A 72,089-nucleotide genomic window follows, 5' to 3' on the forward strand; every position below is an offset into this window, starting at 1 on the left:
ATACCTTTGTGCGTAAAAGTACATGGTGATCAACAACGTTTTTGACTCCAGTGAAAGCTACTGGACGTCTTTTCATCCAAAAGCTCACTATTTGCATTGCAAAAGAGGTTCCCTGAAACCTCGAAACAAGTGTATGCGATAATCTGCTAATTTTGTGCGTCAGAACGTTGTTGATCACCATTTATTATTCATGTTGCTCTATTCAAATCTATAATTACAACAGGCAGTTTCTTCATTCATTTATTTATTATTTATTTATTTATTTATTTAATAATTTGATCAATTACGAATTCTTTATTTAATCGCACCTGACCGTTTCTAGTGTTCCTATGATTTTTCAAATTACCATAACGACAAGAGTAAATCTGGCTCGTAGTTTTTAATTTTTAGTTAGAAGAAATAATTTTCATCGTCATGATTAAAAATCGTCTGCGTTCATTCAAGGCTTAACTCAAGCAAATTTGACATTTAATAAAGAGTTTTTTTTTTTTTTTTTTTGAGGAAAATCATGTTTTTTCAGGAAAAACATCTGCATAGCTGAACTTAGCAGCAAAACTTTACCTAAATACAAAATTTCCAGATTAAATTCCCATCATTTAAGAGTGATAAGATATAAAAATATCATAACGGTATACGCTGCCAATATAATCCTTACGAAAAGAATAAGAATGCAAATTGGCCATAATATCTATATCTTTGCTGTTACCGCATCCTAAATACCAAATCCTAGTCATAATTTATCAAGTGTGAATTTCTTCTCAATTTCCATTCTATCCCATTTGTGGAAGCGAGAAACCCAACGAGTAGGGTTCTATAGCAATTCGTGATTACGAAACATATAATTTGAATTCAAGATGTCAAGATTGAAATGAACTCTAGGGGTTATGATGCTGTATGTTTTATTTTTATTTTATTTTTCAATTTGTTTTTTTTTTTTTTTTTTTTAATTTGAGAGTAGGAAATACACAGTCATCCACTTCAACAATAAGTTTATTCAAGTACTCTCAAACAAAAATTTACAATGCAAACAAACTAGACTAAATGACAAAACTTACACTATACACGACTTTCTACAAAGTATCAAATTGAAAATAAATATTTTTTACACAGACTGTTTCTGACCGACTTAGGAACTCGTATTTTGCCTCTTCAACGAGATTTTAAACACAATTTACACGTTTAAAACTAGCATGAACAATAAAATATTTTTTACGATTTTTTTCATGTTTATACAAGTAAAGTTCACTCATATCACACAAAAATATAAAAATATTGCTTAAATTTGACAAATTTATGAACAGCGTAGAAGCTTGTGCATAAAATTAGCGGTACTGTTAGATTTTCACGGCCTTCACAGAAATCGTTGAATCAAGTATAAAAAGGGTAGACGAACTAAAAACAGTCATAACACTTTTGACTTTTGACTTCTTTCCGCCACATTGGACGTACCGCTTCGGTACAAGGCTTCGGTAGAGTTCTAATTTGGCGATAATCCTGGCGTCGTTTAAATGGCGGGGGCCGTGTAAATCAAGCAGTGCCGAGGCTTCTTATTAATAAAATTGTTCATCAGTGAGATCTGTATTGTTGACTTAAACAATTGCTGTGGATTTCGTAGGAACTGACTTTTGATAAGGAGTGTTTTTTGATGACCCAACCAGAGTGATTCCTGACTGCTTAGTTCCTGAATATATACATTTTCACGCTGATGGAAAAGTTGTTATGAAGCACAACCATTTCGTCAGCATGATTAAGGCCATCATTTTCCTTTTTAGAAAAATACAGCTACATAAATGCAATTTTTCAGAGCAAAATTTACCGAAATTAAACTTGGCAGTCAATTGAAGTGTTAATTCGGTTGTTTCAGCAAACTCTTGAGCTTCACGGAAGAGACGTTTAAGCTGTTAACACTTAATTAAGTACTTGACATTTGCACTTGGCATCACAAAATCATTTGCTGGTGCTTTAATATCTACGATCTTTAATTTTGACGAATTATTCCAAAGGAGTTATTCACCAGTGGCCCAGTGGGTTCCCGAGCAACCACCAATGGGTTCATTCTCATTATTAAGGTCTCACGATTTCAACAGATAGTAGGTCTCATTAACCGATGTTTGCACTTAGAAAAACCCTCCTTTACTTATAGGCGTTATATAGTATATATATATATATAGTAAAACCTCGATGCAGTACCTAAGAGAACCCAATGCAATTATCGCTCTCGATATACCGATATATCGCAGAGATATATCGTTATATCGAGAAGCGATATACTTTTGATTTAGAAAATTATATGGCTTTTTTGTGTATAACCCAATCTTCAGGAAAAAGAAACACACCACAGCAGGCGGAAATTGGACACCAAGATGAAAACATTGAACATCCTTGATTGGATGTTTGAAATGTAATTGCTATTATAAGAGTATTTGAAAATAAGAATTACACTTGGAGAACAATTCAAGTGTTCCATTAAAATATTTCAAATTACCAAATAATTTGCACGGCAATCACAGGAGATGGTTGGCGGACTTATAGGTTTGGGGGCTCCTCTGCCCATCACAACACTAAGTAAAATATTTACCCGGTGCATTTTTGAATTTCCGTCAAGGCTCATATGCTCATGGGGCCCCTTGAAATAGCGACATCGGAAATCCGCCATTGTATGTTGTGCACAAAGTCATGGCTGCCTCAAAATGTTATTGCTGATAGCTTTTTCGTTGTATCGGATAGTTCTGAAGCGAGGTTTTACTGTATACATGACATGCATGTGATCTTGGATCGTTAAGTGCAGCGGGAAGCTCAGAAACTAATATTCTTTTGTTCAGTTCCGGATTGAAATTGTAGAAAACATTTCTACAAAACCGGTCTTGTTCCGAAGATGATTACACTATCTTCGAAATGATCACATAAAAGTGTCTTTGTGAATATGAAAGCTCTACATTTATGGATTGACTGGATTGCAGCGTTGCAATCAAGAAGGTCCAGTTTTTCTAGAAACAATGACTAATTCGATTCTTTGGAGTCTCTTGGCAATTGCCAGCACTGCCAACACAGCAACGGATGAATTTGTCTTTTTCAAAAGCACTAATTGTTCGCTTAAGCCATTTTGAAGTTAAACTGATTCATTTTCTGAACGGTGCCTGTGGATCCCGTAGCAGAAGAGAATGCAGAACAAAAGTAGGATCTTATTGACTGTATAGCTTGAGGACCTGTTGACGATATTTTCCTTATGTTTTGTTGATCCTGTAAGAAAATAAGAAATGCGTTTTAGTAAAATTTTTATTTTATATTTTTGATTTTGAACTAGAAAATTAAGGTCAGAAAGCAAATTGATTACACATAACAATGAACCCATATTTAAAAAACTGATATCTTGAGTATAAATTTGAGGGCGGAGGGGGAGGGGGCTGAAATTCGGAGAGTCGCGGAGGCCATAAAAATCTGTTTGCGCTAGTTAAATCGGTAAATTGAAAAGTTCTATGGTAAGTCGTTAAACTTGACAGATAGCAGGATAAAATAGCCTGGTGACCAGGCTCTTTATTTGGGGAGATCGTGGCAATGATTAACTCCCCCTCTCCCTGAATCTTAGAAACATAATGTAATTACGCATTTTTGAATGGATTTTTTTCGTATAAAATGTACTGAATATACACACAATTTGAATGTCATTTCAAAGATTCAACATGAAACCGTTGAAATGAGGGGGTCGACTGGTGATACATTCTCAATAATTGAGTCAGTTATCGATGGTATGAGTAAGGGGCAACGATGTCCTACCGAAGATTTCACCCAGAATCCATTGCCGTATCTCCAGATGTACTTATTTGCTACATCAAACTTCCAGTCATTGATTTTTTTTTTTTTTTTTTTGGTTCAAAAAAAAAATAATAATAATTAAAATTAATTTGAATTTTGACATCTGGAATTCAAATTATGTTTTTCGCAATCAGGAGGGTGTGTGTGTATTTAGGCGTGTGTGTTTGTGTCTGTGTGCAGGTATGAGTGCGTGGGTATGTGTCTGTGTGTGTGTATGCATGCGTGTGTGTAGGATATGGACGCAACCTGGAGACGGTTTTCGCTAGAGCAGCAGCATCGGTTGGGCCCGGTCGACGGTGGTGGTGCAGAGGAAGACGGGGGGGGGGGGATAAAATCATAGGAATTCAAAACAGTCAAATGAGACTAATAAGCAATGTGATTGCTCAAAAAAAGAAAGAAAAAAAAAACGGGAACTGCAGCTTCTGAATTGAACAGTTTTTGATTTAGCTACAAAATCAGTCATGTTTTTAAGGTTAAAGAAATAAACAACTTACTTGTAGGAGACTTTCGGTCCTTTTGTTCAATATCGTCGTTTTCCTTCTGGTACCAATAGGGATCGTTAGGGACCGGCCTGTAGAAGGGGTCATTGGAAGAGACAGGACCTACAGTCGGATACCGGTTCCCGTGTGATACGGACAATCCTAAATCAGGACAGGATGCTGAAACAGAAAAAGTTGAATTTTAACAGAAATAGTTAACGGTCTTTGGTTAATGGAAAAAATGAAGTTAACTTTTTCTGATCTATTTGTTTATCTATTTGTTTCTATGGGTTTTATTGGTATAGTCTGTAATAATTAAAATTTTGTTAATTAATTTCTGCAATAAAAGAGATGTACAGTTCTGTAGCAGATTGGAAACAATGAAAATAATGCAGAATAGAAGGATTAAGTGAAGAAATCATTGACGAAAAAATGATACATCAATTGACGAAGTATGCGCATTTTGCAATAAAAATAATAATGATGATAACAATAATAATAATAATAATAATAATAATAATAATAACAATAATGAGGATAATAATGATAATAATAATATAATAATAATTATCGTTATTTATTACTATTACTATTATTCGAAAGGAAATGAAATAAAGGGCAGGACAAGAGTTTTCAAAAGTCCTGTATCACAGTTTTCCTTAAAAATGCAATGCTGCAAGGGAAACCCATATTTTTAACTTATTCCATTTATATTTAGTAGTTTAGGCATGGAAAGAGGAAAAAAAAAAGAAAAAAGTAATTGCTTGTAGTGTTCTTCCATAATTAAAAACTTAGACAAAGATACCAGTTCGTCCACCGGGAAAACCTGCTTTTTTCGATTACAAAACATTTCATATGATTATGATAATATTTGTCGGCAAAATCTTCATTGCCAAGTTTCTGTCCAAGTCCCCACACGAGAGCACGTCCACGAATTAATAATCCAACAGAGATAAATTGGCCAACTTCCCACGCATGTGCAGCGTCATTCGAAAAAGCAGCGTGGGATTGAATCCAGCCTTGACATTATCATCCTAACTACTTCTCGCTTTAACGGTATGTTTCGGGGGGTTCTGCTCTTCAGAAGTTAGAATGTAGCTGTCTTCGCAATTCATGATCGGGGGGGGGGGGGGAGTCTGTGGCGTTAGGATAACGACGCCCTTCGGCGCTTGCATAGACACGTAGGGCGATATTACGAAACCTGCTGCCCTAATATAATGTAAAATGAATAAATGTTGCAAGTAGTCGGCAAAACAGGATTGTTTTAAAAATTATTATTATTTGGTACAAGAATGGAAAGAGTTTTGAAATGAACACAATGTTTCTTCCGCCAAAAGTAACTTAATCGGACCTAAATTTGAGGTCCTTCAAGAAGGGAGGAGGGATGAATGAAAAAAAAAAAAAATCTCTTAACCAATTCAAGTAAATTAACTACTTTTGGGAGCGAGGGATTCTACGTCAGTAGCTTTTTGAAAATGATTTTTTTTTTTCTTTTAGCTTTCGAAAACATTTTTCTTCCAAATCGAAATGAGCTTCTCTCTTTGTCATTCACATCTGTAAGCTCATTTCTTTTACATTGAAAAAGGCGCTCCTTGTAACGCCGAAACACCTGTCTGCAATAATCTAATTTGTGCAATTTGACGTTGTAATTTTTTACTTTTTATGCCTAAAGATGTTTATCTAACTTAATGTTTCCTGTTTTTGTTATACAGTAAAGCATCATTTATTCCTGCGGACTGACGTGATCCGATGTATAAATGAAAACTACATATAACCGAAACATTGACAAAACACTTCAATTTGTCAACAGTTTAACCCTACAAATGCATTATTATTTAAAAATACCTACACGGTTTCAAAGATTTTAGAATAACTAATATAAATCAATCTAATAGTTTCATCTATAAAGACATTAATTGAATTTTTAAGTAAAACTTTATGAGAAATAAGTAATTTATCTCATAAAAAATCAAAAAAGAAAATTTTAGCACATACAAGACTTACCAAGTTTGGTTATTTTCATTCCAAACAGTATCGGGTCCTCTCCCCTTTTGCAGCTGTGCCCTGCTTCCTTTATGTAAGCTTCCCTGCCACTCTGCAATACTTTCCCTGACTATTGAAAGAAACAAAAGAGAAGTAATTATGATTCAAGTGTTCAAAATTCTTGTTTAAGTTCACGATAATAATTGTTAGTGAATAATAATCGCACATGGTAACAACTGTTAAAATAGTAGTAATTTTATTCGATTCGTAACATATTAGTTAGTTTAAAAGTTAACTTTAACTGTAATTGCAACACATTTGTCGTTGTTAATAGCAGCAGTATTAAGTTAACTTTAAAATTTCAGTTGTTAGTTATTGAACAAGCATTTTATAAATAAACTAGTGGTACCCGCAGTTGAAAATTAAAAGGTCATTCGGTTCGCCTGCATATTTGCAAATAATGGATGACGATTTTCTCGCCAATTGGCTATGTTCATTCGCTCTCCCGTTCCACGTCATGATAATTTCGTATTTTATTTGTCCATCGTATGATAATTTTGCTCCGGAAAGTGTTCTTAAAATTGAAATAGAAAAAGAACAAAATCGAATTTTCGAAAAATCGCTTCGAGGTGCACACCCCCCATGCTACAAACTAACTTTGTGCCAAACTTCATGAAAATCGGCCGAACGGTCTAGGCGCTATGCGCGTCACAGAGATCCTGACAGACATCCAGACAGAGAGACTTTGAGCTTTATTATTAGTAAAGATTATCAATTTATAATGGCAGTGATTCTACTTTTTGAGCGGGAACGCTAAAGAGAAACTGATTTACCTGAGGTAACACAACTTTAATGGACAGCTATTCTATTAAATTCGATCAATAAAATTGAATTCTATTAATTTAGATTAATAAGCCAATTTAACACAACTATGTCGATGATTTTTTTTTTCACTTTAATCGAACTTAAAGTTGACTTAAAATAAGGATAAATATCCAGCATTAGATCTATCTGACTAAAAATCATTTTCTGTCTGACGCAATGAGTAAATTGAATTTAACCAAAATTCGATTATTGTTGAGTTGAACACGTTTATATCGAGCCCGGATTAAATGAGATCCTAGTTTTCACGTGTTTCTGTAAAGCACCAACTACTTAAATGAAGTACATAAAATACACCGCCAGCTCAGTCATTCGCGGTCCAGCTCAGTCCTCGGATGGAATGACTGAGCTCAGTGGCGCACACAAGGGAGGGGTCCAGGGGGTCCGGACCCCTCCCTCGAGCTCTTGCATTTGTTTTTTCGTTTGATTTTGATTCTCTATATTTTGTTCGTACAATTATTCCAAACAAAGTTTACAACCATTTCGGTGCAATAATAGGAGAAAAAAAAATATCTCATATTAATATATATATTTTTTAATTTTGCACTTTTCCTATAACGAATTGCACGTGTGAGGGTTCTTTCTTGACTTCGAGGAGGCTAAAAACATGCCTAAGTAGCACCATGTGGGATGAACGTTTAAATGGTCTTCCACTGCTGAATTCAAGCAATGTCACCATCACACTAGAGGAAGTTATAAATGAAATCGAAAGACTAACTAGAAAATTTTATTTTATTATATGATGTTTTAAAAGCCTATAGAAACAGACTATAAATGAAAACACCATAATAATCATGCTTTTAGTTTGGTAATTGCATATTATAATGATATTTTCTTATTAATTATGTTAATTATTTATTCAATAACTCATTTTTCACTGTTTTTTCTTCTTGCGAATCGATAAATTAAGTGAATATGTTTGACGTCGTGTTGGAATGTGATATGAAAATGGATCCTGGACCCTCCCCTTACAAAATTCCTGCTTGCGCCACTGACTGAGCTGGCGGTGTATTTTATGTATTTCTGCCTTAGGCCTTGGCTATAGGGCGGTAACTTACTGAAATTACTTGAATGAAGTTTTAGCCGTAATTGTTCAAAATTCATGGTAGTACATACTGAACATTTCGTTAGTTACACAATTAAATTTGTACTTCATTTGAATAATGTCCCTTTTGTATTTCATATAAACGTTATTTGAGTAAAATACAACAAATGATGACCTCCTCCCGTGCAATGAAAGTGCTCTCGGTGCGTAAAAATAAAAATAAAATCACCACATGAAAGTAAACGAGTAAAAACAACTAATTTTTTTTTCTATGAAAAACGATAAGTTACTTTTTTCTAAGTGTTTCTTCTGAGATTTTATTTCTTCAAGCTGTTGGTTTTATCTAACTAATGTGATGGTCATAAGCATTAAGTTACCGCCCTTAAGCAAGGGCTATGGCAGAACTTCATGCAATGTACCGACGGCTCGTCTCGTTTATGAAATTCACAGACTGCAGTTTCGTCCTTGTTATAGTCAGTCTGAAACAGCCAATAACCGAGCTGGAGGCAAATGTTCTCTCATTGAAGCTGAGATTACCAGCAAACTGGTAGCTAAGATGAATTTAGCACACCAGCGAGAGACCAGCGCAAGAAATAGTGCGGTTCGACTATTGCAGACGGAGTCCATAGTAAAAGTGAAACTACAGTCTCTGAATGTCGTAACGGTCTGTCGGTTTTTTAATGTAATGTGATAGCCGTTTTTTTAACTACTTAAGTGGACAGTGCCAAAAATAATTTGTAATCAATACTCACGAAGCATTGGAATCCTTCCATTTCTCTTCTTTGGGTGTATGTGAATGTTACCCCAGAAGATGACTCCCAGCTTCCCAAGCAGCGGTACTCACGCTCTGCCGAAAAAGAAGAAATCAATCAATGCATTGTCGTTTCAAACAGCAAGTTGTGGAATTTAAAATTATCAGAATTTCAAATAACGTTTCAAATTAATAGAAAAGAGAAATAAATAAATTCTAGTACACTACCACTTCACTTCAAACCACAAGTTGTTCTAGTAAAAATGATCACATTTTTGAATAAGGGTTAAAAGTCGAAAGCAAAGAGAAGTGGTTAAATTCTAGTTCACTATCACTTCAAAGCATAAAATTTTTAATAAAATGTGATCATATTTTAAAATAAGGGTTCAAATTGAAAGAAAGAACGATTTGGTGAAATTGTAGGAAACTTTCATTGCAGGAAACTTGAGTGGATTTTCCATTTACATCTTTTAACACGTGTTCAGTCACATGTCACAAGTGTTTATGATAATGCAGTGAAATCCCGTTACAACGAGTATCAACGCTACCCGTTTCAACAAATGTAATTTTCAGTCCCAATTTAATTTCCATTATATTGATTGAATTATATTCCCGATACAAAGAACAAATTTTGCGGCTCCTTTACGTTGGTTGTTACGTGGTTTCGCTACAAGTTTTAAAAAAAATAAAATAATAAAGCTGACCCAAAGAGTAAAGAAACAAAATTTCCCCGACCATGCGCGCTTCTGTCGTACGCGCGAACGAAAGGAATGCCAGACGAGAGTTGCACCGTTACGCGCGCTATGTCACAAATCGGTTTACCCTCCCATAATAAGTTATCACTTCAAAAACCCTTCGCTCACGGCCGTATAATTTAGAGACGACAGGATGACGCAAAATTTTCATGACCTCCCTCTGACTTTGAGCAAAATCCAGGGTTCGCCACCGATTCATTACACGAAATAGGTATCCGGACTTTCACCTTTGATTGGTGGAGAAATTTTCTGATTTAAGGCAGGCCTGGAGTCCCACTTTGAGTTCATGTAGTCAGTGAAGCAGGCAATGGAGGCACTTATAAGTATAGTGAGGGGGAAGGGTAGGTTACTTTTTACACTGGCTTGGAAAAATTTTCCCTTTTAAATCAGGCCTATAGCCCCACTTTGAGGTTATGGACCTATAAAACAGGGTGGAGGAATGTAGGAGGGAGAGATAGTTGCCTTGAGCCCCGTTTTGAAACCGTCGCAAATCCCAATTTGCGTTAATAGGACCCATAAATCCCACGAGGGAGGACACCTAAAACATTTGTAGTGGGTATTTTAAACTATATTTTCCACCATTTTTGGTGGGGCTTGCTTTTGGAGGAAGTTGTTCAGTAGCATTAGGGATTGCACAATTGCTCTTGGGGTCCGAGTTTCCCTGAATGTGTCCCATTTTGTGAGGAATCATTGCACACTTCTCAGAGATTAGTATAATAGAATGTAATGTAACATAACTTTCGAATGTATATATAGAATGTACCTTGTCACTTTCGCATCGTGAACCAACGTCAGCATTAGTTGCCGATTTAGAAGGCTGCTTTTTGCAGGATGGCTACACTTTTTAGATCTACTGAATCGCTTTTTTTTTCCCTCTTGGTAAAGGCTGGAATCCTCCCAACACTAGAGCAAAATTCACCTCGAGCGCTAAGCACTCCGTTTAAATGGCAATCGGACATCATTTCCAGTTGGCTTCCATTCTCTACCAAAAAGCGACACTCATGAAAGCGCCTAATGATACAAATTTCGCTTTTTTCTCGGCATTCCGTGGTGCCATCCTTCTCCGGTCGGTAGAGCCCCTGATGACAATGATTGGCCAGTGGCCAGCCAAGCGTGCAGGAGTTGTTTGCCCCAACAAGAAGGTTGCGGTTACACTCCAAAGAATCGGTTTTTTCTCCCTTTTAGATTTCCTCTTATGCTAATCGGCAGTCAAGTGAGACAGGACATCAAGGATGAAGTTTTTTTTTTCGGATCTCGTTAGATTCCGCTGCCAGCTACTGCAGAAGAATAGTTTCGTTAGGGTCGGTCCTGGATTCAAAAGTACAACGTCCGAGCTTCTTTCACATGTTCTTTAGATTCGGGAGCCCGTGCATTTACTATTATTGTAAAGTAGCAGAATAATTATGCCACAAAGCAGCATAAAGAAAGACATTTAGTGATGCTACAGAGGTTGTAGCAAAATTAGTTTGTACCGTCGTGAAATAGAGTGACAATGAGTTGAAGTGAGAAACAGAGTTATTTTTTAAAAAATGTATCAAGGGTTTCACTCGGATGAATTACAGTATCACAAAAGTCGCAACTTGATGCCTTAATGAAGGTGCACCATCTAACCGCAGAACATGTGTTAGCAGTACTTTTGCTATCCGAACCATATAACAAGATTGTTTTCTCATCTATTGCTTCTCCCCAACGGCAGAAGTTTCAGTTTGAGCTTCTTCACTTCATCAAGAAGTTGTGGAAAAAAAAACATTACATTGCGCAGTATAAGTTGCACCAGGAATCTGCCGTCTGTACGCTTAACCTCCTATGCCTTTCTATCAAGGCATCATCTTCATCTTAGAATATGTTTCTTTCTCCATCTCCAGCACGAGTACTTTTCTTTAAATGATGTAATTGCATACTGTCACAATTATTGCAGCAAGAAATGCATGTACCTTTCACTCATTTTTTTATACTTCCTTTTACAAAAAAGTAAGTGTTGTATTCGCAAAAAAATTTTCACTCAAAAATCGGCCTTAATTTCTATTTTGCTCTCCCCCGAATGAATGTTGGGTTTTTTTTCGACTCGACCACACGTCGATATATGCCTAGGAACGTACAGGCACCCGAAATATACTTTGACGATCCCGAGTTAATTACAACGAGTTTTCTCGTGACATCTGTATGTACGTATATATGTGCGTATGTGTGTATGTATCTCACATAACTCAAAAACGGTATGTCCTAGAAAGTTTTAAATTTGGTACGTGAACTCCTAGTGGGGTCTAGTTGTGCACCTCCCCTTTTGGTTGCTTTTTGGGGGGAAATCATTGGTAATTTCGATGTAAACTCAAGTGGTGTTATAATTAGACGGACACTTGGCGATATATCGCCAGTCTCTTGGTCGCCAAGTTTTGTCACCAACTTGGCGACAAATTTGGCGATTTTTTTTAATTTTAAATCTGGTTTCGATTTGGCCACTGTTGGTGATATTTAGAGAGTAAACTATTGAATCACATTAAAATTGCCGGTAATGGGGGAAATGACATTAAATTGGAGTAAAAGGAAGTCATGTGATGCACACATCAGCTCATTTATTTCTAAGAACAAAAAGAGCAAATCGGTTTCCTTCGTGCAGAACAATAAATGAGCAAACCAATGTTAAGTACAAAATGCAAAGTTTCACATCATTTTTGTCCTAGATTTGAAGTTTTGTTACAATTTCTTGGACAAGCTGCATCTAACACAGATTTGAGCAAAACTCCCGTACCGCGTTCGAAAACATGTTCTTGTTCGTTTAACCCCGAACATGAGTGTTGCACAATTCTTTGGCTACACTCTTTAGATGACTTTGTTGCAACACTTACGGTAGAATCTACCCCAGAGAAATACGAGCATCTTAACAGACTCCACACTCCAACGAATTGGCAATGAGTGTCTTTACAGAATATTGAACTAACACTATTTTTCTGTTACTAGTCAGTAAAATAATTATTTTTTATCTACTTGGTAAACATTTGTCCGAATAAAATGCTACTTGGCAAGTAAGAACCTATGAGTAGTTTTACTTGCAACAGACCGTAAATGGTAAAATCCTATTATTTAGTTTTCTTTGTTAATTCTAAAGCTTATTGTTCAATTTCGGAATATAGCTTGGCTTTGTTTAGAGAGCTCCGCTCACTGAAGAAATGATTCACGAAGAAACTATGCAATATATTCGAGAAATGTTTGTAGCAAATTTTTGCCTTAAGCTATTCATCACAATCAACACAATAGTTTTTTTTCTTTATATTTCAATTTGTAGGTAACTAATTACATTGTTTTTCCTTTGAATAGAAAAAATTCTAGAAAACCACCGGAAATTTTAAAAAAAAAGGTAATTACAAGAAAAGAAAGTACAGAAAAAGTTCCCCGGGATGGAGAAGGGGCAGAGGACGCCGAAATTAGAACAGGATGCCGCATGTGCAGAAAGACTGAACTCATCAAGTAAGTTCTTTGTTGCATTGACAGCTTCTATTCAGTGGCGGATCATGCGATTTTGGGGCCCCAGGCGCAACCTATCCGGAGGCCCCCTTTATGACACAACGAAAGTGATATGGTTTCCTATATTTACAATGCATAAAATGATATTTTTTTGAATCAACAAGCTTTGGGGGGGGGGGGAGATTATTCTTATTTAAAAAGGAAAAACAACGATATTTCTGACAAAAAAAGTTTACTGCGAAAAATTTTGTCTTTGTTTTTTGGTAATTTAGGTAGTGCAGGGTGTGAGATCCGAACCCCGATTTCAGACCATCCAGCAAAATCCCAGCTTTCCCCTGTTTTTCAATGCGCATCATTCAGTGGCGCAACCAGAGAGAAAAAAAAAATCTTAGGGGCGGGAGTTTTTTTTCATTTGGCCAGAAAAAAAAGAGAGAGGAGAAAGAGAACCTTTAATAGGATAGAAAAAATAAGGAGAGAGGGGGGTTTTCCCGGGGATTTTCTCCCGGGAAAAATTTTAAACTCGTAGTTTTAAAAACGCAGTTTTAGACTTTCTTTGATGATGTTAGGGGGCACAAAGGTGCAGCTGCAGGCAGGTCCGGATCTGCGCACCCGCAGACCCCGTAGTGCGGGAGTGCACCTGGTCTTTTTACGGCCTAAGAAATTGAAGAAAAACCTGAAAAAATCTAGCACTCTAAGACTTATTAACGTTACAAATATACACTGCTGGCCTCTGAGGCCCTACAAATTTTGTTGTAGGGGGTCTGAAATTTATAGATCCGGTCCTGGGTGCAAGGGTCTCAGCGGAAAGTTGTTGAAATTGAAGTCCTAAAAATACGATTATAGGTTATAATTATTGACATTAGGGTAAGGGATGGAGCTCAGGGACTGCCTTTAATCGATTTTTTTTCAAAACAATAGATAGAGATCAATTCCTCCTCCCCCTCCCCAATTTTCGAAACTGTATAGTTTCAAAAATACAACAGTAGACAAACTTTACGGGATATTTAAAATCTGATGAAAACCTTCGTGAGAGATTTGCTTTTGTTTCTTTCTTGAAAATTGTACAGTATAATGAAATCCATACTTAAAGGATAACTTAATAGGCTAGACCGGTTATAGTTTAGACACGTTTTTACATTTTGATTTTTGTTATCTTTGTTATTTTATATTTTTCGTTACGAGGGTTACGTACCAAATCAAAATTTCATCGGATGCAAGCACTATTTTCCTATTAAATAATGATTTCAAACCTTTGTAGAGATAATGTATTCGCAACAATAATATCTTAAATTTCTTCTCGAAATTTATTAACTACTAGCTGCGTCGCCCGGCTTTGCACGGTCCACCTCGAAAATAAAAGTTATGTCAAGTGACGCGAGTTCAACACTCAGGCTTGAACCAAAACAAAAAAAAAAAAATCAGTGAAATTTTGCGGCAGATTGCGGAAAAAACCCCAAAAAGTAAACATTTTAAATCTCCTGTGATTACAGGAAAAGCCTCAAAACAAAAACAAGAATTTTACCTGTGTGTATTCGAGAAAAAAAATGGCAACAGATCTTTCATCTCAATAATTTTCTTCACGCTATACATTTTAATAAAAGCGTTGTTTGCGAAAAGTTGAGATGAAGCACTGAATAATAATTTGAATGGAGGAAAGCCTTCGAAAAATAGTGATTTGATTTTGAAATCTAAGAGTCATAATTAAAAGTTTTTAATTGATATCTCCGCTAATTATTATCGGAGAATTATGTTAAATAGCCAAACATGAAGACGGGAGGATTACGAATCCATCGATACCTGGTTCGATGGTCAGTTCACTGTCGTTCGGGAGAAGAAGCTTGGACATAGATAGATAGATAGATACTCAGATTTTATATGTATAAGATACTCAACGTGAGTCAAGTAGATACACAAATGAATAAACTGTTGCGCTGAAGTAATAAGCGAAATGAAGTTTTTAAGGGTTGTTTTGAAAGAAGATTCTCACAAAATATTTTATTCGAGTGAGATGCTAAAAGTAAATTTGATTTAGTTAATGTAAATCAAGTATGGCTATCTTCTCCAAATTACGCTCTTTTAAATATTTCTAGAGTAATTTCATTCATTTGAGGGGTTTTTTTTTTGAGCAATCACGATTGCTTATTGTTCTCATTTGACTGTTTTTGGCAGTGTTGCCAGATTGGGGGAAATTTCCCCATTTTGGGGGAAATCTGGTGCTCTCTGGGGAAATTTTGGGAAATTGGGTTTTGAGGGGAATTCTTTGGGGAAAAATTTTTTCCTTGGGGGAAACCTGGGGAAAAAAATTTTTTTTTTCGTATTTAAATTCGCGTCTTGACATCTGGTAGTTACGTTGTTTGTATCAAACAGCGTTGGCGTAGCTTTGCTCAACTTTATGGAATTCGCATTTCGCATTATGTGGAATATTATGCTACGGAATTTGCATTAATAGTTCTTGCGTTAGTAACTAGTTGATACGTGAAACAGGCAAAAGTAAGTGTGATGAAGAATGTTCTTAGATAAATATATACAAAAATCATAGTTTAAATGTACATATAGAAGCAGAGTAAGTAAATGCGAGTTGAAAGAAAATATTAGGTTATTTCTTATCTTTCGGCCTTGTATTTATGACTAGTGGCACCCGCACGGCTTTGCCCGTAGTAGGAAATTAAAAGTATTTTGATTCCCCTGTATATTTACAAATAATGCATGATGAATTTCTCGCCAATTGGTTTGCCCACGTCACGGTTCCGCATTATGATAACTTGGTAATTTAGTCGTCCATCTTCTGAAAATTTTGCTCGGGAAAATGTTCGTAAAATTGGAATAGTAAAAGAACAAAATCGAATTTTCGAAAAATCGCTTAAAGGTGCACACCCCCATGCTACAAACTAATTCTTTGCCAAATTTCATGAAAATCGGTCGAACGATCTAGGTGCTATGCGCATCACAGAGATCCTGACAGAGAGACTTTCAGCGTTATTATTAGTAAAAATAAAAAAAAGATAAAGAAGACAAAAAAAAAGCGAAAATGGGAAGAAAAAAAAGTTGGGGAATTTTATAAGAAAATTTGGCTATTTGGGGAAAAAAAATTTTTTTCAAGAGACCAAAAATATCAGAGAAAGTCAACTCATTTTATGAAAATATTAGTGGAAAAATAATTTTTGAATTTGGGGAATTTTGATAGAAAACATCGCTTTTTGGGGAAAAGTTGGAAGGGAATTGGGGGGAAATCAGGATTTGACCGTCCGGCAACACTAGTTTTTGGCGTTACGCTGATTTTATTTTCCCGCCAGCACCCTCTGCCAGCACCACTGTCGTGTCGACCGGCCTCACGATGCTGCTCCTCTTGCGAAAACCGTCTCCAGGTTGCGTCCATGTCCTACACACATATGCATACACACACACGCCTACACACTCATGCCTGCGCACAGACACAAACACACACTCCTACACACATACACACACTCATGCCTGCACACAGACACAAACACATATGTCTTCAAACACACACACGAACGCCTACACACACAGCACTGCAGACACAACACGCACACACATGCATACACACACACGCACCCACACACATGCTCCTACACAAACATACACGCTCGTGATTGCGAAAAACATAATTTGAATTCAAGATGCCAAAAATTCAAATTGATATATATATATATATATATATATATATATATATATATATATATATATATATATATATATATATATATGTATATATATATATGTATATATATATATATATATATATATATATATATATATATATATATATATATATATATATATATATATATATATATATATATATATATATATATATATATATATATATATATATATATATATATATATATATTTATTTATTTAGCAATCACGAATTGCTTATTGATTATTTACTTGACCCAAGTTGATGTTGCTCTGATTTTTCAGATTACTATGGCGATGGCTGTTTTTATTATTTATTTAGAGAGCAAAATTTTCGTAGCCATAGTTACAAATCGTCTGAGGCCAGGGGCGGCAAATAGGGAGGGGGGTGAGAGGGGTGGTTGCACTCCCAAATTTTTCATTCAGAATAATAAAAAAAGGTCAATTCATTTAAGATAACTTATAAAATCATTTGCCTCGTCTGCATTTTCAGAACAGAAAAAACTGATTTAGAATAATTATTTTCCTTAACTAAAGAAGTAGTCTCTTCATATAGGTTAAATATGTCAAAAATGCGTAGTCTATATGATCGGGCATCTTGTATGATGAGATGCCGGTACAGTGCTGAGTTGCAAACAAAAAAAGACGGCTTGGAATAATCATAACTCCGCGGCAGGGCTGTGGAGTCGGAGTCGGGCTAATTTAATGTAAAGGAGTCGGAGTCGTTCGAAAACATGTCGACTCCGACTCCGGGTTTCATTTTTTTTTCTTTAATTTTCCCTGACTCTCCTTGAATTTTTTGAAAAATTAACTACCAATTAATTTGATTACATGTATAAATACCTACTAATAAGAAAATAACTCATTGTGGCAACCAGCTGGCTTGATTGTTTATCGAATTTTTCTGTAACAGCTACCTACGCCATCTCCTAGTTTGCTTATTTTCTAACTTAATTTAACTGATAGCAACTGTCAGCAAACAATTTTGTTGCCTAACATTTTCTAAGTAATTACTTTGAAATAAAAATAATATATTTTTTACCTCAATCTCTGTTATAAAATAGTAAAATAAATGCATGTATCGCTTGAGCAAGTCGAGAAACTTCTCAGGGTGCTTGGTAAATTCGAAAGAGTGTTGGTACGAAAGCACAAATAAAAAAGATCCGATAAAATATAGGGGATAATGTTGTACCTTGGAACACTTTTCATATTTTAATTTTTAACGTCAATTATTTGAATCAAATTTAAAATCTAAAAGTCACATTAAAATAGCCCAACATACTTCTGTAGAATATATACTTTTTAATTCAGACAATTTGAAAATAAAATGTTGCCAGCCATTTAAAGTATAAGTTCCAAGCTACCCCATGGTTCAACATCCTATTGTACCTTGGGGCACATCCTGTTGTTCTATGGGAAAGTCTTCATGATTCAGGAAACAGCCTTATTATACTTGAACCAATTTTGCACCAGAAAAGAAAAAATTGTTTAAAAGACTACATATAAGATTAGAACATTGTTCCATGTTCCTAAACATATCTTAATTATTAAGAACCATGCATATGTTGTACCTTGCAACGTGTCCTAAGGTACAAAATGTTTGGCTTTCCCAAGGTACAATTACCACGTGGTTTAATGAAAACCAAAATGATGGTCAATCCAGAAGCACTATAAATAATTTGCTTATGAGAAAATAATGAAAGTACTTCTCTTTTATAACAGAATAAAATTCAGTTGGCTAAATTTACAAATACATACAAAGACGGAAAATGAAATGAAAAGGAAGAAAATATCTACTTTTGAGTCATGAAATTTCTCTTTCTCTCACAAAATCGTCAATTTTACTCATTTGATGCTGATTTTTACTATGTCACCATTTAGGGTGAAAGGTTACTATTAGAGATTATAAAAACATGGCTGCTAAAAATAGATTCTTAGAAATTCGCAGTGCCCCAAGGTACAAACTCTCCCCTAAATGTTTTTTTTTAATTCTAAAAATTTTATCTAAGAAAGCTTGGTTAACACTGAAAAGTACAAAATAAAATTAGTATACGATTTATTGCTTACAACACTCAGTAATTATAATTAATCCTACAATCTTCATATTAAGGTTAATTCTGAAGCCGTCAATTAAAAAAGTAAAATTAAAAATTGAACCAAGAAATGTAGGTATAGTTAAAGCTATTCGTACAAAGCTGTATACCGCCGCATTTTGTGTAAAAGTGCTCCAGACATACATGTACACGACCTCTCTCCGCAATATAGTGCAATATTTTTGTTGAAATTTTTAAGATGAAATTTAAGATTTATTATTGGGAAATTTTTTCAGAATTAAAGAATCTCAATTTTTATAAACTCTGAAATTAAGTTGAGGTGTCACCCACCAGATGAGTGCCACCCGGGAGGGAAGGGGAGGGGCGCCACCTCTGAAGAAAAATTTTTGACTTAGCAAAAAAGTTTTTTTTTCTTTCAAAACTCTTTCTCTCACTCTTCTCAGTGCTTTCAAAAATTGAAAGCACATGATTTGATCAGCATCTGTTAAACATTAAAGGGGAGAAATTAATCTTATTCATTTTTTTAAAAAATGGGACTTTTTAGTAATCTTACTTTAGAAATCGCACTTACCGGATAATTTGATTTTCATATTGAATTTCTAACGTTGTATGCATCTTAGGTTTACAATAAAATACAACGCGAAAATTTCATAAAAAGGAATTAATATTTGAATCTCTATTTAGGAGTCCCCCCCCCCCTTCCCATAAGGGGGGATTTGAAAAAATAAATTTAAAAAAATAAAAAAGCCGCAGTCGGAGTCGGATGTTTCAAAATCTTGGAGTCGGAGTCATCTATTTTCCGTCCGACTCCGCAGCCCTGCTCGGCAGCAGGAAAAATTCAGCATCGTAAAAAGAATGTTGCGTAGGAGCATTGCCTCAAAAAGAACTTTTCCCGACTCTTTCGAAACAATTTCGTTTTTTAACTTATGACCAAAAAGGAAAACGCATTGGAGAAAAAAAAAAGTGTGATTGCTCACCTAAATCCCAGGGCTGTTTTATTTTTGTAAATGCTTTTTTCTATCATTAAACTAGCAAGATTCTGAACACTGTTACAAGACAACACTCACTGACTGAATTACTGAATTGGATAGAAATGTACCGGACAGAACAGTTCTCGCGGCGATTTTCCAAGGTCAACCCAACCCCCCCTGTCTTAGTGCCATAAAAATGCCTTTCCTTTTGTTACTTCTTATCTAAACCCCACTATCTCAGGGACAAAATTCGACCTTGAAGAAAGAAGGGGAATTCTCCGATCTCGGAAAAAAGTGCTGAGTTACGGTAGAGTGCGAAATATGCTAGATGAAGTTTTCCGGAGGAAAGAAACAAATATATATTTTGAAACTTTAAACCTTATACACATACAAAAAAAAAATGTCCAAAATTTTTCTTCTGGAAAAATTTAAACAAATCCACCAGAAGCCTGGGGGACCCTTTAGATGCAGGGGGAATTATTGGGAGCAATCAGCCCTCACCTAAAATCCATGACTAACTGTCAATTTCCAGGCGTTTCGGGCATTTTCCACTCAAAATTATGCTTTTCCAAGGCATATCCACAAAAAAAAAAAAAAAAAAAAAAAAAAAAAAAAAAAAAAAAAAAAAAAAAACAGTTTTTTCTTCCAGAAAAATCCAAATGAAGACAACTGAAGCCTGGGGGGCCCTTTAGACGCAGGGGGGCCCTATTGGGAGCACCCAGCCCGCGCCTAAAATCCATGGCAAACTGTCAATTTACTGGACTTTTGAGCATTTTCCACTCAAAATTTTGATTTTCCATGGCAAATTCTCAAAAGAAAGTTTTTGTCCCAGAAAAATTCAAACGAAGGCAGCTGAAGTCTGGGGCCTCTTTAGACGCAGGGGGCCCTATATTGGGAGGAATCAGCCCGCGCCTAAAATCCATGACAAACTGTCAATTTACAGGACTTTTGAGCTTTTCCGCTCAAAATTTTGATTTTCCATGGCAAATTCTCAAAAGAAAGTTTTTGTCCCAGAAAAATTCAAACGAAGGCAGCTGAAGTCTGGGGGCCTCTTTAGACGCAGGGGGCCCTATATTGGGAGCAATCAGCCCGCGCCTAAAATCCATGACAAACTGTCAATTTACAGGACTTTTGAGCATTTTCCGCTCAAAATTTTGACTTTCCATGGCAAATTCTCAAAAGAGAGGTTTTTTCTCCCCAAAAAAAATCAAACGAAGGCAGCTGAAGCCTGGGGCCCCTTTAGACGCAGGGGGCCCTATAGTGAGCAATCAACCCGCGCCTAAAATCCATGGCTAACTGTCAATTTCCAGGGAGTTTTGAGCATTTTCCACTCAAAATTTTGACTTTCCATCTTTGAGGAAGTGACGCGGCTCCGAGGCCCCTTGCTTTGCTGGAGGCCCCAGCTAGCGCCTCATGCGCCTATTCGGTGATCCGCCACTGCTTTCTATTCCACAAGAATGTTCGAAGATATGTTGTGGCAAAAAGAACAGGCTGCCCGGTAGACAGGTTAATTACAAATCGTTACACATCGTTGAACAATTAATGTCGAGGGGAGGGGGCATTCGATCTTTTTGTACCTGGTCTTGTCGAAGTGCGGATAAAATCGGCGGTTTTCTGTTCGCGCGGTGTAGTGTTGAGGTTGTTTTGTCGTTCTCTTGTTGAAAGTCATGAGGAAGTGTATTATTTCTTTCCAATGGATCTCTTGGATCAGCTTGATGCTCGCCGGCTTCACGGTTATTGAGTTCAAAAAGATTCGTCAGAATACGATTCTCGAGCTATCGCTTGATGTTAACGATCTCGAGTGTTCTTTATGGTTTTAATATAAAATTGCTACCTTACAGAGATATTTCCTTCGTGTTGGTAGTTTACAATATCAGTAGGGTAACGGCACCAGTAACAGACATGCTTAAGGCATTGCTCTCGGGTTAACTAAATTTTCTGAGCCTTTTAATGCATTTAGACTTTGAAAACTATTTTTCTATTACGTAACTACATCTCATCTAACGTTTGGCTGCTTCTGGATCCTCTGAACTAGTTCATTCTATTTTTATTTGCTCAATTTCGAAAAAAGGTCAAACCCCTCAGTAACAGACACCGACAATTCTGAGGACACCCAGTAACAGATAGGATGAGGAATGGACAGAATTCTCCATTTTTCTTCAAAATGTGCAAAAATTCGTTAGTTTTAGATTTAAAACCTTCTTAAATTCAAATTAACATGAAATGCCGGCAGACATCGTGGTATCTGTTCATAACCTTTCACCACTGACTTGTAAATACCAACTGGATCACAAAATTCACTCAGATAACACTAGATGGTTGCACCGTATTCATTTGCAGCAACATTCGCTTTACCCGCCAAAAATTATTATTATTATTATTTAAATTCAAACTTACGAATGTCTATTACTGGACCCTTATCTGTTACTGGTGCCGTTGCTCTATACTCTAGCTATTGGATAATTTAATGACAAAAGAAGGTGTGCGGCTGTTAACAGCACTTTCTTTGATTGTTCTATTCGAGTGAGGCCCAATTGATTTGTCTGGCTTGTTGCGACACAATTTCTATTCGGCCGTGGGATTTTGCTTTTTTCCCCTGATTCAATTGAATGTTAATTCAACTAATAATCAGGGGTGCCCATCCCCTAAGAGCAAGGGCGCACCCCTTAATATCGCAAAGACCCCCCCCCCCAAATAGGAAAATACCCATCAACCCCCCCTAAAAAATTTCAGTGGCACAGTCTGCGCCACAACCACCCCCTAGGTGGGCCCTGTCGTAATAACTGATCAACAAATGTTTGTCGATGTGATTATTAAATCACGGAAAAAGTCAAATGATTTCCCAATTAAATTTTGACATAAAAATATGTAATCTAGTCTATACTACTGCAACCGAAAAAAAATTTTATCCAGAGAAAGTATTACAACAAAACATATTTCGGCTCCTAATTTCTTTATAATTGTTTAAAAAATATGTTTTGGGTTGCGTCTCTTTTTTTTCTGTTGTCGAACTATCATTCTAACAACAAACAAAAGAATGAACAAATACTCACCTTCAAATACGTGGGACTTGTTTTCGCAGTTGCTGACAGTGTAAAACATGACGTCTGGATTGTTACAATCTGATGCTACTTTGGCACAGAACTTGGGATTCTCTGGCAACACCCCTGTGTAGTCACCAGTGATTGGGCAGGGAAACATCTGAGTCGGCTTGAGCCCTAAAAAACGTATTTCATGAAAATCTTCAAAATTACTTTTATTGTTCAATAATTATGAACATATGCGTGATTGAAAACAAACAAGATAGGAACACAGACTAAATCAATTGAGATAACAATTTAGTGTTTTAGACTGCTGAGTGGTCAATAAATATCGAAATTATTTATGTGTAAATGTTTCGGTAAATTGAGAACTTTTAACGCTTATATTGGAAATCAACTAATTATATTTTACAGTAGTTTGCTTGTTAAAATGCTGCAAGTTCGCTTTCAGTTTTTAAATATATTCTAAGTTGCTTCATTTTTCATTGATTTATTCACTCATTCGCTGCTTTTTTGTTTCGAGTATCATAATGGGGTTGTTTTCTTCAGTCAACAGTACTACTTTTAGTCATTGAAATTGATAGAATGAGTAAAAAAAATAACATGGACCCAGAAAATACTTTCATTTTCCCAACAGTTATTTTTTAATTACTTTTTTAAAAATGTCCGATTTTGAAAACAGTGCGTGGTCTTTATGACGTCACAAATGATGCGATTTAGCGCATCTTTCTACCACGTTTCTACGTCATTATAATCAAGAGGCGAATTACAGTTGCGCTCTACGCTTGCTATCAACCCTATCGTTGCCAATACACGTGAGTAAAGATGCGAATTAAATATTTTTCTCCGTGAATGGCAACACTAAATGGCATTTCATCATTTGTGATGTCACACGACAGAAACGTAAACAATGAAAGCGAATCGATTTAAGTAATTTTTTTTAAATATTCAACTTGAACAAGTTATTTAAAAAATGGTGAGATCCCATGTTTTTAAACATGCTCTTTCAGAAAAAAATACTTTTAAAATTTTGGAAACGACCCCATTACAGATGCTAATTAGGGGAGACACTTTCATCATATTAAAAGCATAGTCTGAATTGAGTGATAGTTGCAAAATTAGATAATGTTAGTGCAAAATTAGATAATTTTAGTCAAGCCATAAAGCTAATTCAATTGTCAACATTTAACTTTTATTTTGAGAAAATAATCATAAAATGCCTGTATGATTTCTAGCTAGCCCGCAGATTTTAAAGATCTCAGTTGTAAAATGGGAAAGTTCCAATAACTTAGTTTCCTGTCGTCAAATTTAAGTAATAAATGATTGAACATACTTCCTTGGGTGGTCCAGGCATCATCGATGAACTGAAGGTCGTGACACAGTTTATCCGTATAGAGGGGACTTGGCTGTGAACCTGTAACAAATTCAATTAAATTCATTATTATAGAAGTAATTTCTTTAGTAAAGTTGTGAATATTTTTGTAGCAAAACTACCGGCTAAACCCTACACATGAGTCACAAGTTCGATTTTATGGTCCTGAATTACGGAGGATTTTCTAGTTCTTTTAAAATTTACATTTATTATTTTTCACATATGTATCAACAGTTTTTAAATAATACAAAATGTCTAATTGCTGTTTTTTCTCTTCAAAACTGTATACAATACTGTACATGCGATTTCAGCAGGCCTGATATAAAGATTTACTCGAGAGCAGGTGCGGATAAAGAGTCTACAGAGAGGACAGTCTACAGTTTAGAACTGTGTCCATGGGGGGAGGGGGGATGTCTGGGGGAACATCTGATTTTAGGAGTTGTGATGAGTTTCACTGCATCAGTTGCTGAAATTAATCCCAATCAATGTGCTCAGTAGTATATCGGTGGATTAGTAGTACAGTAAAATCTTGTTGCAACGAATACCGATAGAACAAAAAATCCGTTTCAACAAAACAAATTTTCTGTCCCAATTTACTTCCATTACATCACTTGAATTCCACTACAACGAAATTTCCGTTAGAACGAAAAAAAAAATTGCGGTACTTAAATTTCTTTATAATGGGATTTTACTGTAAATTTTTAAGGACTTTTATGAACTTAAGGACTTTGTATCGAAATAAAAAATATGAATATCTGAGAAATTTCTTACCTATTTGAAATTCCATGACGTTGACGCTTCGTCTTTTCAGCCAAACACAGTTGTACGATTCTTCCCCGCTGATAAAAGAAATTTAACTATAAATGAAACTAGTAAATAAAGAAATAAAATAAATAAGTGGTTCTCGTGCATAGATATCAACTGTCGCAGCTGGCACATGTTGAATTCTTAGAATTTCAGTTGAAATAAGAGAAATTTTACTTTCATCATCATTAAAAGTTAAATGTAAGCGATAGCTATGGGTTTTATCACATTTCTTACTTTAAGCTGGCATAATTAGGATTGCGTTAAAAAATGATATTTTATCGAGAACTTGAAATATTTAACATTAACTAGTTACGTTACCACACTTGAACTCAGAAGCATCGAGTTAATAAATCAAATCATTCAAATAATTATTAAATTATTACAAAAGAACAGTATATGAACTTAATGTGGTACATACTTAGCACATTGAGGTTGAAATGTAGTTTCAAACAATATTGAAAATTCACAAAGTCACAGAAAAAGAAGTCGATGAAAATAAACATGTAATTATCTTTAAGTTACAAGAAGTTTCAGTAAAGTAAACTAAGAACATCTTTAGAAGTGTAACTTTTTTCTTCTGCCCGCGCAGTTTCTGTACCCAACAGTAATATAGTATGTCTTAATGTACTTATGCTGTACTATTTTTCTGGTATAATCTCTTGAAGGATAATGGTACTAAATCAAACTCACCAGTGCGTTGAAGAGAAGACGACGAATCTGTCCTCCGGGGTCCCCTCCTCCCTTCTCAAGCAGGTCAGCGAATACCTCTGTAGGCGGACATTGTCCTTGTAGACCAGGACATTGCTGGATACTTGCATCCCTTCCCACCTGCCCTGCACCCATTCTGGGAAACGACAGTGGGCGTGGAGCACCGGGCTGGGTGGACTCTTCTCGGGAACTGTCAAAGTCAAAAAAATAAACTAAGATTGTTGAGATTGAAAATTATTGTTATTGGAATTCAGAGGTCGTTAACGGGATCAGATTTTGTAATCCTCGAGACGTCACGGTTACGAATGGAAGCAAAATATTAACGAATCCTTGTGGGAGCACCGATAAGTTGTTCAATGCAGGCGTTGCCAGAATAAAAATGGAGCAAAATGAAGGCCTGACTCAGAGTTAGAATTAATAGGACACTTTTTTTCTGTGAGAACCTCCTTTGTCCCATACTTTCAAATTGTGATTGATAATCATTTTTAGTGGATCGCAATCCCTTAGTGTTTTCTATTTAGCTTTATTGTTAACACTTTAAAAGCAAATTAACCAAAAAAGAATCCACTAACATCAAGTTTAAGGTGTTTTCAACGATTTTCAATTTACAGGCTGGAGTAAGAGCAATTCAGGGGCGGATACGAGAGGTGGGTAATGGGGAGTCACAACCCCTCCCCCCCCCCCCACTCCTAAACCATCCATAATGTTATCTGCCCACATTGTGTTCGAATACTTTATGAATCAAATGTCCTATAACCGTATTTAACGGTTTTGGAGCAGTTGACCACAACTGACTCTTCTAACATCTGAGTTGGTAACGTGAAATAGGGGGCGTTTCCGACTTCCGTAAAAAATAGTTTTTAGAGCAAAATCTTCTCAGCTGCTAATTTAAAACCGTTATTCTTATTTTTAAGGAGTTTCTTTGTAATGTTCAGAATTTTTAAATTAGCGAAAGTAATTTAAAAAATACAGAAATTAAAAAACTAAATAGAATTTCTATTGAAAAACGAATTCGAAACAACCACTAATTAAAAACTACTTACAAGGAGTAAGGATGAGAGATTCGTATCCATCAGTTGCCGATCGTAGCCAATTGAAACACGTCGAATCGGCCGAAAGGGACACAAACACTCTGCCAGTCAGAGGGTCCACTCGGTACATCTGGAGAAGAAGATATGAAAAATCAACCACGGTCATTAACACAATTTACTTTATTAAATCACTGACAGAGTATCGAGAAAACTTTAACCGGTGACATCAAAAGTAATACGTTGTATCCGCCAGTGGTGTTCCCATAGGGTTATACTCTATATACGCCGTATACTCTCAAACATTTTCTAGTCATATAGCGTATGCCCTCAAGCTTCATAAATTTTCATACTATGACATACTATGTGTATGATCACAGACACAAATTGTGCGTAGTGGATTACTGGGAGTATACCCTCAGAAAAATTGATGGGAACATCACTGGTATCCGCTAAAGTTAGGTGTGTAACTGGATGTTGACTGACTTAAATGTCTTTGTCAATCACAGGCAGATTTCTCTCTATATTAGAATAACGGCAAGATTACAGTGTGTACTTGGATGTATGTGGACTTGCATGCGTGGGTGCACACTTGCTAATGCTAAAATGTTCTTTTTACTTTGTAGGCTTTCAGTCAGAAGTTAGTTTCGGTTTAGTTTCGAACCAATTTGCCGTACTTAGCTTATTCTTGCAAAGTGAATGTGTTTGGTTTTTCACTGCCATGCGTCCAGGTGGATTTTTATTCATTATGATTTACTTTTTTTTTAAATAATGAAGTCATATAAGAATAAGGAAATGTCTGTAAAAAGTGGTGTAGGAAAGAGAGAGATCGCCGGGTTTGAATCAAGTCATTGAAGCTCAAGAATTCAATTCCAGTAATGAAGACTAAAGTTACTTTGTTCTGTTTTAAAAACTTTTTTCATCATTTAATAAATTTTATGTATGTTTGACTACCTGTATAAAATAAAAATCAAGTTATGGCTGCTCTTATTTACATTTCCAAGAATAACAGATCTGACAAAGTTTAAACTGGACTCCACATTGATGAGTTTTTTGCTACGCCACAGCTGGAACAAAAAAAGTTTACCTTTATTCATATTGATATTTTCATTTCTTGCAGTCGCTCATAATTTAATGGCTTTGCATCGTTTAATATCATTCCACACAACGATATCCCTGAGAATATCGGATTTTATAAGGCAATGCATTGTACAGCTATATCAGTAAATTGTATTTATTTTTAAAAGAAAATTCTTATTACGAGTAAATAAATAAAAACAAATATTATTACTACTATCCGACTTCAGCAGAAGAAAATTAAACTTTGGTCTCTATTGACGCTAAAAGTTCTCAGAAAATGTCTTGTCTATTGCAAATGAAAGAAACAAAATCTACTTACCCCACACCTAAACTTTGGTCTGTCTTCTGAAGGAGCCCTAAGATCCATAAGGGCAAGGTAGCGATCATTATTAGAGCCTTCCCAGTCACCTAGGCAACGGAAGCTCACGTCTAAAAAGAAAAATTTAAATTACTCAAATTGAACAAAGCGTCTTATTCTAGTAATAACCATGAAATTATGGATACTATTTTTCTTTTTAAACAGGTAAAAAGAATAATGAAGAAGGCAAAAAATCACCAAAAAGTTTACTATACAATGAAGAAAGGCTCAAATTTTGATTTTCTAACTTCATTTTCTCGAACAGTGGAAGTATTAACATTTTTGCTTTTCTTCCTTGTGCTCATCAATTCTTTTAATATGATTCTTGTGAGGGAAGGGATGATTTTAGAAGAGACGAAAAGAAAATACCGGTCACAAATCTTAAGATGGCCTGAATAAAGTGATGAAGGATTAAAAACTACATACCCATATCTGGAAAAGAACACTGTCGGAATTTGACGCCCAGGGTGTTGCTGAGAGGGCAATTGGAGACTTCTGAAAGAGTCTGGTCGCATCGGAATTCGCCCTTGTTTGCTGTGTAAGTGAATCGGAATTTGCCGCTGATCGGACAAAAGATGTGCTCTGGAGGAATGTTGCCGTCTGTTTCTTGCTTCCCTGCAAAAGAAAATGAACGAAACTTAGGATGGAAGCATGCTGTCTCGAAATTATGCAGCAGAAAGTGCCACTAAAAGGAGATATATTTCATGAAACAGCACCATTGCTAATACGTAAGAGACGTAATTTTTGGAACGATCTAAAGAAACGTCGCATGTTGCCCATCGACATGAAATACTAAACAAAACTAATAAAATATTAATTATATTTAATGAATGAGGAGCAACTCCAACTGACCGAAAGGAACATTAACAACAGTGTGTGATAAAACCAATATCCTTTACCTCCTCACACATTAATAAAACCACAACTGCGATGACTTGACTTTACGATGAATTGACTTTTTTACGACAGCAGTGCATTATTGAGTACAGTGCTATGGACGAAGTCGTTCATACCACTGATGACTGCCGTTTCCGAAGCGTCATTTACTTTTAGTGCCATTTTGTTGAAGTTTCCCTCACTTCAAGTGTCATCATTTACTGATGTGTCCAAGATTTCATTCAGTTTACGTGTGAATGTAGTCATTGATGTCTCTGAGACATCATTCACTCTAATTGTCACTGTTGACTGATGTTTCGAAGATTTCTTGGTCATTCGATTGTAGTCATTGATGCCTCCGAGGCGTCATTCACTCTAATTGTCATTGTTGACTGATGTTGAAGGCTTCATGGTCATGTGATTGTAGTCATTAATGTCTCCGAGACGTCATTCACTCTAATTGTCATTGTTGACTGATGTTTCGTAGGCTTCATTCACTTCAAGTGCCATTTCTGATCCATGTCTCCAAGATGTCTTGCCGTTCATGTGCCATTAAAGACTCTTTGACGTCTCCAAACCGTCATTGTATATCAAGGCATTAGAGCAAAAACTAGCAATAATAGTTCATGTTAATGTTTGGGGATTATATGAAACCGCTTTGTCAGTCTAAAAGAGAGTGATAAACTATCTGTCTCAAGCAGAAATTCTCAATTACGCTGTGCAAGTCCGATTTTTGAAAAATTGTAATTTTATCATTCATTGCTTTAGCACTAATGTACAATGCTTTACGCCTTACAATTAGTTACGAATGTTTCACTCTTACTTTACTCCTTAACAGATTTCAGGTGTGTCACGATACCTGAAAATAGTTTATACAGATGTTGCTGAAACATTCGTTTTTCAAGTCACCTTCTCATTTGCATAATCTTGTCGTAGTAGGATCCACTACTAATTGCTAACTAGAGCACCAGCTGCAAATAGGATCGTAAACAAGCCCTGTTTACGGCCAAGAACAGCATCTTAGTGGCACACATCTTGACCCCAAATCCATTATTCAAAATCAATCCTGAAATCTGCTTTAGAAACACAAGTATTATCATTTAATGTTTTTGCACAAAAGCAAATGTTTTACTTCTCATATAAAACAGGATTCGTACTGTCACGACATCTGTTAGCTAAGTGTTTGATACATATGTTACTCAGACACACATTTTACAGTGTTGTTTGACGTCTTCTTCTCATTTACGTAGTCTTGTCATAGCAAGGTCCTCTAATTGCCAACCAGAGGGGCCTGTTTACGGTCGAAACCGGAAGCATAGTGGCACACATCTCGACCCCAAATCCATTATTCAAAACCACTTCCTGAGAGGAATATTTTCATATACTATGCCCAGTTCGATGCGAAGGGAGGATCGGCGAGAGCAACAGGTAGGGTGCAGAGGTAATTGCTACCCTCAGACGAGATTTCTTCAGGACACACCCAACCGTCCCTTCAGCTCTTCTTAAATCACCCGGCGCCGCTGCCTTTCATTTGGCACGAGGCAACCTGTGATTTGGTAGAGGGGCCCTTTGTCGAACCGGTGGCACGATTCCAGAAAACCATTCGAAAAGGGGAGGTTATGGAAGGTAGGAATGAGCTCTCTTTATTTACTTACAGACCGAGGCTGTGAGCCTTTTGTTAGTTCAGCTAGTGACCTGTGAAATTGACCTGTTGGAGGAAATGTAAGATGCTTGCGATTTGTGTTTCTTAAATCACTTATCTGGTTTAAATCTATTGTGCGAACCCTTTCTCTTGGGAAACTAGTCTCCAAACCACAGTACTTGTGGAGCCGGATCAATTTTTAAAACAAGACAAGAACCCTGCGGCTAAGTTAAGTAATGTTCATGACAACTTTCTATAAGCACGGTACTCCCTACACCACCCACTTCCTTCATGCAATCGTCAAAATTAATTCATGCGCCCCCCTCCCTCCCGAATCGGGTACAAAATTGAAGTACAGTGTAACCTCGATTTAACGATAGTCAATTGATTGGGAAAAGCTACCGTTAAATCAAGGATATTGTTAAATCGAGGAGCATAGATACTCAATACAGACAAATCCGGAACAGTGAAATGTATCGCTATATTGAGGAAATCGTTAAATTGGGTCTCATTAAATTGAGGAAATCGTTAAATCGGGCATCGTGAAATCGAAGTTTACTGTACATATTTCTTGGATGTTTTGCTTTAAATACACATAGCAATCGACAAAACTCTAGAAGCAGCTCGCAGATTTCTACTGTACACTTCAAAAATGAAACAAACATAAATTTACCCCTATAATTTTACCCTTGCTAGTTTTACAACTAGCAAAAATATTATTATGTTTGTTCACAACTGTACGAGGAGATCAACCATCCACGTTTGAGCAGATCCCTATAGAAGCTCGTAATGTAGTACATTTGTCAACAAAAATAATCTTAAAGAATCTTTAGTACACAAATCTCTCAAGCAAGAGCGATGTTTATTATTAGTTATTTTCTTACTAAAACGGAAGTTCATACAACGAAAGCAGTAAAACATTCTTCTTAATTCTTATGGGGATCAACTAGAAATCATTCCAGGTTGATCTGTTGGCCACCCTTGATATCATTCATCTGAGTTATGTTCTTTTTTATTTACAAAAGGGCTCATCTATAGACTTTGTTATTTTCAAAGCATAGATATGAAAATTAGTTATTTATTTTACGGTTGCAATACGTAATTATTACTTAGCAGTCTGTATTTACCAAGTTCAGTTGGATTTCTTTTTCTTTCAGCATTGTTTTATTAAAACGTGAATTATTAATGTACAAATTTTCAGAAAAAAATCCTTAACAAATGCATTTAAAGAAAAAATATTATTTTCAAACAATTTTTAGACCTCTTTGTACATAATGCTTCACTGACCCTATTTGCAAGGTCAGATGTGACTAACCATTGCCTCAAGAAGTAATCAGCTCTGCGGGAGAAACAAGAAATATCCAGCTTGCAATTAAATACTGTAGCTGAAAAAAAAGAACTATGCACTGATCCTATTTACGAGATAAAATAAGACTGACCATTGTTTGCCTCAAAAAGTATCCTATTATGCAGACGAAAAAAGAAAGGTCCATCTTGTAATTGAATGTTGTTGCTGAAAAACAGAACACATTGTTGATTTCTTTCTCAGTCTTTCTCAGTATTAGAAACGAGTCTTATGCTTAATTTTGTTCCCATTTTCAGAACTATTTCGGCCACCGTATGAGGTTACATCAAAAGTCTGGCCATTCTCCAGACAGCATTTTTACCGGACCGTTAATCCTTCGTTAACTCTTTCCTCTCAATGAAATCTACCTCGGAGTAATTGCGCAGCCGATAACAACTAATTATGGAATCCATTCGAACACAATCGCGTCTTGCTCGAACACGACACGATAATGTCCTTGCACTTGGAACACGCAAGGACATCCTGGAAGAAGAGAGTTCGCGAAACTCTTCTGCCTAAGCACAGGGCGTGCCTTGCCAGTGCACCCCAAAAAGGAATGCGCGCGTTTACCTTTTGTCTCGTGTTTATTCTCAGGGGTCAGAGGTGTGCACTGGCTGGAGAGATACACCCTCGGCGGCACAATAGCACCGCATACAAATCGAGGATTTACACCCACACTTCACAAGAGCCCCCCGGTGGCTGAGTATGAAGATTCTTTCGGGTATGTGAGTCAGAATTCCCGCCGACACAAAGGAAAGCCATTTTGAGGTTCATCACACATTCTTTTCGTGACTAATGAGTTGATTCTTCGGGCTGGCCAACTTGTGGAAAGTTACCTCTTCGGAGGATTGCGTTTGCAGATGCGTTGAGTAACTCCCGGCATTGTTCACTCATTTGAACACCGAATTACTGTTCGAGTGCCAAAGGTACTACATACAGAAAAATCACTTCTGAGCATAGACTGATTACAATTACAATTGATTCTTTGATAACGGGCTACTTGTGGAGTGTTATCTGTCTGAATGATTCCATATTCAGATATGTGACCATGGTATTATTTCCTCATTTGAACACCGAATTGCTGTTTGAGTGCCAAAAGTACTGCATAAAGGATATTCACTTCGGAGCACAGACTGAATACTATTAAACGAACTACTGAATTAATTATTTGAGAACGACCAATTTGTGGAATGTTATCTGTCTGAAGAATTCTGTATTCAGATGCGCTGATGAACCCATGGTGGTATGTTCTCATTTGAACACCAAATTACTATTTGAGTGCCAAAAGTAGCACCATACAAAAAAAATCACTTCAGAGCACAGATTAAATGCAGTTAAACGAAGTATTGAACTGATTCTTTGCGAACGACCAACTTATGGAATGTTATCATCTGTCGAAGAGTTCTGTACTCAGAAGTGGTGAAGAACCCATGGTGTTATGTTCTTATTTGAATACCGAATTGCTCTTTGAGTGCCAAAAGTATTGCATACAGAAAAAATACTCGGAAAATAGATTGAATACAATTAAACGAACTATTGAATTGATTCTTTTAGAACGGTTTTCCTATTTGTGGAATGTTATGTCTGAAGAATTCTGCATTCAGATGAGCTGATGAACTCATGGACGTCTTTTCTACTTTGAACTTTTTTTTGAACACCGAATTACTGTTAGAGTGGTGGCAAAATTAGTACATAAAGGATGTTCACTTCCAAGTAAAACTTTAAGACAAATGAGTGAAACCAGCAATGGCAAGGCACATCTTTGCAAGGAAATCTGCAGATGCGTGCATCGGCGTTATTAGGACTCTTTTCTTTACTACATTACTGTTGTTTTTTTGCCGCAGCTCCATTTTCTTGCACTGAAGAAAAGTTTTCTTTTTATCTGAAAACGCGCAAAATCACGCTCGCCATTTCTAAGTTTTTCCAAAAAGTATATTACAAGAATATATTACAAGAAAATGCAACAGCATACACAGATGTTTTAATACATTGTGTTTCTAAAAGACAGCGTGGGAGTAACTACTCAGATACTCCAAATGACTGGCCTGTCAGCAATTTTCGCCTCCAAGTTTTGTTCTGTGCAGTCGAAACAGAGTAATCACTAGTACTTAACAGTTCAGTAGAACAATTACAAAAAACCAAAAAAAAAAAAAAAAAATCTTTAGTTTCTTTAAGACAAAAGCATGAAGGCGAAGTTTGGTTATTCTCTCGTATGCTTTCAATAAGGGCAATAAAATAGAAATAAATGCTCCTAAACAGTACTCACGCAATTTGCGTGACTACTACTTAAGAACTTAATCCGCGTCTAATACCTCTTTTTTCCTATCATCTGCCAAGTGTTTAAATCAGCATTGCTGACGACATTTCAAAATTGTTTTGGAGTTAATCTTTCATACTTCCAATGATTGTGGCACAAAAAAAAGGTATTATGTAGCACTGAATTTTTAAGAAAAGGCGCAGTTTCTTGTTTTATTTTTAAACTTACTTTTTTAGAAAAGCTAAATGGATCTCTCTTTGTTTTGGCAGATTCCTGTATTTTTAACAGAAAACTGCATTCAGTTTTTACTCTCAAGGTTCATTACCTGAAAGTTGATAAGGTTCGGCTGAAAGTCGGTGCTACTAATGTACCTTAAAAGTGAAAACTGGGCAAAAAAAGGGAAGTTTGAAGGAGAAATTCTTTTACTTACTGTAAAGCATTATTTCTTTGAATTTCCTCTCATGGACAGCTCTGTCATCCGGACAGGTGGCTTTCACTGCTTCCTCTTTGGTGTAACATTTACCGAGACCTGGTTTAAAGAAAAAACTTTTTTACTTTAGAAGTCATTCCAACATTATTCCTCGTGTATTTATTGTTTTAATCCTCTCGGCGTGAACCCGAATATATTCGGGTAGGCCTGGGCATTTTAGCATTGACTGGGCGTATTGAGGCCAAAAGTGTTAAGTAATTAAACGAATGTTGTGATTAACGTCTATTCCACCTGCTAATGTATTCGCGAATAAATATGCATGTTACGATAAATGCGACAAAAGAATTAGTACGTATGATAATTTGTACAAGAAAGTAATGACTTAATCTATTTATTGAAAATGATATGCCTACATTTTGTCAAGCTTGGAACGCTTGCCGAATATACATAAATACCATACCATCAACTCATTGACTTAAAGTGAAATAGTTCATATATGTGCGAAATTCAAACCGTTATAACAAGGGTTAAAATTATACAAATGGCGATAAGAATCACAGACACGTGGGTATAATTCTTATTGCTGGCACTTCGCACGTGTCTACAATTGTACTAGTGTCGGCAAATCTTGCTGCCTTTTGTGCAAATTTTAAGTTGTTGAAATGTTTTTAATGTGTTGCAGAAAGTTAAACATTTTATTTCAACTTATATTGAGTGAGCTTGTATTGCAGAAACTTAACCATACCATAATGTTTAACAGTTGAGCTACTTTGATTCACACAGAAATTATGAGTTCCACAATATTGTGGCAAAACTTGGCATTTTTAAATAGAAACAAACTGCTATTTTGATGATCTTCTTTATCTTTACTAATAATAAAGCGCTAGGTTTGCCTGGATCTCTGCCGGATATCTGTCCGGATCTCTGTCTGAATCTCTGTGACGCGCATGGCGCCTAAACCGTTCGGCCGATTTTCATGAAAATTGGTATAAAATTAGTTTGTAGCATGTGGGTGTGCACCTTGAAGCGATTTTTCGAAAATTCGATTATGTTCTTTTTCTATTTCAATTTTAAGAACATTTTACTGAGCAAATTATCATAACATGAACGAGTAAATTACCATCACGTGGACGAGCAACTTACCATAACAAGGGCGAGCAAATTAACGTATAGCGAATTGGCAAGAAATTCATCGTCCATTATTTGTAATACAGGTGAAGCAAATGACCTTTTAATTTTCTACTACGAGCAAAGCCGTGCGGGTACCACTAGTCCTTAATATAATAACACAGTTCAAGTACAACATGATCTTACAATGTGTTCTTAGCAATTCCTCCAATGAGGTTGACTTAAATGTTCGAAACCTCTCTTTTTAAAATGCTTCGAACACTTATACTAAGCATCATCTACTCTTTTTATAAACAATTTTATTTCTAATCCATTTTTGAGTCAGGTTCTATAAGACTCTACTTACAAAAAAAAAAAAAAAAAAAAAAAGAGAGAGAGAGAGAGAGAGAAAGAAAGAAAAGCCTGCTAAAGTAGATCCCCGATTGAGGGGATTGAAGGGATTTGGTAACCTTTATAACTGGATTGATGGCTAACAAAGGGTTTGTGCAACAAATGAACGTAATGCGTATCGAGCCAAAGCGGGTTATAGAAGACCTAATCTCTAGAATTTTCACGAATGTCAGGTAATGACAGTGATTTAATTTCCCTCCTTTATTCGAGAATGAATATTCCATTTCTTAAACATCATTATTACGTACACAATATTTTATGCTTGAAAAGTACTTTTTTAAAATACAAACATGGTGAACATTTGATTTCATCCACCTTGTTCACCGGTTCGTGAGAGTTGACGCCCCACAGTTCGAGTGAAATTTGTTTGCCTGATTCTTCGAGAGAGCTTTGAAAAGAAAGAGTGACATGGATGATCACTGAATGATTACCTTCGGTGTGGATCTGAATGACATTCGGCGCCTTCAAAGTCAAGTGGAAACACCTCATGCAGTCTTCGCCGCCGGTGCTGAAAAGAGGAAAAATATTTTAAAACAATATTTTGATATTTTATTTGGTATTTAGGAGCACGAAACAGAAATAAACTATTTTTGCACGTATTAATTTTTCTTGCACACATCGTATTCTTGAATTCAAGTTCGATTTCAGCCATAAAAGAAAAGAATATACAGTAGAACCTCCATTAAGGGACACCTCCGAATAAGGGACACCTCTATTTAAGGGACATTTTTTATGGTCCCAGTCCCTTTGAATAGGAACTTCAATGCATTAACCTCTAATTAAGGGACAGTCACAAAACAAAACAAAACAAAACAAAAAAAAAATGCAAGAAATAATGTATAAGCACATAAGAAATAGTGAATTTACTGGAATTTTAAGTTTCACTTTTCCTCTAAAAATTAATTGAGGTAAGTTTGACAAAACATATGTGAAGGAAACAAGTAATGTATAAAAAAACTTGCTTAAATTAACATGCATAATTTGTCCTCTCAACAATTTATTCAAGTAGGTTCAGGGCCGACGAAGAGTTCAGGGCAACTAATTAGCTTTGTATATAAAACTTAAGAAATTTGAACATTAATTGTCATTCACATAGTATTACATTGTAAATTACATAACATAAAGCAAATACATGTAATGAATTACTTCAAAATTATTTCTGTATGCTACAAAACTTTGCCATTGCAATTTTTTTTATTAAATTTTTATTAATAAAATAATATAAACTTAGAAATGTGAATAATTATGAATTTCATTTAACATAATGAGACATTTTTAGTATTTAATCTTAAGCGTTAACAGTTAATGCTTATTGTGATATTATACTACATGTACACGGCATGCATCAATTCATCCACCTCCGAATAAGGACATCTCTATTTAAGGGACAAAATGTCTGGTCCCCTTAGTATCCCTTATTGAGAGGTTCTACTGTATCTACATTTAGTAAAACCTGTCTACAACGATACTGTTGGGACCTAAAAAAATATTGTTACAAACAGGTTATCGTCATAGACAGTTTGATTATTTATGCTGACATTTTTCTGGGACCAAGGAAAATATCGTTATAGACAGGTTTCTTGTAATAAACGGTATTGTTATAGACAGGTTTCACTGTAGATAAGTATTAAAAGGATGGGATGGACTCTGGGTTATATGGAAAGCTAATTTTACTCAACACATAACTTATTTTAAAAGTCAAACTGAAAGACAATACAGACTTAAACATGCTTGTTCCATTTATGTTTGGTGATTGAAGCACCATTTGATGAATTCAAGTAATTTTACGTAGAACGTAGAATCCAAACATTCTGTTTATTTATACAACAAAAATACTAAACGCATGAGGTTATCATCAGTTCCTGGGCGGTCATTCCAAGCTCGTCAGCTTGCGAGATCGAGATTCTCGCTCACGTGATCGGTTGTGACGTAGAAATGTCGCAAAGTAGTAATCTAATCTACTCGAACGCGGCTAGGTTAGAGTTCCAAAAGCACAAATCAAAAAAGGTTCAGGCGAGTGTCGTGTAACACAACCTATTCCGATGCAGTCCAATGCCTTTTTGTGAGGCGATTTATAATTAGGCAGTTTGTTGTAGCCAATGATCTTCATTGTTGTCACAGATTAATTACTCGTCGAAATTAAACAATTTTTCAAAAGGAAGAAGCAGTCCACGTACGAAGACAGGAACATCAATGATTGTCAAGCTGATAACCCTTACATGTACATAATAGTTTAAATTCACAATGTGTCTAAAAAAGATTGTTAAAGGAGGAACAGTGATAACGCCCATCAAGACAAATAAATGCACAATCGGTCGTTGGTTCACAGTCTTCAACTGTGAGGGCCTGTTCCTCAACCTAATGAATGCCTAGGGCCAGAACCATCGTTTAAGTCTCCTTCCTCTTAACCGACGCAGAGATCTAGACTTCTGTTTGGTTCATTAGTTCAATTTTACAAGCATTTATTGAAATTTTAAAATAATTTGCATTTGGATAAAAGTCTAACAATTGTCTTCAATTGTTGTTACTGAAATTATATATTTCATGGTGGCACCTTCAGCAGGGGCGCTCACCTACACTGTTATAACCAGGGGTTCCAGACGAATGAAAATATTCCCTCTAAGGTGAAAGCATAGTGCCTGAAGGTGCAATGCAAGCTAGAAAATAGAGCAGAGGAGCCGAAACAGCATGCAATCACAAAAAAGACTCATTGCGCATGCGCTTTTGCCTTAGACATACATTCAACCACCTCAATATGGCGGACAAATGATGATTGCGTTTGTGTGTCTTTCACATTGAATGAAGTACACTATTGGAGATAAACACAATTTTTCTTGGATTAATTATCCGAAATTACAAGTACAGCTTTTGATCACTTTGTAGCTTTTAGGGCTTTCAAACATAGTTAAGTGGTTAAAAGTGCATTTATTGCTTTTCAGTTACCGTTACTGTCTTTTAGTTTCCGTTAACCGTTACTATCGTGAAATTTCCATCATTCAAAACGCTACTAAAAATATCTGTCATTATTTTCTTGAGTACTCGATAAGCAGCTTTTATTAATCACAAAAAAAAAAAAAAAAAAAAGCCATAAGACATCAATAATCAACAAGTGAGAATCTTAATAAAAATGATTCTTGTGCTACGTAGATTATAACAGAAAGCTAGCGGAAAAAAAATCTCTCTCAGTCTAGCTCTTTTTTTTTTTGGCTTTTTCATTCAAGTGTTAGAATCATTTCCTGTTAGCGGTTAATGTCTGGATAGCGTTATAAATTTCTTTTGGTTTTTTAACTATCAAAAAACTTCATGTGCATTTTATTTTGTTACTATTGATAAACGTTTATGAAACGATTTTGTTTTTCCGTAACTGTAATATCCCTGAATATTTTTGGCTCTTCATGTAAATAATCCATAAGTACAGCTATGCTTCATTTTCGGAATGCGTCAAGGTTTTAGTAAATGTATAATTTCTCACATTATTTAAATAATTACTCGTCTTTAAATTATAACGATTTGTGACAGATCTTTGATACCAAGTAAAGGGGTAGATATTTATTGTTTTATTAATTCTTAACATTACTTTTTGTAAAAAAAAAAAAAAAAACTCGTCAGAACTCTGAATTTTTCACATGTTTTTAACGGCCCCAGAGTTATTATTAATATTATTTATTTTATGAATTTTTAAGAAAACTATGAAGGTTTCACTGGTTCGCAAAGTTTTTCATTTGCTTTTACCGCGCCCCGTGAGTCAAAAGAGGTTGAGAAACACTGAGTTAGAGCAATGAGCACTTCTTAACTATGTTGAAAACCCTGAAATATGATCAAATGCTGTAATTACATGTTTTAATCATTTCCAGTATCGAGTTCAATGTAAAAAATGTCCAAAACGAAGAATATCATAAATCAAAACAAAACTTAAAAAAAAAAAAAAAAAACCACAACTGTATTCAAAAACGCACACAATACGGGGGAGGGGGGGGAGGAGGATCTATAGTAAGGATGCCATTTCTCTCTCCAAAGGTTCCTTTTTTTCACTCCGGCTGTCTATTTTTTTAAAAGGTGCCTGTTTTTCACCCTATTTAGAGGTGCGATTTCGGCTCCGTATTGGGTGCCGCTGGTGAACAAGCGTTTCTCCCCTGAAAGGTGCCGAATGCATCCTGTAGTTTTAACAGTGTAGGAGGGGTCATGGCTCAGACTGCGCCATTGAAATTTTTAGGGAGGGGGGTGTTTTGAGGGGTATTTTCTCATTTTTAGGGGCGTCTTCACGATATTTTGGGGGGGGGGGGGGTGCCCTTTCTCTTAGGAGGTGGGCACACCTGCCTTCAGTATTAGTGCCCATGTATGACGGCAATAAGTTAAATGGTGTAATTTACGATGCTGTTTTTTCGCTGTCTTTTACTGGTTGACATTCAGTTTCGTTTTTGACAGCTCAATTTATTCCCTTTTGCCTTCACTCGGAGTGGATGGTGTGATCCAAAGTTCCACAGCAAATATTGTTTTCACTGGTAAGAACAATCCCACTACTTATTTCCAAAGTTTTTTATATAATTATTTGGATGTCGGAAAACACGTCCGGGTTACTAAATTGGCACAGTTCTTGCCTTTCTGCGCTTTTTCTTTCTGAGCCACTGGAGCAAGTAGAAGCTGTAGTCAAGACGACTGGTCATATTTCACTCATTTGTAAAACTGGTTAATCGTCAATTACTGCCGACTTTCTTCTAGTGTGTAAGTTTAATCATGCTATGTGACGCCAACACCATTTCACTTAGACCTTTCATAATGTTTTTTAAAACGAATGTAAAAAGAATTAATAAATTTTCCCAGTGTTGACATGAGTGAACTTTAAGAGCTCTATAGAATCTCAGATATATATAGGCACGTTTACAAGGAACAAGCAATTATTTAGCTTATTGCCTAGAGCAAAGGAAACCGTTTACACTACAACTTGCAGTTTACCAATGCCCTCCTCTGAACTATCCTGCTTTGCATTTGGTAAGGAGTAGGTCCAAAATTCTACCTGCAGTGATCCGCTTTTTTCCCTGTATAAGGAAAATTTCTTGTCATCGTTTTCAAGTACAGTAAACTCTCGATTATCCGTGGACTAGGGTGGCACGGTAACCTCGGATGATCGAAAACCGGGGATAATCCGAATAATAGGTAAAAAATGATACTTGGTGTATACAATAAGTAAAAAATATGAATATCACTCACACATACATTTAAATTATAACTAAAAACATTGCTACATTGCATTCACTGACATTCAGTGGCGCACACAGGAATTTTGCAAGGGGTGGGGTCCAAGGCCAAGAGCCTCATTCTCATATCATACCCCCAATATGCCGTCAAACATATTGGCATGATTTTATCGATTATCGGGAACGAAAAACAGTAAAAATAAATTATTGAAACTAAATTAGCATATTTTAAATGAAGATACTTAAATAAATAACCAGAGAGCAAACTAATGTAGGCTGTTTAATCTGTAATTACAAAACTGAAAACATGGTTATTGCAGTGTATTCATTTATAATCACCATTCTGCTTCTTACAAACGATTTGTTTTAGGAAAGGTGCACAACATTAAAAAAATATTTTAACATTAGGATTTTATTTTTTCACATATTACAACTGAAAGTATTGTTACCTTTGTTTGAAATTATTCCATGTACAAAATAATAATAGAATCATAATCAATCGGGGGAAAAAAGACCTATGGGAGGGGTCCGGACCCCCTGGACCCCTCCCTTGTGTGCGCCACTGCTGACATTGATCATAAGAAAAATATATATGTAGTAACTTATAGCGAACAATAACACAATCATAATTTTAAAAAAAGAACTGTGAAAAAGACCCGCAGATAATCCGAACCGTGGATAATCCAACCGCCGATAATAGGGAGTTTACTGTACCTGCAATTAGCCGGCTTTCTGATCAGTTCAAGCAAGCTCGAATGTCAAAAGAGGGTAATATGTAAACTTGATTGAAATTTCCCTATTGACGTGAAAGTTCATTCTAATGTAAAAGGGTGGATGAAGAATGGAGAAAAAAGCATAAATTGTTCCACTGACCTGTCTTTGAGTATGATGTTATTTCCTCTTTTCCTGAAACATTTTCCCCATGGTGGAATAGCATCTGGTTCGAATGTGATCTCGGAGAACGACGTGCTAGGGGGTCTACCAGCAAACGATGTGCCCTCGGTCTGGGTTTGCATCAAGTACGTGCCCAGGTACTCCATGGGAAAGTAGCACTGCCCCACGCACAACCCTGCAAAGAAGAATGAAATAAATTAGATACAACTAAGAATTGGTCACAAACAATAGCAACGTTTCGAGGTTGCTTCGACAAATGACTATACAAAATTACGTGAAGTAACTTGAGAAGCAGTTGCTTCAAGTTTATATACATCGTAACCTTAAATCAACAGTTACTGTTATCCTCGGGATTAAATGTTTCACTGTTGCTCTGAGGACGACGACGTGCAATACACCAAGCCGACAGACCTCAGCAATATTTGCAAAATCAATGTTGGAGTCTGTCGGTTGAGTGGCGTAGTTGCTAAGCGTTGGTATCACACCACTTAGATAGCAGATTCAAACCCAGGTCCAGCTGGTGGATTTTTAGGTTTGGAGTAGAAGTTTTGCCTGACTCCTAGATCATACAAATAATATCGATAAAATCATTTCCGCCATTGAATGAATATTAAATCCATTAGCTGACTGAGTTTGCTAAATTCTTCAATGACAGTTGGGGTCGATGCTTCATTGTGATTATGACAAAAAATAAAACAATTTCATTTCAGAATAACAAAAAAAAAAAGCATTAGTAGCAGAGTCGTGTATTCCTTCCTTTTAATCGTACGAAAAAAAAATCCGATTTAATTTTTTATTTCTTTTATCTTTTGATTTCTTTCGTTTTTGCGAGAAACTAATTTTGTTTTTTAATACCTTCTGGATCACGTGATGTTGTCTTTTTTTTTTTTTTTTTGTCATTAAATGAAAATCAAGTCCAGAAACGGAATTTCTCTGTCTTTCTTTTTTTTCTTTTTAGTTTTATGTGAGAGTTCGCTAGAAGTTTCGTTGCAATTTAAAAATAAAGTAACAAAACAGTTTCATTTCAAAATGAAAATGTTCGTAAAAAACATTAATTGTAGCCTGTATGCTATGTGGAACAAGTTCAATTGTACTCCTTCTTTCTCTCTACTTCATCACTCTTTTTTTTTATCTTTCGCCTGCGCGCTCTTTTCATGTTGATTTAATCCTCCTTAATTATTTGACTGCCGAGATCGATTGAATTTACGCGGCAATAAGAACGCAAACCGGGGGGGGGGGGGGGGGGCAGCGGAGCATCGAACAACGAAAAAAGATGTCTTTCTTCGTTCTGCAAGACTCACCGTTCCACGACATTAACAACCCGTTACACAACCGATAATAACAGAGCTTCTGCTGCGACCGTCACAGGGGGTGGTGTGGGTGGTCGTGGGGTGAAGGGGGGGGGGGGGGTGAGAAGGGGGGGAGGAGGAAATAATATCTAAGCGAAAAGTAACACAGAAACGCCTGTCAGGTTTCAGAGAGCATGGCAATAAAGGTAACTTTGCCGTAAATAATGACTCGCAAAAAATATTTTAAGAAAAGAAGGAGCCGAATTCCTCAACTCTGCTCGCTAGTTACGCTGATTGCTTCAGCATTACCGAAATTACGTCTGCAAACCGGATTTTTGTTTTATCGGGTCTGCCCCATTAGTGGCGCTTCCTTCATTTAGAATTCCAAAAAGTTTGGTCATTTGTTTGTTATTTGATCTTCATCATTCCGTTTTAACTTATTCATTTTTTTTTTTAAATGAGAAGATCTATTATCTTGGAGAGAGAGAAAAGAGAAAGTTAAGTAACTTCCGTTAACTCATAATTACCTTCGACGAGCTGGCCAAGCAAACCATTTCTCTTTTTAAGCTCATTTTACTGAATTAACGTTTTATGGAGCTGTTTGTCCTACTAAAAACACTGAAGTTCTTAAAAGAAAACAAAGCTGCTCAAATTTCAAAACACAATTATTTACATAGTTTAAAAAAAATGAAGCACCGCATCATTTAAAGTGCATCTTTTAAGGATCGGTTAGATAATGACGCATAAAATGAGGAAAAAACGTACAAAAGAAAAAAAAATTACTATGCGCCGCATTAATGATGTGAAAATTTATGTTTACTTGTAAAAGGTTCAGTTCTACTCTAATAATAATGTAATGCAAAATTTTATCCTATTAGCGTTTCTTTACTTTGATTAAAATGCTATCAGTGTTTACAAAATATGTATATCATTTATTGTGATTATGAAAAAGAAATAAAACAATTTCACTGCGGGGGGAAAAAAACATTTAATAATAGAAGTGTGTATTCTTTCTTTTTCGTTCTACAAAAAAAAATTTTAAAATCCGGTTTAGTTTTTTATCAGTGCTAATCATACCTTTTGATTTCTTTCGTTTTAGCGAGAAACTTATTTTGTTTTTGCTACCTTCTGGATCATGTAGTATTTGCCTTTTTTTTTTGTCATTAGATGAAAATTAAGTCGAGGAACGGAAGGTATTTCTCTCTTTCCTTTTTTTAATTTTTTATTTTTAATTATTATTTTTTTAATTTTTGGCGACAGTTCACTGGATTAAAATGCAAATTTACCCAAGGCTGGGTTCGAACTACCTTCATGAATACCGAGGTTTCCATGAATATTCAATTACAAAGCATACTTTATTGTTCTTTTAACTAAACAGTCCTTATGCTACGCAGGAAAAGTGCAAGCTGAACCCGTTAGGGCTAACGAGCTGAATAGTGTTTCTCTTTCATTTGCAATAATTATATCCATAACATTAAAAAAATATATTAAAAATGTCAAACACAAAAAAATCTTGAATTGCAAAAAAATTTAGAATTGCTTTGTTGATGTTGTTGATATTTCCAATTTCTCTTTATGTTAAAACTTAAATAACCCTAAATGGAGCAGAATTAATATTTTTTGATTATCATATGGAAAAGTCCAACATAACTGCAAAAAGTTTTAATCATTATCAATTTGTGCAAAATTAGGGGTACACATTTATGTTTCGTGATTTATCTCGAAACATTTTTTTATACGTTCATTTTTCATGACAGACAATAGCAGGTGTACACTGAGTAATAATTATTCGATCATATATTATCTTCTTTACTAATAATAAAGTTGAAAGTATCTCTGTCTGGATGTCTTTGGATACGCATAGTGCCTAGACCGTTCGGCCGGATTTTCATGAAATTTTGCACAAAGTTAGTATGTAGCCATGGGGGGTGTGCACCTCGAAGCGATTTTTCGAAAATTCGATGTGGTTCTTTTTCTATATCCAATTTCAGGAACAAAAAATATCATAAGATGGACGAGTAAATTACGAAATTATCATAACGTGGAACCGTAACATGGGCACAAGCCAATTGGCGAGATATGAAATTATCATAACGTGGGAACCGTAACATGGGTACAAGCCAATTTGGCGAGAAAATTCACCATGCATTATTTGTAAATATACAGGCGAACCGAAAGACCTTTTAATTTTTCTACTACGGACAAAGCCTTGTGGGTACCACTAGTACATACATATAGTATATATAGAAAAATATATGTTTATTTGTGAGTATGTATACTCAGGAGTTACTAATAATAAAGCTGAAAGTATGGATTTCTGCCTGTCTGGATGTCTGTGACGCGCATAGCGCCTAGACCGTTCGGCCGATTTTCATGAAATTTGGCATAAAGTTAGTCTGTAGCATGGTGATGTGCACCTCGAAGCGATTTTTTGGAAATTCGATTTTTTTCTTTTTTTATTCCAATTTTAAGAACATTTTACCGAGCAAATTATCACAACGTGGAATAGTAAATTACGAAATTATCATAACGTGGAAACGTAACATGGGCGAGCAAATGAACATAACCAATTGGCGAGAAATTCGTCATCCATTATTTATAAATATACAGGTGAACCAAACGACCTTTTAATTTCCTACTACGGGCAAAGCCTTGCAGGTGCAACTAGTACTGAATAAAAATATGTCTAAACGTTATCTTTTTCTTGTTTGAGTAAGACAACTATGATAAAATTCAAATTCATGATAGATATACAATGCAGATATACCGGCACGTCATTGAGGATAGTCACCCCATTGCCAATGCTATCAAATTTGCTTCAAATAATTTCACACACACGGACGTGCACACACAGAGGTGTACGTTATGTAAAGGACGTGAATGATATATGAATGTGCATATATAAATACAGTGGCTACTGTTTATATGAATCACGTTTGTTCTAAACAGTTTTGATTCCATAAAGCGGCTGATTCAATAAAGCGGCTAATTCAATGAAGCGGCATTTCAATAAAGCGGCTAATCCAATAAAGCTGGATTTTGTTCTGTTTTTGACAATTTGATTCATAAACGCGGTTGATTCAATTAACCACTGATTCAATTAGCCGGAGTCTACTATAGTTGGTATATAGCGTTTTTAACCTTTCTCCTTCTAAAAAAAAAAATATTTAAACGACGGGTAGATATTGTTAATACAGGATACTTCGTAACTTATACAAATACAGTAGACGCCGGTTAATTGAATCAGTGGTTAATTGAATCAACCGCTTTATGAAATCAAACCTGTTTAGAACAAACGTGATTCATATAAGCGGCGGCCACTGTATTGTGATTATATTTGTCTCTTTCTCTCTGCCACTCTATGCTCAAATTACCTATGATCTAAGATAAGCAATGTTCTCATTTAGTGCATTCAGCATTAGCAAAATTTCATGACGTTTTCTTTTGTAGCTATATGTGGTAGCGAGTGCAAGCTAAGAATGCCTGCGGTTCAAGGAAAAAAGATCCAAAAACCAAGACTGGGTTCGAACTATCATCATGAGTATAGTACAATCTGTATTGTAAATACGGGATGCTTCGTTACTTATACAAATACAGTGCACCGCCGGTTAACTGAATCAGTGGTTAATTGAACCAACCGCTTTATGGGATCAAACCTGTTTAGAACAAACAAGATTCATATAAGCGGCGGCCACTATATCGTGATATATTTTCTCTTTCTCTCTGCCATTCTGTGCTCGTATTACTTTGATTTAGGATAAGCAATGTCCTCATTTAGTGAATATAGCATTAGCAAAATTTTATGACATTTCCTTTGTAGCTACATGTGGTAGCGACTGCAAGCTAAGAATGCCTGCGGATCAAGGAAAAAAGATCCAAAATACCACCACTAAATTTCCAACGCCATGTTTGGAACCGAAACCATTTCGAGTTAAATGGCCTAGATCGGAACGATTTCGGGATGGTAATGGTCTTTAACTTCTTCCCTTTTTTTTTCTGACAAAGGATTACAGGTGATATCATTTAAACTCGTCCTGACGGACGAGTCGAGATTCCGTGAGAGACGTTTGGCAATAAATTTAGCAAGGACCAATACCGTGGGATAAACTCTGGCATTAGAGATTCCTCGGCATGCTCTGCTGAACAAGATTTCCTTTTCTAGCAGATGACAAGATTAAGGATTTTGCTCTTGTCCATGTCGTCTGCTCAGTGGATCGGTCGGAGGAGGAGAAAAAAAAACGGACCACTTGCATTTTAAACTGGAAGCAACGAGTATTTAATCTCTCGTAAATCCGACTTTGGGTGAAAAGTTCAGCTTGATTTATGTCTCGTAGGAAGAACAATGCGACAGATTCGCTCGATATAGTCGATCCTCATCAATCCTCTGGCAGAATATCGAAGTAAAAAACCAGAGTAAAGCGAAACAATACATACAGATGCTTATGTACTGAGCCTTGACTTACGCATCAGACAATTACACAGTACAGTATATGGGGCATTCCACGGTATTTTTGACATTATGTAGAGTCCGTAACGTGACCTTTTTTGGCCATAACTTTTTAATTTACCGTTTAATTTGCAAATTATTTTAATTTGAGCTGGTGTGTTGGTAGGAAAAGATCAAAATAAAATGATATGCTAATCAAACAGTAAATTAAAAGGTTATGGCAAAAAAGGTCACGTTACGGACTCTACATAAATGTCAAAAATACCTTGGAATGCCCCATATACTTTATGGAATAATTTCTGATCTACTCAGGGGCGGCCCTATGAGAGGTCCCTGTAACCTCCTTAAAAATGTCTTTATTCGATACATTTTGTCTTACGATTCGTACAATTTTTAAAATTTGGAAACGAGTGCAACTTTGAGTTTATTTTTTATTATTGTTATTGTAATTTTTTTGTGATGTCTAATGTCTATTCTCATTACATGCAACGATGTGTGCATGCGCATATTTGGTCATACGGTGAATTTCGTGTTTTTTTTTTTTTTTTTTGATCATTTGTGGATGCTCAAATTAGTAGGAGGGGGGTACCAAAAGTACCAAAGAGAAAATGATTTGCAAATATTTTGTCCTGAGTTCGGAGCAATGCATGGTATAGTCATACAAAGGTTCCGATCAATCCCAGGTACCTGGTCACCGGAGTGGCTAAAAAATATCTTGGCAACTAGTTCTCTCAGAACAAGAATCTTTCAGACATCATATAAAACCTGGATTTCCCAATAAATTACGAGAAACAATTTTTCTGGCTCCTAAAATTGCTTCCTGGCTCCAATGGTTTTACAATTTTAGTCATGTTTCTGATAACAACCCCTCAAAAAATAAAATCACTTCATTTCTAATTTTGTGGAACTACCTACAGACAACAATGCACATCAACACGATTCAAAAATGCATTTCCTCAGTAATAATAATAATACTTAATAATAATAATGATAATGATAATAATAATAATAATAACAATAATAAACATCACTGTAGTTTTGAATGTTGTAGATAATTATAAAGGATGCTTCAGAGCATGTTTGTATGAACTGGAAAAAATGATTTTGGACTAGCATAAATACTTGCGTACGTACATACGCAAGACATGCATTGTAACTTAACAAAAGTTAAAATTCATAGTATTCCAATTCCAAACATTTTTCAGATTATTCTGCGTTACCCAGTAAAATAAAATGTGCTCTAAAAACCAATAACAACCATCCATTATTCAATGAATCTTCATGAAATAATTAGTAAAAGAAAATTATTTCAAATATTAATTCAGCTTTGTAAAGTTATTTTCTTTCATTATTTGTTGCGATCTTGGGAAACTTATATCTAATTAGCTGTGTTTCCCAGCATTGCACGGTCTTTCTCGAAAACGAAAGTTGTGTCAAGTGACGCAATTTCATCAATCAGGGTTAATTTAAAGAAAAAACAATGGTGTAAAATTTCTCATCAACGCACAGAAAAGAGAAGTTTTATTACTCAAGATTGAAATTTCACCCTCTTCGGATATTTTTCAAGTTCCAAAAATTCAGTCAGAGATTTCGTTTTTACAGATTTTCTTGTGAAAACCACCCAAGAGGAGTTTCTCCTTCGGCTCCGATAGGAGCGAAAAAAAAAAAATCATGTGAATTCCTGAGCATCAAAGGATCTCTGCGCCTAATTTGGCAAAAAATCGACGTAAACAAATTATAAAAGAAAGATACGCACACATATACACACTCACAAATAAACATATATTTTTCTATATACTCTATAAGTATATACTAGTGGTACCCGCACGACTTTGTCCGTAAGAGAAAAATTAAAAGGTCTTTTGGTTCGCCTGTATATTTAAAAATAATGTGTGGTGAATTTTCTCGCTGATTAGCTATTAACTATATTACGGTTCCACGTTATGATAATTTCGTATCTCGCCCAATTGGCTTGTGCCCATGTTACGGTTCCACGTTATGATAATTTCGTAATTTACTCGTCCATCTTATGATAATTTTGTTCTTAAAATTGGAATAGAAAAAGAACCACATCGAATTTTCGAAAAATCGTTTCGAGGTGCACACCCCCATGCTACAAACTAACTTTGTGCCAAATTTCATGAAAATCGGGCGCGAACAGTCTAGGCGCTATGCGCGTCACAGAGATCCTGACAGACACGGATCCGGACAGCGATAGAGAGATCTTGACAGACAGAGAGAGATCCGGACAGAGAGACTTTCAGCTTTATTAATAGTAAAGATAGATTAAGAACAAATAAGAACAGCAAGTAAGAAATACGGATGACAACTAAAAACAAATAAGAAATTATAAATAAACAAGAAACACCATTAAAAATATATTTACCTAAGAAATAAAAGATAATACAGCATTGTCTTGTTTCATAAACGTTAAAAATACCATTGTAGTTTACTCATAAATAAAAAGGAATTATTTAAACTCTTTATTGAAGACCAGTTCTGTTTCCTAGACATTACTTCATTACTTTCAACGGGTCAATTTCCGAAAGATAAGAATTCCGAAACTCTGTCTTTTTTCATATCTTATTTTCCAAATACAAATAAGAATTATCTCATAATGGAACATTTATTCTTTCGTGTTCTCGCAGCAAACAATCATCCCCCTCGTGTTTGTAAACATTCTTTAGTTCGAATCAAAGTAGTTCAACGCACGGAATGAAAGAGAAAAATCGCCCGAGGGTTGGAAAACTATTAAAAAGCTCGCGGGTCGGAGTTTTGAAGTTTAAATTTAATGAATGTTTGCGGACTAGTGGTATGCGGCTGAGAATGTATCAGTAAAGAGGGAGTACATTTATTAACATTCCTTCGGTGGCAGGGAGTGCCCACAAGGGGAGAGGGGGGGATTTTGGCGCAAGCTGCGTCTGCAAAATTGGGGGGGCGGGGGGTGGGGGTTAATTTTTATAAATTTATTTATTTGAATTTATATTGATTTATTTTTAATGAAAATTGTTTAGTTTATTTTATTCTGTTTTTATTTTATTTTATTTATTTGTTTAGTTTGTGTGTGTGTATGTTTGTGTACATTTCATTGGTGAAGAACAGAACATTTCTAATAATATTAAAAAATAATAGTAATTAATAACAAATAAATAAAAAATAAATAAAAAATATTTTAAAAAATAAAATAAAAAAGAGAGCTAAAAAATAAAAAAGGGAAAGAGGGTTGAGGAAAAAAAGGGGGGATTTGCTCCATTGAATTTAGGGGAGGGGGGATGGGTGCTCCTGTATCAGTGGAAAATCTCCATCGAATCCCGAATTCTTATTGGCTAAAAGACGGGCACTATAAATGAAATATCACTTGCAATCTTAAATAAGCCAATCTCTGCTAAGATTGCTAATTATGCGTATTAATAGATGGGAATAAAATTACTGTTAGCACTCAAAATTTGAATCCTCAAAAATGGAAACAGAATTCTCCCGATTTATTTCTTGACTTAAAAAATTCTCCCACGATCACAAAAGCTCCTTCGAATCCCGAATTCTTATTGGTTGAAAGACGGGCACTATGAATGAAATATCACTTGCAATCTTGAATTAGCAATCTCTGATAAGATTGCTAACTTTGTTAATCAGTCTTGGAGTCAATTACGAGGGAATGTAATCGATTATGATTACGAGCACGAAAAAAGGGGGATTACAATTACGATTATAGTCCTCTGACGAAATGTAATTTCCATTACAGCAACTATCCGATTATGGAGAAGACGTAATCGATTACGATTATAATATGCCCATTATGATTTTGATTAAGATTACAGACTTATAATATGATGTATCTATATCACTCATTTGCATCAACAGCGTGATAGTTGAAAATTATGATTTTTGATTTAATATTGAAAAGATAATTTATTTATTTTGAATTATCGCGCTGTTGCAGGAAAAGAGCAACATATAAAAGATAAAAACCATCTGGAAAATTCAAATTGCGTACATTACACAGCGTTACAATTTGTTTAATTGATGAAACTAAATTTGCTGTTACCACTTAACACCTGAATCTTCAACAATGGAAACAGATTTCTCCCGATTTATTTCTTGACTTAAAAAATTCTCCCACGATCACAAAAGCACCATCGAATCCCAAATTCTTATTGTTTGTGGGACGGGCACTATGAATGAAATATCTCCTGCGACCTTGAATTAGCAATCTCTGATAAGATTGCAAACTATGTTAATTGATGAAGCAAAAATTGCTGTTACCACTTAACATCTGAATCTTCAACAATGGAAACAGATTTCTCCCGATTTATTTCTTGACTTAAAAAATTCTCCCACGATCACAAAAGCACCATCGAATCCCAAATTCTTATTGTTTGTGGGACGGGCACTATGAATGAAATATCTCCTGCGACCTTGAATTAGCAATCTCTGATAAGATTGCAAACTATGTTAATTGATGAAGCAAAAATTGCTGTTACCACTTAACATCTGAATCTTCAACAATGGAAACAGATTTCTCCCGATTTATTTCTTGACTTAAAAAATTCTCCCACGATCACAAAAGCTCCATCGAATCCCAAATTCTTATTGGTTGTGGGACGGTGACTATGAATCAAACATCTCCCGCATGGAGTTAATGAGCGCGTGTCTGTAGAGTTAAAAGGAAGCCCATTTCAGTGGCGTGGCATGGAGTTTAATGTCAGTGGGGGGTCCCAGTGGGGAGCTTCCGGTTGCCACTAATGATTTCCGCGACAGCCCTTTTATACAGAGAGTTGAGAAGATCGTGTTCCATGCTGTTACAGGTAGACCTTTATCCTCGTTTTCACACATGTAATCCATGGTTTTGAACCATTTTTCATCTCATTGTGTTTAGCAATTAAAAAGGAAAACAGAAACCCATTGCCAGATGTCTGTTTCCCTGAAAGAGTTCAGAGGGACAAACGAGACTTTTAGTTCATTATTACAAAAAGAGTACAGTGAAGATCCATTTATACGTTTTTCTTTTATACGTTTTTATCACTTATACGTTTTATTTAATCGGTCCCAACAGAGTCCGATACATATTGGCGTGCAGCTATTATACATTTTTTTCGTTTGTACGTGCTTTTCATTAAGTCCCTGAAACACGTATAAGCGGTGTTTATACGTTTTTAAAGGGCGTAAAAATAAGGCGTATAAACGTATAAACAGCGTATAACTATTATATATATATTTTTTTTCGTTTATGCGTGCTTTTCATTAAGTCCCTTTAAAAACGTATAAGCGGTGTTTCACTGTATTCAGGGGCTCCTCGATCGGAGTTCGTCGTGACCTCCCAAAAATTTCCTTATTCGTCAAATTTTATTTGACGATTCGGCAAAATTATCATCACTCGGCGAAATTTGAAGTTCCATTTGGCAATTTGAGAATTTCCGCTCACCCAAAAATTTAAGTTCCCGGCTGCAGCGTGATTTTTATTTTTGATCTGCATCACAGACTGTTGTGACAAAATCTGCTACTGGGCAACTAACTAATTTCATAACTATTTAAGTACTTAAAATTGCTTGCCCATGTGAAATGGTAAAAATCATACGAACGCGCATATTCAAAATTCCCATGTGCCGCAGTAAATGTTTTTTTTTTTTTTCGTTTTAACTGAACAGATAGAAAATGAGTGACACCTTGAAAGGAACTAACAGAGTATCAGATAATTCCTCAAAGGTCCAAAGAACCTCGTGCCGAAAAGGTCGAAATCGAAAGTAGCAGCATGTCATGTTTTTGCGTGCATGTCATGAAAAATAAAAGAAATCAAGTACCACAACGAATTCGAACCCCTCCCCAGCAATCTGAATTGGGTTCGACCTGGGTTCCGATTCCCTTTAACCTCACGGTCCACGACCGAGACGTGAGAACTGCTACCGTCTTGCCGGTCACGACCGGCCCGCCGGTTTCCGGATCCCCCGCTCTGCAACACGCGCCACTGGTCACGATTGACGATTCCAGGAGGGAGGGTTCGAAAATGTCTTGATATGCCCTTTTTTTACGGTTCGATCTTTATCAGGCGGAACATTTTTACTGCCCGTAAAAGAGCACAGCAAGTATGCTTTTGGGGATCGAAAACGGAAGTTACAAGTGTCATAGTTATATTCATAGCAAGTTTTTAAAAAAATTAACTACAAAATATTTGGATCTTTAGGTGTAATTATTTTTTAATCATAAATAAACATGGCACTCAGTGGATAATTGTAAAGCTGAATTAAAAAATACTTTACAAAATGTCAAAATATCCATTTTTATATTTTCTTTCCGTTGCACTTTAAAATAGTCATAACAATAACAGTGACCAGAGAAGACCTTCCGTTACTCTTTAAAATAGTCATAACAATAACAGTGATCAGCAAAAAAATCTTCCGATACTCTTTAAAATAGTCATAACAATAAAAGTGATCAGCAAAAAGATCTTCCGTTACTCTTTAAAATAGTCATAACAATAACAGTGAACGGAAAATATCTTCAGTTACTCTTTAAAATTTCACTACAATAATAACAATAAGTGACCAGAAAAGATCTTTGGAAATAGAAAAAATGAATTTTAAATAAAGATCTGAAACGTGTTCAAAATTTACCCAAGTCAGGCTTGCCTCACCGCTGGAACTTCGTACCACAAAAACTGATTTGCGCAAAGCTACGGAAAATAGAACAAGCCAGAAACTAGAACCAATTTTTCGATTCACCTATTGTCAAATGTAACATAATTTTTAGTTAATCTAATCAATTATAAATGCTGAAACAAAAAATTACTTTTTTGTCTAAGTAGTCATTTAAATGTAATAATTTGACTGAGTATTTGATCTGAGTTAATAAAAGCTTTGTTGCTGCTAAACAAAGGAGGGAGAGGAACAAAATATGCAAGTGTGAAAAACCGAATGATTATTAGTTGGAATTCTTCCAAAGTAAAGCTTTATGCAAGCAAAAAAAGAAAAAAAATGAATATATAAAAATAACAGAAGAAGAAAAAAAGGATAGAAAAGGAGGGGGGGGGGGAGGAATCTACATGGTCAATACTCATTTTGCATGTTCACCCACGGGAGCTCAGTATCTGAACTCTGCGAATTTTTCCACGATATTCGGAGTTCAGCCAATGAAAATACGTTCTGTAGACTCTAGAGCTCCAGTACTTTTTATTTATATTAAGCCCTGTTTACGGCTAATCATTTGGTTAGATTCTAATGTTTTACATAATACGTAAAATGCCTCCTGACTTATTCTATTTGCGTAGTTTTAAAATAAAACAACGAGATTTTTTTTTTTTTGCAAAATGAATATTGAAATTCAATAAAGACAACTGTTCTGAATTAATAAAATCTTCGTCTCGTTTCGGTCTCAAAAAGGATACCTTTTTCGTACTAGAAGCATGTTCATCAACAAAGATAAATTCAAAATTAGAAGACAAAATAGGTATTTCATAAACGCAAAAAAAAAAAAAAAAAGCAATGATAAAAAAGAAGAGACGAGCTATTAAAGCGAAAGTTATGTTGATTCTGTGATCAATTTGTTACTAACAGCTATGGTACCTCTTTTTGATTTTCTCAATTATCAATAGAGATATTGACTTCTTGTATTTTCCTCTTATCCAATAGCAGCTCTTCGTTAACTCAAAACCTAATGACTTTACTGGTCAGCACACTTATTGATGGCATTTTGAAGACGCAACAGTAGACTGATAATCCCCCATTTTTTTCCTCATATTTATATCATGTTTAGGACATAAAATCATGTTTACGACTGTGCTTGAATTGTGTTTTTAAAAAGCCCGCCATCATTCTTCCTAGAACGTGCAACAGATGACTGTTTACAATCACAGTCGGGCCAGCATCCCAATCGGCACTTGTTACGGAATCGTAGAAACGATTCTCTGATCGTCCACGCTTCGTTAACCACCTCACGATTTCGAACATTCCCTAAACTGCCCTTTAACATCCAATGTCCAAACGGAAATCGCGTAATCCGGTTCCTTTTTCGGGTATTGTTTTTGGCGAACTGCATGCCTCTTCTTCTTCTTCAAGGAGGTTATCTACCGGATCCTTGTTGGACCGGAAGTTTGGAAGAAGAATTTTTAATCCTCCAGGGTCTTTGTCCACTCAGTGGTCACGCTTGGATGATTTCTGGACGTTATGAGTGCAGAAAGAATGCGTCTGACTTCATGAAGAGAAAGATTGCTCGTATTGCCACCTCAGTTTGTTGATACCCTGATGACGCCATAAGTTTGCGGTTGAAAGTTATTCCTGGTGGAATCTACCAAAATTCCCTTTAGTCTATGAATTCTTTAACCATTTTGTGGTTGGCCAGTCCCAGAGTTACAAGTTAAATGGAAGCGACATCTCATTAAGAACCGCAAGGTTGTTAAACATTGCTAAAGATGTACTATACCTTAAATACCACATACCTCAGTAATAAGTTTGGATACCTTTCGTCACTCAGAGCAACAGCAAGATATCTAATCCCAGAAATAACACTAAGATATCCTACTGTTGCTCTGAGGCTAAGATTTATTAAACACAAGAGATTTTAATTGTAATGAGTTGCAGCGTGTGCAAAATTCTATAGAGCAGACGATGTCGTTCTCCTATGATCTTCTACAAATCGTCACCTCAGAGCAACAGTAAGATATCTTAGAGGGATTAGATACCTTACTGTTGCTCTGAGACGACGTTATGCTCAATACAGGCTTTCAATGAAACGTACAAGAAATGACTGGATTCTATCGGTTTGAAAATACAGTGAAATTCTACTACGAACATAACTAATTATCCGTTAAAACTAAATAAATTTTCAGTCCCGATTTAATTGCCATTTGGTTGAGTTCCATTGCAACAAAATTTCCGATACAACGAACAAAATTTGCAGCCCCGTACAGTTCGTTGTAAAGGGATTTCTCTCTACTTTCTGAATAGATTATATAAAATTGATAATTGAACTGGAAGTCTGTTCCTATTTTATTTACAGACGGACTCTTACACACTGCAACCAATCAATTTGCAGCATTTTTGGGTGTACAGAACGTAAACATGGTTTTACCTCAAAATTCGTCTTGAAAACAGGGTGTGCTTGTGTAACGACGATAAAATTGACATCATTTTATAGTCCTGATATACTCCATTTTATATTCCAGGAGTGGATTAAGGCCAAATCTAAGCGAGCAAACTATAGTTTAATCTTTCTTGAATGAGCAACGCCCCTGATGGATGTGCAAGTCATTTCTTTTTGAAGATACTCATGTTATGAACAGACAGGAGGAAGAAGTTAATGATGGTAGGAAAGAGACAAAAAACGTGAGTTTTGTAGGGTTCTAAAAGATCAATTTATTTCTTAAGTGACTTGAAAATTTACCCATTTTTTAAAGACCATAAACTACGGTTTAGGTTTTGTCTAAAAATATGTAGGCAATCTTCATAAAGATTATGCCGTGGAGTCGCGTGCTGATGTGATAGAAACGACTCTACTGGTAAACAAATCATGCGCAATCCGAGAAAAGGGAGGATTGCGCAATGATTTATCAACTACTTTGTTTCTACTACACTAGTATTCCAGCACACGGCACCAGGCATAATATTTCTTGCTATATGATTGTGTAATTATGCCTATTCCTAAGATCAGGAGCTGTTTAGTGCTATGGCAGAAACAACTCTACCGATAGACAAATCACGCGCAATCCGAAAAAAAAGGGAGGATTGCGCATTGATTTGTCAATTACTTTGTTTCTACTATACCGGTACTCTACCGGTACTACCTAGCACACGGCTCCAGGCATAATATTTCTTGCTATATGATTGTGAAATTATGCGTATGCCTAAGATCAGGAGCTGTTTAGTGCTATAGTAGAAACGACTCTACCACTATATTATCTATTGCACCAGTAGATAAATCGTGCGCAATCTGATAAAGAGAAGGATTGCGCATTGATGCGTCCACCGGTAGAGTCGCTTCCATACCTTAGGCCTTATAATTCTTGCTATATGATTATGAAATTAAGATCAATACGAAAGAATGAATTCTTATCTATGGAACTACGGAACCGGACGTAACTGCCATAATGTATAGTCGTAATTATTACACACTCACACTGCCTAAATTTCATCTATTTTGCGTAAACTCTGCGACGTAATGAGTAAGGAATTTCTACTCGTAGCTGTATCCTGAAAAACATAATGATACCTTTTTTTTTCAATTTTTATGCAAAATAAAATTATTTGAAGTAATCAGATGAAGCATTCAAAATAAATTTCCTTAATAATAACAATCAGCATAATGGCATTCAGCTTCTGTCCTAATGAGTTAAAAATAGCATTAATATCTAATGGTAATGATGAATCCATTATCTCAAAATGATGATCCCGGAAAATGTCTGGATTTAAATTTGAATTTACTTTTTTCTCATACTCCACTAACGACCTGATAAATAGTTTATGCATGAGAAACAAGATACAGTTAAAAGCAATTTAGTTTCCAATTTCGAATTTTTTTTTATTAATGATTGAGAAACATATAGAAGATTTCTGAGAATACAAAGTAATTTAATCGGAAAATATAACTTTATTAATAAATGCAAAAGACAATTTCTTATTTCGACTTCATTAATATTGAATAGGATCACATCACTGTAATTGTCCATTACGCATCAATTTTCTGGTACCTGTGGCAGGAATGAGTTGACTGTTAAGACAGTTTAGACTACTCCTTTAAAAAAAAAAAAAAAAAAAAAAAAAAAAAAATCAGGACAGGCAGTTTTGATTTCTTTTCCAGTTCTAGTTGTCAAAATTATTTATTTTTCAAGACAAAAATAGAATGCGATAGTTTATTCGGCCATTTTCTTGTGAGATCGCACAGCACTTCAGATATAGAATAGACTCGGTGTATACTTAATTTCTTTTTTAGTTTTCCACTTCCTTTTATTTCTTTTGTGCGTACTTCATTTGTTTTCAAGAACTAAAATTTCATGCCTATTTTAGTTCATCTACGTGCTGAAACTGAACATTTCGTTTCTGTACCATTTAGCACCTATTTAACATCGATTTTCATGTTTCGTTATAAAAATTAAGGCCAGCTTTACTTTAACCTACATGATGCGCTATGGTTATTATTTTTTAATTCAATATTTAAGGAATTTTTATTTTTTATCTTACTGAAATTTGATAAAGCTGTCTTATGAATAATAGTTTTTAAAAATCTCCCCCCCCCCCTTCTCTCTCTCTCTCTCCTTATGGTTATACTGTTGCCAGAACTTGGATTTTTTGATTTTCATTCCGTATATTTGTTACTGATTACTCTTTAGTATCTACGATAACTATTTTTAATCAAGTATTGTAAGCAAGCTTGGGTCAAACTCAAAGCAATGTCTTTTCCCTTCGATTCTAGCTAATTTGTAACATAAAATGTCAAAACCGTTTTGAAATGACTTGGACAGTTCAAACCGCTGAAGTTTATAGCAAAATAGAGTTACAGTATTAAAATTGCAAAGCAATTAGTGATACAGTGAATCCTGTGTAAGTTGAGCACTTGCGGTGCACTACTTTAGTGGTCAACTTAAACAAGTGGTCAACTTACAAAGGTTGATTTATATGATAAGGGCTAACTTCGTGCCTGAAAAAAGCGGTCAACTTAGACAGGTGGTCAACTTACAAGGGTGGTCAACTTCATAAGTTTTACTGTACAGTGAAACCTGTGTAAGTTGAGCACTTGCGGTGCACTACTTTAGTGGTCAACTTAAACAGGTGGTCAACTTACAAAGGTTGATTTATATGATAAGGGCTAATTTCGTGCCTGAAAAAAGCGGTCAACTTAAAGGGTGGTCAACTTCACGGGTTTTACTGTACTTATTTCACTTAATAATAAGAGATGCTCTTTTCCTTTTGGGATTCCATGTGTATTGTTTTGAATATTAAGGAGGACGAAATTTCTAACCGTCTCGGAAGTACTTCATCACGATTAATTAAAATAATTAAAACGGAACTAATCAACGGGACGAACACATACTAAGACATCAGCATCCCGGCTAACAACAAAAGCCGTTTTCAACCCGAGCAGCAACCGTGTATGAATCTGCAGGTGGCAAAAAGCAAAACTGGTTCCCAAACAATCCTTCCTCGTAAGCACTGTTAACGCCACTTAACCCCACTGCATGTATTTTAAAGAGTTCTTGACGCTGCGCCTTTGTCTACCACACAAAAAGCGACTAGGAAACAATTTTTCAATTATGACTGCTCTCCAGCCTCATAAAATGCATCCAGAGCAGGTGTTCCTTCTAAAGGTGCGAATCATAATATGCGCTTTGTGAGCGGATAAATTCTATTATTACCTCACTCGCTCCCTATTATACCGGTCTTAAGTCAAGAAACGTGGACTGCGAGGGATCGTCATGACATTGCAGGGCGGTTGGTTACAAACGATATCAAACCACCGAGCTGTATACAAAACACAACTAAATTGGAGAGGTATCTGATATAAAAGAGCCATTACCTGCACTGTGGGAACAGTGAATTATTCCTGCAGTACGTATTTAGATTCGCTGTCAGTATTAATGAATATGGTTGTAACGCTAAAGATTTTTTTAAACTAACCATTGTCATTTGTATGCAGCCTAAACATGCATAGCTTTTATTTATACAGTTGAACTAGCCTATAGCAAGCGCAAAGGGACCGCGATATTTGCTCACTATAACTGAGTGATCGTAAAAAACGGGTTGGTGAAAAAACTCATAAAAATTCATCGTAGTAGCCTTTTTCTTCTTTTTAATTACTGTACATTGCCAAAGAAGTCAGTTCTGTCGCTTTGAACTGTCAGCTTGTGCTTGTCTCTTGTGTGACTGTTTTATGTGTATCCCTCATGATATGTGTATTTCTCAAACATTTTGAGGAATTGTACACATATACACAATTATAGAATTTTTAAATGTTTCTTTACACCACAAATTGAAAAAAAAAACACTGTCATCGTTCGTACTCAGGATTTATTACTCACTTTAGTTGACTTTGGAATGTAAAAGAAAATGTACCAAAAAAGGATAAGCTGAGCTGGAATTGAATAGAAATATTATGAATCACAAAATAAAAATAAAATGCGAATTCCTCTTCACGTGATTCCTCATTTTAGAACACCGATTACGATTAGAAAAATTCCTAACTCTATTTTTAACTCTAAAAAAATTCCTAATCAGCCCTGGAAAGTAAAAATACTAATTTCTCTGAGTCAGATTCCTTATCCCTACGATCCAGGACTTGGATTCCTTTTAGTCATATTCCTACCAGCTAAATTCCATCCAACAGGTAATTAATCTTAAGGAACATATTTTACACAGAAATGAGCAATTTGCTTTCAATCATTCCTTTATAGCGAACAATTTTAAGAGGCATGTAAATGTACGAAAAATGTCACTTTCTCTGCAATTGCAGATCTTATTAAAAAGCTCCGTGCAAAGGAATTAGCTGTCTCACAACAACAACGTCACTCTTTCAAATGGGTATTTGTTTCTGCTGACCGTTATAGCTGGCTCAAAGTTGAAATAAACGAGCTGATTTGTGCATCACATGACTTCCTTTTACACCAATTTAATGTCATTTTCCCACTATTGGCAGTTTTAATATGATTTAATAGCTTACTCTAAATATCATCAACAGTGGCCAAATTGAAACCAGATTCATACGTATAAAAAAACGCCAAATATTTCGCCAAGTTGGTGACAAAACTTGGGTTGGTGACAAATTTGAGTTTGCATCGAAATTAACAATGATTTCCCCCCAAAAAAGGTGCAAACGACCCCTTTAGAAACACCTGAATGCAACCGAAAAGGGAGGTGCACAACTAGACTCCGCTAGGAGTCTACATACCAAATTTCAACTTTCTAGGACATACATACCGTGTTCTTGAGTTATGCGACATACATACGCACATACAGACGCCACGAGAAAACTCGTAATTTACTCGGGAATTGTGGAAATGGATATTTCGGGCGTCTATACGTTCTTAGGTATATATGCTCGTGCGGTTGGGGCGAAACAAAAAACTCAATATTCATTCAGGGGTGAGCAAAATGGAAATTAAGGTCGATTTTTGTGTGAAAATTTTTTCGCGAATACAATACTTCATTTTTTTTGTAAATGGAAGTAAAAATAGAAGCAGATTTATCTCCACTATTATTTGTGTGGGACGAACAAAAGTTGATTTTAAAAAGCACTGTTGTGGAAAAATGGATGATGGCGTTATCGTATTTCTGTTATTCTATGGAAAATATCTTATTTTTTTTCTTCCAGAAGATATGTACTTCATTTTTAATCAGAACTGCTACTGCTATTCTGATTTCTTGGGAAAACATACATTAATTAAATTTTGTTTTGCACCTACAAAGGCAGAGAAATAGGCAATAAAATATGTTTTTCTAAACTCTGTTTCATTCTCTTGTCTGGCTTATTCACGTAAATCGAATCTATTATACTTGCAAAAACAGAAACCCATTTCAGTGAATCAATTTCCTACCGAAAATTCTCTTCTAGTACAATGGATCCTAAAAAATATTAAAACTGATTTTTGAATTTAAGACCATTTATTTATTTCTTAACTAAATTAGTAGTGACGAGTAAAACAACTCCATGTAATGCTTGTATGACCATTGTTGAGAAGACAAACAAAACATCATGCATGAACATGTTGATACAATTCACTTACACACAATATGGCACACTAATTATGGCAGCTACTGGAATTTCTCGGCTATACAGATTCAGACACAAACATAAAATCATCCAATTCATTCCCTGACCCCTCGGGAAGGCCTTCTGAAGGTCCAGACAGTTCATTTTCCCGATGAACCTGCGACTCATTGCGATTATCCCTCATTATCGAAAAGATTCTTCACTACTGTGCGGAGGAATCTTCTTCGACAAGGTAGAACAGACACCCCCCCCCCCCCTCTCGGGGCGTGCAGATGGCGCGTGCAGGTGGGCACGGGGGTCCGTCACGAAACGGAACAGACCCCCAGGGCCCGAAAGCGAAAATTGTTTCTGCCAGAGAGAGAAAAATTGCAAAAATTCTTTCAGGAACTCAGCGGGTGTAAGCGAGGTAGCCCGTTCTTCTCTTTGACTTCCCCTCTCTCTTTCTCCCCATCTCTCTCTCTTCTCTCTTAAAAAAAAAAAGCCTCGGTGGTCTCGTAGATGCTTGAACTTGAGTCGACGTGTTTTCTATTGGATGTTTATTTATATGAATTATGGTATGACTACGGTGTGGTTAACAATGTTTAAATTTGTCTTTGATATGTTCTCAAAATAGTTCCGCTTGTGCAATTCTTACATTTCAGTAGAAAGTATGAAAATTAATTCTACGAAAATCTACGAACTTGGTGAAGATGATTGACTTGAGATTAATCTCTAATCTCAAGATGGCTATGTATTACAAAAAATCTAATTGCGATACAGATTTTAAAACCCACAAATTATTTTTTTTAATCAATAATTAAAGCAAAAGAGAGACTATATTAGTAAATCAAAAAAACATTTTAAAGAAATTTAAAAACTACGTTTTCATACACAAATTAGTAGGAATGCTGCGTGTCATTACCGCTTTTTTCAATGCAAAAGTAGTGAGCTTATGGAGGAAACGACATCCATCGCTTCTTTTCCATTGAAAATAAAAAGAATTCACTGTACCCCTAAACACGAGTATGCAGTATAACTGCATAACTGCTAATTTGGGCATGAAAACGTTGTTTGTATAGAAATATAAATGTTTTTTTTCTTTTGTTTTTCATTCACAATGGTATTCTATTCGTAGAAGTAAATGATCGCAAAAGTTATGCCCCCCCCCCCCCAAAAAAATACGATATTTTCTGAATCGTCTGTTCAATTTTATTTTAAACGGAATTTTTCAAAGCTCCTGATGTCTCTCGAAAAAGACTAATTTTCATTCTCAACATGAAAAATTCAGCCGCTCTGTTAGTCAACCCAAGCCAGAAACACGTCTAAAGCCAAATAAATTAAAAAAAAAAAAACTAATTGCAAAAGTAAAAAAAAAAAAAACAATATTGTGCCTAACTGCAGTGTAATCACTTCTACAATTTTGCCCCCCCCCCCCCCGCCCTTTTCAACAATTTTGTTGAAAAATCCGCCATTTCTTCTTCTTTTTTTATTTTTTTTTTTTAAACGGAAAAGTTCTTCCCTCTCTCGTTACTTTTAATGGCAAAAATATCAGTTTCCATCCTGATAAATTCTGACTATGTTTGTCAAACCGAGAAAAATGTACCAACTGCAACGGAAAAGCAAAAACACATAAAAAGTAATATATACATTGAATTTAAATAAAAACAATAAAAAAATCGAAAAAGAAATTGCTGTGTATCACTAAAATAAAATCCCTTCCACAGTTTCTATTAATGATTTATTTTCTTTCACTCTAATTTTATTTTTGCTGAAAAATCAACTGTATTTTATTTATCCTTAACGGAAAAATTCAACCCCCATCAAAATGACTCTTTAAAGACGAAAAATTTCATTTTCATTCAACCTTTAAAATCCTGACTCTTTGTTTGTCAACCCACGACAAAAATGTGCCAACTCCAGAGGGGGCGGAGGAGGGGAAGAAACGGAAAAATGTGCTCCTCTTCTCCTCCTCAGATAAGGTGAAAATGAAGTGAGCTAAAAGGGAAGGTCTTGAAATAAACTGCTAAGAAATCGGCACTTGTGAAAGCAAGAAACTTTCCTCGCGAAGACGCCCACATGTCGCACCGCAGATAAAGGAAAAGAATCGTCTTTTCTTCTGAGAAAAAAGCCACGGAAACGCCGCGACATTTGTCATGGTCAATGGAACGCTTTCCAAGTTCACAGGCTTCACAGGTGTGACGGATGGGGGGGGGGGAGGGGAGGGGCGATTTGTCATGCCGCCCAACGTCTGTATCTGGAAAAGGGACACTTGGAGGGCTCGAGATAAATCTTTGCGCCTGGTATCTTATATGGGGAGGGTGCAGGGATTGTTTCACGCCTGTTTCACGGTGGGATTTGTTCCCTTGTAAATCAACATCAACAAGTGCTAACAAAAATTCGAACACTCCAGCGTCTGTGAAGAAGGTAAAATTATCCTGAATACTAGAATCATCAGTTTATGTGAGGATTAATGCCTAAATCAACATCAACAAGCAATACGTGCTAAAAAAAAATTATTCAAAGTCATGTTTTTGGTAAGGATTAATGCCTAAATCAACATCAACACAAGCTAACAAAAATTATCCAGAATCGTCAGTTTTTGGTAAGGATTAATACCTAAATCAACATCAGCACAGCAACACGTACTAACAAAAGTTATCCTGAATCATCAGTTTTTGGTAAGTATTAATGCCTAAATCAACATCAGCACAGCAAGCAACACGTGCTAACGAATCATCAGTTTTGGTGAGGATTAAAGCCTAAATCATCATTAACAAGCAACAGGTGTTAACAAAAATTATCTTGAATCATCAGTTTTTGGTGAGGATTTACGCCAAAATCATTGTCAACAAGCAACACGGGCTAACAAAAGTTATTCAGAATCATCAGTTTATGGCAAGGATTAATGCCTAAATCATCATCAACAAGCTAATGAAAACTATCCAGAATCATTTGTTTTTGGTGAGGATTAATACCTAAATCATCATCAACAATCAATAAGTGCTGACAAAAATTTACACACGCCATAGAGTAGTAGTAAAAAAAAGCTGAAAAACAAAATTATTCTGAACTATCAAGATTAATACAGTTAACTGTTTATTAACGTAACAAACAGTTGATTAGGGACAGTCGCATTTGTGGGGATCATAGGAAGATATTTCCTATTGCCTTGGGTTGAAAGAAAGCATTTCAATTGCATTCAAATTATGCAATAACTTACAAATTTAAGAATCGATAGCAACGAAGCTTGATTTTTACAGCAAATTAAAATGAATTTTATTCATACACTTTTCGTGTAAAAGTGTTGCATTGTAATACACATCCGTCTTAAATATACCGTTACTGCTGTGGCAGACAAAATGAACCATATATAAAGCCAAAGGAATCCACCCATGCCACCCAACAGAAGGTACGGCGCCATGGGGAGAGTATATTATCATGTTTGTCCGAAACATTTTTGTCATTCAATATTTTACTTGTTTTTAGAAAAAGCCGCTATTTTTTCGCGCCACTTATCAGCGAAGGGGCGAGAGAAGATGCCATTCCACCGATAAAGGAGACTAAAAAAAATAAAAATAAAAGGAACTGCTGCTCAGCAAACTCTTCTTCGAAGAGCTTTTCGAGTTATTTACGGGCAAGCCCATTTCTTGGAACAGCGCATTCACCCATATGCCGTGGGTGGGCTTGGTATTTCGAAGGGCGTGGAAAGGAATCCAAAATCCCCCCACTGGTGACTCAATTTTGTAGATACTGGGCCATCTGTCGGCTCCTGTGTATGTGACTAAGGTAATAAACGGTTCATTAGATAAATCCTGTAATTACACGGAAAGAATGTTGATTTTTTGAGTTTTTGAGTCGTTATTCGAGACTAGTAGGGCGGAATGCAAAAAAGATGGCGAGACTCTACTCTATTGTTTTTAACATTAGCACCCCGCAGGGTTCGCGTTTACGCGCTATAGCGGGTTTTTTACGCAAATTCGCGGGAAAGGGACGCAACTTCCGCGAAAAATCGGGTCCCAGAGACCCAGAAAACCCAAAAGATAAGAACCAGAAAAAAATGGGAGAAAATGTTAAAGATCTATTTAGTAAATGCTTTTAAGCTTCAAAATGACCAGGAGAATCAACAGAAAGGGACTAAAATGACCCTATCTGTTTAATCAGCTATTCAAACACACCCCAATTGTGGACCAGTCAATGGAATTTTAGTGATAAGACTTGAGCTTACAGTGACCTCCTGGGTAGAGCTCAGGGAGCAAGTTCACAAGTAGCCCATTGTACTGTATTCTAAGAATAAGCTCTCCCTCAACTTTTATCTTGAGGAAATTCCTAAAAACAGAAATGAAGACTAAAAATAAGAGAGGTTTTCAATGCAATCTTCAGGATTAATACAAGACAATTGTACAGTAAAAATATTGCAATTTGGCATTCATGCAACCAGAATTACTTTTGAAAATCATTATTTTGCATCCCCAATAAAAAGAGGGGAGAAAAAAAATGGCGAACATTTTCCAGATCGCGCTAAAGACAAAGAGTTCTGAACTCTACATTTTTCTTGTTAAATTGCTTATGAATACTTGAATTTTATACAAAAGCACTTTAACCTAGTTCTTTTTCTAATAATTCATCTCTTTCTGATGGGTTATTTTTATTTGGACTTGCAAAAGTCGGGTATTAATCGATCGCGCCATTTTCAAAATGGCGAGATTTTAAAAATAGAACAAAAACCAAAACAGATATTTTGAACGAGTTAAAATAAAGTCAAATATACTGATTTAAGATTGCAGATGAACAACTTTCACATTCATATGAGAAAATGTTTCGTTTTTGCGATCGCGATTTTTGCGTTGGGTTCATTCGCTTGCGATTTATTATTATTATTATGTAATTGCCAATGATAATTGGGAAGGGGGGGGGGGCTGTTCGCTTTTTTAACTAAGAAAAATTTCCAGGAAAACAAAGGTTAAGGGAGTGCTTTTTGCTTGATCAATCAGAAGCACTTGTTCTATATTTTATGGTAAAACCCATTTTTAAAGTAAATTTTGAGTTAATCTCATTGTAACTGACCAAATAGTTTTTCACATAACTAAGTCTTGCAAGTGTATTATTTGAAAATAATTTTACAATGATAAAATCACAAAAAATTAGGGCAAAATTAACCAATTTATTTTATTTCATGCCTTTCCCCCCCCCCCCCCCCAAGTATAAATATTTTTATATTATATTCATTTACACACTAAGATTTTTATTTAAAATTTAAGGGACTCATTTTTTTCACCAAAGGACCCAAATCTATTTCATTAATGGGTCCCTGGGACCCAGGTTACGGATAGTTGAGCGCAAACACTGCCCCGTTTTTCTCCCGTATTTCAGCACAAGCGTTCACCCGCTCTTTGATTTAATTAACTTCAGCGCATATCTAGGGAATTAATTCATCGTGAACCCCTTATTCTTCTTGACACCCTTAATGTTGCGAAGATAGCCCAAAAACGGAATTTAGGGGACTTCAATTTCGAGAAATTGGCTAGGAGTAGAGTCTCAGTCTCCTATTTGTGCCCAAATATTACACTTGCGAGTTATGAAACACCCTTAATTCTGCAAAGATAGCCCAAAACTGAATTTATGGACTTGAATTTCGAGAAATTACTACGTGTAGAGTCTCAGTCTCCTATTTGTGCCCGAATATTACACTTGCGAGTTATGACCAGGGTTGCTAGACGTCCCGGATTTCAAGGGACAGTCCCGTATTTTAAAAAATTGTCCCGCGTCCCGGGGAACTTCCATACGGGACGGCTAATGTCCCGTATTCTTGCTGATAACAATATTTTACAGAATGAGGCATTATTTTAAGGGGAAAAAATAATGGGCAATAAGAAAATCATGTGGCAACAAACGCAAAAATTATTTTCTTTTTGATTTTGTTTGTAAGTTTTTATTTTGGCAGCAGACCATGAGGAATTGAATGGTTACTTCTTCTTTGCTCATTAACTAATGTTGGAAATATATCTCTGCGCCTGCGTGATCAATCGCAATGAAAACGATTTTTATAATTTGATAGGCGACATTTTGTGAAGTTTAATGCTTTATTGCGATTGAATTTTTCAGATTTATCACGAATAAACGTGTTAAAGTGCTCTCCCCCCCTTTCACTCCTAGAGGCCAGTCCCGTATTTACTGTTCTTAATTCGGGCAACCCTGGTTATGACACTCCCTCCTTCAGATTTATGCGTTCATATTTTTTAAGAAACCTCCAAAACCAGACGCTGAATCCATCCGCAACGACACATACCAAAAGCGATAACTCTAGGTTTTGCTATTAAATATGTTTGTTTGAGTGGTAAATCAAGCCTGAACTATATCGCAACCGTTACTGGATCTAATTCAGCTTTCGGTAAATACATTGTGATAGTGTTTAAGAGATAATAAAGGATGCAAGTAATGGACAAAAGATAAACTTGAAAATCTTAAGAGACGAATATACTGCTGTGGGAAAAATATGTGCATCTCTGAAAATTGACATCTCTGAAAAAGTCTACGACAGTCGACTTTTTTTTTCTTGTTTGTTTTGTTCCTTTTATCGATTCTTCGACTAATCAGAATTACTTTAGTTTTAATGCTGTGTATTAGTAATAGAAGGAAGATGGTATTGCACATTGAAAATGTTCCAACTGTTAAATTCGTTCCAATGTTCTTCCCAACAGAAAATTAAAGGATTTGGACGTCAGGCGTTGCATTTCTGAAAACAGCTTTTTTGACGGCAAGCGAAAAAACACACACACACACACTACAGTATAACCTCAATTTAACGATTGTCAAGGGTTTAAAAAAGTTATCGTTAAATCAAGGATATCGTTAAATCGAGGAGCATAGACATTCAATGCAGTCAAATCCGGACCAGTGAAATGTACCATTAAATTGGAGAAATCGTTAAATCGAGTATCGTTAAATCGAAGTTATACTGTACTCCCAAAAGAGCAAATAGCATGTTCTTGGAGTAGTGGTGCAGCGAAGAAAGGGGAGGGGGAGTGAAAACACCCCCCAGAGGCATTGGTTTTAACAAAAATGAAAAATATAATACAGTGAAACCTGTGTAAGTTGACCACCTGCGGTGCACTACTTTATTAGTCACCTTAAACAGGTAGTCAACTTACATTTTTACGATAAAGGCTAATTCCGTGCCTGAAAAAAGGCGGTCAACTCAGACAGGTGGTCAACTTTACAGGTTTTACTGTACAGTAGTTTATGCATATAAAAGGCAAAGGGCTGTTCCCCTCCAGAAGGTATTTTTGATCAAAGAAATCCCCCCATAAGGTATTTCTGACTGCGCTAGTGCCTTGGAGCCAAAGCCTTACGTTTCTTCAGATAATTCTACCCAGTTTCCGCCATCAACCACATACCACATGACATTCCTTGACGTCATCGAATTTCAATAGAATTAAAATGGTGGATATTGTTTTCTTGGAGAAAAATGTTTGGCGAATCTCGAGTAGACATAATTTAAAAACAATAAACAACGATCGCCAATCAATTGTAACACCAAGAAGAAATTCTAAGACGGTATTTTTCTTTAAATCTCTCCCCCCTACCAAAAAAAAAAAAAAAAAAACTCTACTGAAATACTTCCTGAGGTCCCTCCATCGAATAAAGGTACTCCGAAATTTTCTGAAAAATAAAAAAGCTCTACCAAAGATAGAGCTAGACTTTGCCGCGGTTGTAAACAGCTCAATAAATTTGTGCAATTAAAAGAAGCTTTCCTTTTAACCGACTTTGCAGTGACAATAAAAATGGCTTTTTTCTTCTTCTGCAAACCAGCAGCAGGTTGTAAAGTTCAACAGAATAATTACTTTTTATTGCGTTCTGCAGCAGTCACTTTCGGGCAGAAGACATTGAGGGATCAGAACCTAAACAGACCAATTAGAGCCCATCCCTCGCTCCCACTTGAGTCTCTAATCGTCCGGGAGCGGAAATTCGAAGGCACCTTTGGGTGGGGAGTTGACCCCTGGGTCCCGCTGACACTCACACCAAGAAGGATGATAACAACCTGCATTACCTGCGGGCGCTGAACCGAAGAAGAAGATACCTGTGGAATCCCCCAAAGTTGAAAAAGTGTCTTCTTCCCGCAACAGCTGCTTGAGGCGGCCCCGATGACAGTCTGTTAGAAATTGAGCCGGAAGCTCTAAATTAATTTCGTCGTACCTTAAATTTGTACGACGGCAATTGTGTCAGTAGTATTTTTCTGTCTTAAAGACCCTCCTAAATTTTAATCAGACGTTAATAATTAATTTAAAAATCAAAAGTGGTAACGGTAAATTATGATACATTTTTTAGAGGGAGAGGGGGGATCATAGACATTCATAGGATTCATAGACATTCATAGGGGGATCATAGTTCATTACAGGGGCGGATTCAAGGGTGGGTCAAAGGGTCAGCTGACCGCCCTGTGACAAGAATTCAAGAATTTTACTATGATTATTATTAAACTTCAATTTATTATATCTGAAATCAATGTTAACCTTTTTTTTTCTTTGCTTGGTTCTGTTCGGTATTTCTTCTCAGCGCATAATTCAAAGTACTGACTGGGTTCGTTTTGTGGGCTATTGCTATGAGTTTTTTTTGTTGATTTTCAAAAGAACAATCATCTCTAATGAGCTTAACCTTTTTTCAGAACACCCTTCTACCTTAAACCATAAGATGTGTGTGTGTGTGTGTGTGTGTTGTGCCGACTTTTTCCAGCTATTTTTTGCTGAAATCTCATATATTCAAAGCTTAAGGTAACGTGACCAGCCTGTATTCCTAAAGAAATATCACTTTTGATAGAAATACACAACGCAGTTTGCTTCGTTGAAAAAAATATGGGGGGGGGGGATTTGAAAGGTTTTGGTCGAATTTTGGGGAGGGGTGTGTTCCTAAGCGTAAGAGGGGGCGCCCCATCATCTCTGGGGAGCACCCTGCTTAACTGTCATAAAGCTGGTCATTGAAACTTGACCCTCCTTTCAAAAATTTCTGAATCCGCCCGTGTTCATAATTTTAACTGTTCATAATTTTTGTTCTTACAGAAGATGAGAACACTTGTTCTAAATTTTTGTATAGATGCTTAAATGAACCGATGACCCACCGAGAACAGATGCCCAAATATGAACCGTTTTTTGAAAAAGTCTTCTCAATTCAAATGGAAAATGATTCGTCCAATAAAATTGACGATCTCAACCAGTAGTATAATTTCTCTTTGAGTTCCATGCAATTAATGGTATCCCATTTCATTGCTCAATTATGCACAGAA

At 35.9% G+C, this 72,089-nt stretch overlaps 1 protein-coding gene across 1 annotated transcript; it reads right to left on the minus strand.

Annotated features, from left to right (window-relative positions):
- Positions 1–2,947: 2,947 nt before the first annotated feature.
- Positions 2,948–43,723, minus strand: LOC129226274 (uncharacterized). Its single transcript, XM_054860875.1, has 15 exons — positions 43,711–43,723; positions 42,389–42,584; positions 36,752–36,828; positions 34,803–34,901; positions 28,679–28,867; positions 28,214–28,323; positions 26,830–26,947; positions 25,769–25,976; positions 25,043–25,110; positions 24,233–24,313; positions 22,912–23,076; positions 8,955–9,049; positions 6,297–6,405; positions 4,308–4,472; positions 2,948–3,240 (listed from the first exon to the last, which is right to left on the minus strand). Exons 1-15 carry the CDS (start codon positions 43,721–43,723, stop codon positions 3,110–3,112), a joined length of 1,824 nt encoding a protein of 607 aa, XP_054716850.1. The 3' UTR covers positions 2,948–3,109.
- Between the last annotated feature and the right edge of the window lie 28,366 nt (positions 43,724–72,089).

Source organism: Uloborus diversus, chromosome 7 (assembly GCF_026930045.1).
Source record: "Uloborus diversus isolate 005 chromosome 7, Udiv.v.3.1, whole genome shotgun sequence".
Classification (NCBI taxonomy): Eukaryota; Metazoa; Arthropoda; class Arachnida; order Araneae; family Uloboridae; genus Uloborus; species Uloborus diversus.

Bases quoted from the DNA above. Each gene is read 5' to 3' on its own strand.
- LOC129226274 (XM_054860875.1), bottom strand. The intron at 28,324-28,678 runs GTATGTAGTTTT...TTTTCTTTTTAG, and splicing joins GTGTTCTTTTCCAGATATGG to ACGTGAGCTTCCGTTGCCTA. The intron at 6,406-8,954 runs GTGAGTATTGAT...TTCTTTCAATAG, and splicing joins TGGAAGGATTCCAATGCTTC to TCAGGGAAAGTATTGCAGAG.